Source organism: Hemitrygon akajei, chromosome 19 (genome assembly GCF_048418815.1).
Source record: "Hemitrygon akajei chromosome 19, sHemAka1.3, whole genome shotgun sequence".
Classification (NCBI taxonomy): domain Eukaryota; kingdom Metazoa; phylum Chordata; class Chondrichthyes; order Myliobatiformes; family Dasyatidae; genus Hemitrygon; species Hemitrygon akajei.
In genome coordinates, this window is record NC_133142.1 from 50,986,375 (window position 1) to 51,058,463 (window position 72,089).

At 43.9% G+C, this 72,089-nt stretch overlaps 1 protein-coding gene across 1 annotated transcript; it reads right to left on the minus strand.

Moving 5' to 3' along the window:
* Positions 1-3,804: 3,804 nt before the first annotated feature.
* cav3 (caveolin 3) lies at positions 3,805-42,684 on the minus strand. The gene is made up of 2 exons (XM_073072934.1): positions 42,321-42,684; positions 3,805-4,328 (listed from the first exon to the last, which is right to left on the minus strand). The coding sequence occupies exons 1-2, from the start codon at positions 42,429-42,431 to the stop codon at positions 3,987-3,989; spliced, it is 453 nt and encodes a 150-aa protein (XP_072929035.1). The 5' UTR covers positions 42,432-42,684; the 3' UTR covers positions 3,805-3,986.
* Positions 42,685-72,089: the final 29,405 nt, after the last annotated feature.

The following is a 72,089-nucleotide window of genomic DNA, read 5'->3' on the forward strand; positions in this document are numbered from 1 at the left end:
GGCTCAGTGAGTGAACAAGCAAATTAATCTACTCACCAATCCCACCTCTGCTCGACTCCACTGACGGTGGGAGGGGAGAGTAAATTGTTAAATTGGAAGGTGTGAGTGTAGAGTAGGGGCGAACAGGTACATGGAAATATCCTGTACCCACCCTGCAGAAGATAGCTGGGGCCCTGCAAACGATGACCATTCCAGGACACTGGGCTCCCAAACACTATTTACCTGGTTAAGTACATGGAATCAGGAGGAACCTGCATCCAATGGCTCTGAGCACCAGGAGAATGGAGGATAGAGGACTGATTGGGATCCAGGAGGAGGATGAGGTTTGAGGGTTTGAAAGAGGATAAGGGGGAGGGGAGGATGAAGGTTGAGGGTCTAGAGGAGGAGGAGGAAGTTTGAGAATCCGGAGGAGGAGGTGGAGGTTGAAGTTTGGGGATCTGGATGAAGAGCAGAGTGTATTTTAAGGGTTTGGAGGAGGAAGAGAAGGATGGTTTAAGTGTCTGGGGGAAGAGAAGGATGGTTTGAGGGTCTGGAGGAGGAGGAGGAGGATGAAGTTTGAGGATCTGGAGGAAGAGGATGGTTTGAGGGTCTGGGGAGGAGGATGGTTTGGAGGTCTGGAGAAGGAAGAGAAGAATGGTTTGAGGGTCTGGAAGAGAAGTGTCTTTAGTGGTTTGGAGGAGGATGAGGGTGAAGTTTGAAGGCCTGGAGAAGAAAGATGAAGTTTGTGTGTCTGGAGGAGGAGCAGGATATTTGATGGTCTGGAGGAGGAGCAGCATTAAGTTTGAGGAACTGGGGATCAGGTGGAGGATGAAGTTTGAGGATCTGGGGAGGCGGAGGATGTTTTGAGAGTGTGGAGGAGGAGGTGGAGGATGAACTTTGAGAGTCTGGAGGAGAAAGAGGATGACACTTGAGGATCTGGAGGAGGAGAATGATGAATTTTGAGGGTTGGGAGGAGGAAGGGGAGAGAATGGTTTGAATGCCTGGAGGAAGAGGATAGTTTGAGGGCCTTGAGGAGGAGGAGAATGATAAAATTTGAGGATCTGGAGGAAGGGGATGAAGTTTGAGGGTCTGGGGAAGGAATAGGATGAAATTTGAGGGTCTGGAGGAGGAGAATGATGAAGTTTGAGGGTCAGGAGGAGGAAGCGGAGGGTGAAGTTTGAGGGTCTGGAGGAGAAGGATGTAATTGAAGGTCTGGAAGATGAGGAGGAGGATAAAGTTTGAGGTTCTGGAGGAGGAGGAGGGTGAAATTTGAGGGTCGGGAGGAAGAGGCGGAGGGTGAAGTTTGAGGGTCTGGAGGAGGAAAAGGAGGATGAAGTTTGAGGTTCTGGAGGAGGAGGGTGGTGTTTGAAGGTCTGGAAGATGAGAAGGAGGATGAAATTTGAGGTTCTAGAGGAGAAGGTTGAAGTTTCAGGGTCTGGAGGAGCATGAAGTTTAAAGGTTTTAGAGGAGGAGGAGGAAGTTTGAGGGTCTGGATGAGGTGGAGGATGAAGTTTGAGGGACTGGGGGAGAAGGATTAAGTTTAGAGGCAGGAGGACAATGAGAAAGGAAGTACCTGCAGGGAAATGGAGAAATAGTATTTGTGGCATCTGTGGGCACAATTGCATACATATTAGTGTTTGGGAGACTAGTGGGCTGGAATCGTCAGCTGTTGCAGAGCTAGTGTCACCTTCAGCAGGGTGGGAGCAGAGCATTTCCACGTGTTTTCCCTCCCCAGTTCTACCCTCACACCTTCCAATTTGGAATTTACCCCCCACCCCCTATCCACAGCAGTCGGGCTCTGAGTGGAGCCAATAGAGCACTGACAGACTTGCCCACTCACTAAGCCACTCCTCCCACTCTTGCTCATGCCAAAGCCATCCCTGAGATCCTCTATGCCTGTGGTACAGGTGAGTGGAGTCCTTTGCTGCATGAGGAGTGAGAGTGGTGGGAGGCATTTGGTTCCAGCAAATTTCCAAACATTTGGGCAAATAGGAGGCAGTATCCAGTGAGCTGGGAGCAGAAGGGTGGGAAGAGGAGAATAAAGTAACAACATCTAAACACATCCTCCAAGAAGACCACAAGCTTGTCATAGTTTGGAGGCTTGCATGCCTCAGTGGCCCAGAGAGCTATGTTGGCTGGAATTAGGGCTTTATACTTTGGTTTTTGGTCAGGTCACCCATGCCCAACAGGTCAAAGGGTAGAGACCAGACTAAGAGCGGTCCACTGGTCTTCCAGGTTCAGAGGTTTAGCTCAGGGCTGACAACAGAAACAACAATGAAGAATCCTCCTACGTGAGTATTCCTGAGTCTTCACCCGGGACTTGCATGGCCAAAAGGAATCTACTGACACAATGAAGGAAGCTCTGAACACTGCCAGACATGGAGGACCTTCATTGCTCCCATAAGTGCCAGTGGTGTGGGTAAGTAAGTGTAGTATTTGACCACACGGGTAGGAAGAGAGGAAGGAGAATGTCAGTCTTTGTTATGTGGAGCTTTTCGTAGATTCTGTTGTATTTCTTTATTTTTCTGGAAACATCTGCAAGAGGATGAATTTCAAGGTGGTATATGATATATCTTGATAATGAATTTGACTTTTGAGGGAGATTCCAGGCATCAGGATGGAAAGAGTGGAAGGAGCAGGAGCCAGAGGAGACTGGTGCAGATGACATCAGATGAGCTGGAGTAGTAGCAGGTAGACAGCATTAGAGGCACAGGAAGAGGCAGAAAGGGCTGGAGGCAAGGTTGAGTAAGCTAGAGATGGAAGAGGGTGCAGCCAATGTTCTAAGGAACTACAGGATAAAGAGAGAGGAAAGATGCCAGTCCCAGCAGCTGGAATTAAAGGGTGCATACAGTGTCCCAGGAAGCAGAGGATGACTGGCAGAGGACATAAGCAACACTGAGGAACAGGAAGATGATGCACATTCTGTAGCATAAAGAGGTTAAGATGGTGTGTCTGAGCAGAAGGAAAAGGAGGAGGATGCAGGCAGAGTCCTGGGAGCAGGGGTTATCTGAGGTCTACTATGTCCTTGCCAAGTAACCTAGCTTGTCTATTTCCCTTGATCAAAGCACTCAAATGTTGGAGGAACTCAGCAGGTCAGGCAGCATCTAGAGAGAGGAATAAACAGTCAATGATTTAGGCCAAGGCCCCTCATCAGGACCTGATGCAGAGTAGTGGCCTCAAACATCAACTGTCTATTCGTCTCCATAGCTGCTGCCTAACCTGTTGAGTTCCTCCAGCATTTTGTGTGTGTTGCTCTGAATTTCCATCATCTGCAGAATCACTTGTGCTTACTATTTCCACAGATGCCTGCCAGCATCCTCCTCAGAGCCCACTCTACCACTCAGCTTAGCATTAGCAATAGCATTTAGATATATTACACTAGGTATGCTGATCAGTTCCATCAAATAGACTGTGGAGAGCTGGAGCCCCAGTACGAATGCCTGTAACACCCCAATGATTACAGCCTTCCCATCTAAAAATGAAAATAGCAGTGAACAGAGCATGTGAACCAGAGTCTGAAATAACTGATTCCAACGGTGGTAGGTATATGCATGAGGGTTTTGGGGGCAAATGGGCGGAGAAGGATATTGACAACGCTACAGACCTAGTAGTATGGTGGCAGTGTGAAGCAAACGTCATGGTCATGAGTTCACTACTGGTTTATATAGGATGTCCAGACTTTGAGTAATCTGATTACACCCAAAACAATAAGCTTGAGAAAGGATGAAAGTACTGTTGGGAAGCATTAGAAATTAGCTTAGGGTATTGATACAGTGAAGATCTTAATTGTAAGCAGACATGCATGAAAAATGACTCAGACAACTCTTTGTCAATTCATTTTCAGCTATCTTTTTGAACTGCTCAATGATCAAAAGTGGAAAACATTGGTGAGGTCAAGTTACAACCATATCAACAGTCGAAGTACAGTTACATTTGCAAAAGTTCTGAATAAAATCTAGCACTTTAGCAGACAGGACACATTTGTTGATTAGAACCATAAGGAGAAACTAAATTTCCTTGTGTAAATTGACATGGATGTTGTTGAATACTTTCCCCAGGGCTTCGTAGAAGGGGTCACAGAAGGTGTGAATGCACAGAGAGAAGACCCTGCTGATGCATTGGGTCTCGATCAGGTAGCTCTTGATGCAAGGCACAATGGCCCAGATGTGGCAGAAGGAGAGGCAAGCAAAGTAGAAACCCCAGATCAGTGACAGGGGGACTCCAAAGACAGCAGAGGTTATCCGGTAGCACCAGTACTTGGACACAGTGAAGACTGTGTTGCTGGTTTTCCACACACCGTCCAAGCTATATGTCCCCTCAGGCTCTGCGATCACATCTTCAAAGTCCACCTGTGGGGAAGAACCAAAATCATACTTCAAACCTTGATACCTGTCAAACCCAGAGCCTTCTTTCACCCTGCTTTAGTCCACAAGTTTATGATGAGAATACACAGAATTGGGTTGGTTTTGAAAGCATTTCCATGATGTTTGGTGAAAATTAAGCTATCAGATTTTATTTTGGGGAACTCATTTTTAGGAGTGGAAATTTGGAGAATACCAGGTTCTAAATCTTTCCCCATCTAGTGGTGTTTCTTGTAGTTCAACATTTCAGAGGATGCAGTAAGAGCCTAATAATTACATAAGAAAACTAAACAGGAACAGGTCATTCAGCCCCTTGTTCTGTTCTATCACTCGATATGATCATAGCTCACACAAAATGCTGGTGGAACACAGCAGGCCAGGCAGCATCGATAGGGAGAAGCGCTGTCGACGTTTCGGGCCGAGACCCTTCGTCAGGACTAACCGAAAGGAAAGATAGTAAGAGATTTTTCATGCATGTCTGCTTACAATTAAGATCTTCACTGTATCAATACCCTAAGCTAATTTCTAATGCTTCCCAACAGTACTTTCATCCTTTCTCAAGCTTACTGTTTTGGGTGTAATCAGATTACTCAAAGACTGGACATCCTATATAAACCAGTAGTGAACTCATGACCATGATGTTTGCTTCACACTGCCACCATACTACTAGGTCTGTAGTGTTGTCAATCTCTTACTATCTTTCCTTTCGGTTAGTCCTGATGAAGGGTCTTGGCCCGAAACATTGACAGCGCTTCTTCCTATAGATGCTGCCTGGCCTGCTGCGTTCCACCAGCATTTTGTGTGTGTTGTTTGAATTTCCAGCATCTGCAGATTTCCTCGTGTATGATCATAGCTGATTGTTTACGTCACTGCACTAATCTTCATTTTCCTAATATCTAAAGATCTTCCAATCTCATTCTAGAATATGTTCAATGACTCAATTGAGATTCACCAGCCTCAGGGTGAGTAACTATCTTCTCACCTCTCCCCCTAAATGGCTGAGCTCTTCTTTTGAGTGTGTGGTGTATGCGTACAGAAAAATAGTTTCCTTGAGTTGAGGGGTCTGTAACATAGTATTAAACTTAAGTCATTAAAGAGTGAAATTGGGAAGGATTTAACAGGGAGTGAAGAGTACAATTCCCTCTTTCTCAGAAGTTGTAGGTATTGGGAACTGCTTGGAACTAAGGTTGATCAATCTTTAATTAGAGGATTAAGGAAACAAAATAGATGAATGATCTAATTGAATAATGTATTGGCCTCTATCTGTTTGCACAATCCTAAACTGCTGGACCACACAACATTTCTAGATCGCTAATCACAGAAAATACATTATTTTGCTTTTGCTTAAAAGGTAACTGGGGCCAATATCAAATTTCCAAATTAGGGAGAATTGAAAGTTCCCAAAATATTGAGAGCACTTTGATATACACTGCAGCAAACATAAATGTACTGTATCAGTCACGTTCATGGTCTGATTAGCAGGGTCAATTAAATTGCATTGTGTAATTTTACCGTTAGTTTGACTAACGGTAGCATTGAACTGTGAAATTGTATCAAGGTGATTTCACCCTGATTATCAGTCCAGTCAGATTCAACCCCAGTTTCTAAGTGCGAGAGCTCACTGTGATAACTACCAGGGTGCTTAGGAAGTTTAAAGACTCATTGCCATTCATTCCCAGTACAAAGATGTATTAGTAAAACTCCAATAATCCAGTATCCAATTGTTTGGAAAACCTGACAGTCGGGCATCTGGATTGTGAGCCAGGGTCAGAATGCTTTTGTATTTCCCACTCCCTCCTAACTAGGTTCAATACAAGTTTTACTATACCACTGCGGGGACAAAGTTGTCCCAGGAGTGAAATGCAATAGTCCAGAAAATCTGTTAGTCCTACCCTACCAAAGTCCTGAAGGTGCAGAATTATTGGAGTTTAACTGTATACGGAAAGGCTGACAGTAAAATCTCTAAAACTGAGTGAAATTGTGGATCTGTGCAGAAGGTAACTGTCAATGAACTGTGGTGATGAAGGACTGGAGTCGCATATAGGGCAGACTAAACAAATGTGCCCAATTTATTTTCCCTTAAGGATATCTGAGTTTTCAAACCTTAACTCTATAGTCACTCATACTCAAACTAATTGGTTATTTCTTGAAATTTTGGAACAGAACTCAGTTTCTCAAGGTATTCAGGTGGGCTTCAAACTGACAACACTAACCTGCATTTACGTAGCGCCTTTATCACGGCAAAATCCAACGAGCTCCATCTGCAACAAACAGGGTTTCCTGGTGGCCAACCAATGTAATTCCAATCCCCATCCTGAGCTGTTGGTCCATGGCTTTCTCAGCTGCCATGATGAGGCCACTCTCAGGTTGGAGGAGTAACACCTCATACTCGGTTTGGGCAGCCTCCAAACTGATGGCATGAACGCCAATTTCTCTACCTACCAGTAATTTCTCCCCCTCCCCGATCTCTCTTTTACCAATCTGCATTCTGACTCCCTTCTTACCCTTTTTTAACTCCTCACCTGCCTATCACCTCCCTCTCGTGCCATCCTCCTTCCCTTTCTCCCGTGGTCCGCTCTCCACCCCTGTCAGATTCCCTTTTCCTCGGCCCTTTACCTTTCCCATCTATTACCTCCCAGCTTCTCAATTCATCCCCCCTCTCCCATCCACCTACCTGCCCCCTCACCTGGCATCACCTTCCACCTTCCGGTTTATACTCCTTCCCCTCCTCCCACCTTCTTCCCTCTTCCAGTCCTGATGAAGGATCAAGGTCCGGAACATTGACTTTCCACGGATATTGCATGGCTTGCTGAGTTCCTCCAGTATCTGATGTGCGTTAGTCAACAAGCTGCCTCATTGAACCATTTTCATAGAGGGCTTCTCACCAGGAGAAATATCACAGTAAGTGCCAAAAGGCTTAGCAAGGGAAGGAAAGCAGCAAAAATGGTGAGGGAGATGTGGAGTCAGGAAGGGAATTAATTTTAGATCTTCAAGTTCTGCTTATGAACAGAAAAGCATGGCGAAAATCCCAGGGTGACCAAGAGGCCGGAATTGGAGGACGGCAGACAACTTGGAGGCTGAAGGGCTGGAGGTGACAGACAGGAGACTGAGGCACTGGATAGATTTGAAACAAGGATGAGAATTTTTAAACTAAGGTGTTACTAAACAAGGAGCCAATGTGGCAAGTACCGAGTGTTAAGTGAAAGGTGTGGTGCCAGTTAGGCAAGGGCACTGAGTCTGATGAACACAATGGAGGACAGTGACACTGGAATAGTCAAGCCTAGAGTAAGAATTGTGTGGTTGAGGTTCAGTGGCAGAGAAGCTGAGGCTGGGTGCAGATGAGGTGGAAAGAGCCAGATCTAACCTTGAGTAATGCATACAAAATGCTGGAGGAACAGGTCAGACAACATCCACGGAGAGGAATAAACAGCCCACGTATCAGGCCAAGGCCCTGATTGACTGATGGACTGGTTATTTCTTCAACGGTTTGATCGGGGCACGACTGCGCAAGCGCTTGGACGTCAGCCAGTGAGGACAGCAAAAGAGTTTAAAAAGAAGCACCTTATAGAGCAGGCGTCAGCGGAGCGGGTGACAAAGTAGAGGGAGACGAAGTAAAAAGGCTTTGGTTCAACGGGGCTTTGGCAATAACGGGTCGAGGCAAAGCAGGTTACCTGTGTAGAATACAGACAGGAAGAATGTGTGTGAGGCCGGTGTTCTGTACTCGGTGTCAGTTGTGGGAAGTCCTGGAGACTCCCAGCCTCCTGAATGGCCACATCTGCACCAGGAGCGTCGAGCTGCAGCTCCTTAGGGACCCTGTTAGGGAAAGTGAGGAGGTGATAGAGAGGAGCTACAGGCAGGTAGTCACACCGGGCCCTGGAGAGACAGATAAGTGGGTAATGGTCAGGAGAGAGAAGGACAGCAGTCAGAGGCTAGAGAGTACCCCTGTGGCTCAGAAGGGTAGGGAAAGGAACAGGATGGCAGCAGCGATAGGGGACTCCATAGTTATATAACCATATAAAAATTACAGCACAGAAACAGGCCTTCTCGGTCCTTCTAGTCCATGCTGAATGCTTAATCTCACCTAGTCCCATCCACCTGCACTCAGCCTATAACCCTCCATTCCTTTCCTGTCCATATACCTATCCAATTTTATTTTAAATGACATTTAAAATGAGCTTCTACTGGAAGCTCATTCCACACAACTACCACTTTCTGAGTAAAGGAATTCCCCCTCGTGTTACCCCTAAACTTTTGCCCCCTAACTCTCAACTCATGCTCTCTTGTTTGAATCTTCCCCTACTCTCAATGGGAAAAGCCTATCCACGTCAACTCTATCAATCCCCCTCAATTTTAAATACCTCTATCAAGTCCCCCCTCAACCTTCTACGTTCCAAAGAATAAAGGCCTAACTTGTTCAACATTTCCCTGTAACTTAGCTGCTGAAACCCAGGTAACATTCTAGTAAATCTCCTCTGTACTCTCTCTATTTTGTTGACATCTTTCCTATAATTCGGTGACCAGAACTGTACACAATACTCCAAATTCGGCCTTACCAATGCCTTGTACAATTTTAACATTACATCCCAACTCCTAAACTCAATGCTCTGATTTATAAAGGCCAGCATACCAAAAGCTTTCTTCACCACCCTATCCACATGAGATTCCACCTTCAGGGAACTATGCACCATTATCCCTAGATCACTCTGTTCTACTGCATTCTTCAATGCCCTACCATTTAGTTAGGGGGTCAGACAGGCGATTGGGTGGACGCAGGAAAGAAGCATGGATGGTAGTTTGCCTCCCAAGTGTCAGGGTCCGGGATGTTTCTGATTGCGTCCACGATATCCTGAAGTGGGCAGGAGAACAGCCAGAGGTCATGGTACATATTGGTACCAATGACACAGGCAGGGAAAAGGAAGAGGTCCGGAAAGCAGACTACAGGGAGTTAGGAAGGAAGTTGAGAAACAAGACCACAAAGGTAGTAATCTCGGGATTACTGCCTGTGCCACATGACAGTGAGTATAGGAATAGAATGAGGGATTGGAGCCGGGGCAGGGATTCAGATTTCCGGATCACTGGGAACTCTTTTGGGGCAGGAGTGACCTGTACAAAAAGGACGGGTTGCACTTGAATCCTTTTTTTTGTGTGCCATACTCTGCCAGAGGCTCAGCGACCACTTTTTTTTCAAGTGGTTGTCTTGGAGGAAAGATTTTGTGAGTGGTTCCCTACGTCCTTCTCACAGCGCAGTATTTTTTTTATGAGGCCGAGTTGCGAGCTCGACACTCAACCCGGCACAGATGGAAAGCGTGTCCAGGAGTGGCCTGACTGGATTCAAACTCGGGAACCTTTGTTCCGGAGTCCGGCGCTGATGTTACTGTGCCACAAGCTGGACACTTGAATCCTAGGAGGACCAATATCCTGGCAGGGAGGTTTGCTGAGGCATTCAATTGGGGTAAGGGGAAATATGAGGCTATCAGGCAGGAACTTGGAAGGATAAATTGGGAACAGATGTTCTCAGGGAAATTTACAGTAGAAATGTGGAAATGTTCTGGGGATATTTGCGTGGAGTTCTGCATAGGTACATTCCAATGAAACAGGAAGGATGGTGTACAAAGGCTGTTGTAAATCTAGTCAAGAAGAAAAGAAGCGCTTATGAAAGGTTCAAAAAAAACAAGGTAATGATAGAGATCTAGAAGATTATAAGGCTAGCAGGAAGGAGCTTAAGAAAGAAATTAGGGGCCATGAGAAGGCCTTGGCGGACAGATTTAAGGAAAACCCAAGGCATTCTACAAGTGTGTGAAGAACAAGAGGATAAGATGTGAGAGAATAGGACCAATCAAGTGTGACAGTGCAAAAGTGTGCATGGAACCAGAGGAGATAGCAGAGGTACATAATGAGTACTTTGCTTCCATATTCATTACGGTAAAGGATCTTGGCGATTGTAGGAATGACATTCAATGGACTGAAAAGCTTGAGCATGTAGATTTTAAGAAAGAGGATGTGCTGGAGCTTTTGGAAAGCATCAAGTTGGATAAGTCACTGGCACTGGACGAGACGTACCCCAGGCTACTGTGAGAGGTGAGGGAGGAGATTGCTGAGCCACTGGCAGTGATCTTTGCATCATCAATGGAGACAGGAGAGGTTCCGGAGGATTGGAGGGTTGCAGATGTTTTTCTATTCTTCAAGAAAGGGAGTAGAGATAGCCCAGTAAATTATAGAGCAGTGAGTCTTAATTCAGTGGTTGGTAAGTTAATGGAGAAGATCCTGAGAGGCAGGATTTATGAACATTTGGAGAGGCATAATATGATTAGGAATAGTCAGCATGGCTTTGTGAAAGGCAGGTCGTGCCTTATGAGCCTGATTGAATCTTTGAGGATGTGACTAAACACATTGATGAAGGTAGAGCAGTCGATGCGGTGTATATGGATTTCAGCAAGGCATTTGATAAGGTACTCCATCCAAGGCTTATTGAGAAAGTAAGGAGGCATGGGATCCAAGAGAACATTACTTTGTGGATCCAGAACTGGCTTGCCCACAGAAGGCAAAGAGTGGTTGTGGACGGGTCATATTCTGCATGGAGGTCGGTCACCAGTGGGGTGCCTCAAGGATCTGTTCTAGGATCCCTACTCTTCATGATTTTTATAAATGACCTGGATGAGGAAGTGGAGGGATGGATTAGTAAGTTTGCTGATGACACAAAGGTTGGAGGTTTTGTGGATTGTGTGGAGGGCTGTCAGATTTTACAGCAGGACATTGATAAGATGCAAAACTGGGCTGAGAAGTGGCAGATGGAGTTCAACCCAGACAAGTGTGAGGTGGTTCATTTTGGTAGGTCAAATATGATGAAAGAATATAGCATTAATGGTAAGACTCTTGGCAGTATGGAGGATCTGAGGAATCTTGGGGTCCGAGTTCAGAGGACACTCAAAGCTGCTGCCTAGGTTGACTCTGTGGTTAAGAAAACATATGATGCATTGGCCTTCATCAATCGTGGGATTGAGTTTAGGAGCTGAGAGGTAATGTTGCAGCTACATAGGACCCTGGTCAGACCCCACTTGGAGTACTGTGCTCAGTTCTGGTCGCCTCACTACAGAAAGAATGTCGAAACTATAGAAAGGGTGCAGAGGAGACTTACCAAGTGCTGCCTGGATTGGGGAGCATGCCTTATGAGAATAGGTTGAGTGAACTCTACCTTTTCTCTTTGGAGCAACAGAGAATGAGACGTGACCTGATAGAGGTGTATAAAATGATAAGAGGCATTGATCATGTTGATAGTCAGAGACTTTTTCCCAGGGCTGAAATGGCTAGTACGAGAGGGCACAGTTTTAAGGAGCTTGAAAATAGGTACAGAGGAGATGTCAAGGTAATTATTTTTCCCCACAGAGAGTGGTTGGTGTGTGGCATGGTCTGTTGGCGACAGTGGTGGAGGTGGATACAATAGGGTCTTTTAAGAGACTCCTGGACAGGTACATGGAGCTTAGAAAAATAGAGGGCTATGGGTAACCTTAAGTAATTTCTAAGGACATGTTTGGCACAGCATTGTGGGCCGAAGGGCCTGTATTGTGCTGTAGGTTTTCTATGTTTCTATGGTTACTTCTCTCCATTGATGCTACCTGACTTGCTGAGTTCCTCTAGCATTTTTGTGTGTTACTTTAGAGTTCACGCATCTGCAGAATCTCTGGTGTTTAAGACTTAACTTTGACATGGATAATTGATTCAAAACTCATCTCAGAGCCCAATGCGGGATTGTTTGCAAAGTCTCTCAGACAAAGGCAAGGGAGAAGCGGATGGCTAGAAAACTGGATTTGTCATTGGGAATACAGAAAGTATTTTCACTGTTCTTAATAACTCCTCTTCACACCACATGCTATGCCGAAAAATCAGTTTGCAGACGATGGGAGTAACAGTGGCTTAGAACTGAAGACTGCCAATGTAATTGCAGAAATGTCTGCTGTGTTTTTGGATTACGTTGTGATACCAAACACCAGCTGTTAATGAGAATTACCAGTCACAAATTATAATCTTTTGAATTCATTACACTGAGCCGTGCACAATAAAAGAGGAGGTCAGGCAAAGAACTATCTAGATGATGGAGAATAATTGTTCACTCACCTGAACAATATTGGAGAAATCACAGTATTGCACTGGAGAACATTTAGCCTATCAAGTCTGTACCATCCTTTTTAGGCATCCATTACTCTTGTGAGACCATGGATTTGTGCCTTGGAAGGTTTCCAGGGCGCAGGGTTGTATGGGAGACCGGCAGTTGCCCAAGCCTTCCCCTCTCCATGCCACCGATGTTGTCCAAGGGAAGGGCAATAGGACCTAAGCAGCTTGACACCAGTGTCATCGCAGAGCAATGTGTTGTTAAGTGCCTTGCTCAAGGACACAACGCACTGCCTCAGCTGAGGCTCGAACCAGTGACCTTCCGATCACTAGACCAATGCCTTATCCACTAGGCCACGCGCCAACATAAGAGCCACGTACCATCTTAAGCAAGAGCTAATTCCACTTCCTCCTCCTCTACCCAAGCCCTGCTAATAGATTTTCTTTCAAGTACTTACAGAGATTGAATCTCCTGCACTAACCCAGCAGAGTAGATTCTAGAGCTATCTACTCATTTTATTAAAAGGTTGCCCCAATTATTTCACTATACTGTATCTTCACTACCGCCACAAAGGAACCTGTCCCATGCATCAAGCACCCTCACAAATTCCCCTCTGTAAGGTAAACAGCTTTCAGTGGCTATTAGGTATGAGGCTAAGCTGTAAATAAGTCTGGAAGGTGAGTTGGGAGGTCACAAGCACACATTACATTATTGGCAATATTGGATAGACCCATTTCAACTCTATGGAAGGGCCAGCAGTATGAATGGAGATTTACAAGCAAGTTAAGATGGGTGTGTGTTGGGAAGTGAGGAAGCTGGGGATGGGGCAATAGTTGCAAAGACGGGGGGGTTTGAAGGTTGTGGTTGTTTTGAGGAGAATGGTGATGAAGGTAAGGTCCCAGTACCTGATGGAGCCAGATTGGGGAGCTGGCCAGTCAGTTTACAGGGAACAGGAACAAGGGAGCAGCAGGTCTGCATCACTGATAAGATGGGCTCAGGAAGGGCACAAATAGCAATGGGAATAAAATTAGGTAAAGATGTGTTCAGAACTGGGCATGGGAGCAGTCAAGTCCGTAGTGCACAAATTGGAAGTTATGTTTGCATTCCCAGTGGCCCAGGAATATTGAGCAGATTTGGCAGATAGAGCCAAATGGTGCTTTATGTGTGAAACGTCTAAAGGAGTGTTCCAAAAAAGCTAAGAGTTGAATCAAGGTAGAAGTGGGCAATAGAGGGAGGAAGGGGTGATTGAGGGGAGGGGGGGTCACTGCGATTTAATTATCTGGATTACTCCCTTCAGATCTCTGGAGTATCAGTTTATCAACCAGAACAACACACCATCAAACTCCAACTTCAGGTTTGTTGTCATAGGGTATTAACACCATGAAAATTAGCCCTTTGCAGCAGCATCACAGTACATTACAAGACGAGTACAAACATGCTAACATAAACTTAATTTAACCGATATTGTACATAACTTACACATGCACAAAATAAACATAAATAAATTGTTGTGGTTGTATTCTCCAAATCGGAATGGGGAATAGCATTCTTTCCACTTAATGGAGATTGTTACATATGCACACACAAACACCTCCAGTCTGGCCCCACTAGACAGCCCACCCACTATCGCATACTATACTGAGAGTGAGCTGCACTGTGAAAGATATTGACTTTTAGTCAAGACTTTAAAATAAGACTCAGCCTATACTCTGAACCAGATTAATACTTCACTTGGTACTATTTGCAAAGGAGCTCAGATGTTCTCCCGGGATTTTGGGAAACATTTATTCCTCAATCAACATTGCCAAAATTTACTGCTGTCTATGCGAGTTTGCTGCCTACACATAGGCTGCTGGATTTCCTACATATTCTGACTAAAGCTCATACATTTTCCATTAGCTATAAGGTACCTTGGCATGTTTGAGTCCTTACTTACAAGTTTATTCTTTCTTTCATTGGTTTGTACAATGAAAAATTGAACAACAGGTATCAAATTATCTTCCAATTTTGAATATACAGCGTAGAATTCTGGGATGTTATTGCATTACATAGCAGGTAATTACATCTACTGCAACTATTTTTATTCATTTGAGATTAGCTGCAATTATATGACTTATTTTCCACATTATGTACAAGCATCAAAAAGATGTCTGACCTCAGTGCTGTGGAGTATTGTAGACTTTAAATATGGGTGTTTCACAGTGAGAAATATTCTGTACTCAGAACTTTATGTTCAAGCACAAAATTCAGTTTCCTACATCACCTCAACACTGAAACAAATCTCTTGCATGGACTGATTTAGAAAAGACTGGACCTACTCAATGGACAATTTATTGAACTTACATGTAAATGTTGATTAACTGGTTACTTGTATTTGCAATTTGTAACAAATGTAACCTTAAGGTTTTTGTTACAATCAGTTTTCAAACAAAGTCATGTTCTGAGTTGCATCCGATTCGCTCTCTGCCCCATGATGGCTCAACTGATATGGTTCCAGCTAAAACTCTGACACTTCGTTTCAAATTCCTCCACAAACCCAGCCCTCACCCCTTCTTCAGTTCTGCAACAACACAAGATCTTGGTATTTCTGATTTCCAGCCTTTTGCTCACCCCTGATTTTTACTCTACTGGTTGTGTTGAGTTGTTCGCCGATCCTGGCAATTTACAACCACCTAAGCTCTTCCGAATGATTTCACTCTTCTATTAGTGATGGATTGCCTTCGTGGGATTTCTTTCTTCAACTTTTCAATCCATTCCTTTTCCTTGGCAGTTCTTAAAATCTACTTCTTTGACCAAGAGGTCACCTCCCCTAGTATCTTTTTGCTTGTTGACCTTCTTGTGGAGAACTCTGGGACACTTTTCTTAAAAGTGTTAAAGTTGATGCAAAGTGCCAGTTGTTGTCTGTCTGATGAATCAGCAATAACAAGCAATCATTTCAGCCTGAGCTCTTCAGTAACTCATCGCTTCAATTGCTGCCCTCACCACACCGCCGCCGTATGGGCTATTATATATAAATGATAAATATGAATTGTGAGGTCAGATTAATTACTCAGTAGCTGAATTAATTAGGAAAATTTCCATTAACTTGCATGCATATCTAGTAACTAATCGGGCTCTTTTCTCCTCACTCAGAATGGGATGCAAATTCAAATATAAACCCTCCAATCTCTCCCATGCATGGACCTATCCAAATGCCTCTTAGGTGTTGCAATTATGCCCAACTTGACTACTTCCTTTGGCAGTTAATTCCAGGCACACACTACCCTCAGTGTAAAATCATTTTGAGAGGGGCAATGGACCCACTATGCCTCATTTCTTTTGCCCCTCTTTATCCCAAACCCCCACATTTTCGAATCCCCAAACAGGGCGTTAGTTGATTCTTGACCTCGCAATTATGGCTTTGCCAGGCAGCTTAGTGGTCGCTGGAACACTTGAGGGTGCCAGCGATTAGGGTTTGATTCCCACCACTGTCTGTGTGGAGTTTGCATGTTCTCCCTAAGGCTGCGTGGCTTTCCTCCAGAAGCTCTGGTTTCCTCCCACATTCCGAGGATGTAGGGGTTGGTGGGTTGTGGGCATGCTACATTGACACCAGAGGCTTGTGGGCTGCCCTCAGCATATCCTTGGACTTGGTTGCTTGTTGACACAAACAACACAGTTCACTCTATGTTTCAATATGAATGTGAGAAATAGGGCGAATCATTAATCTTTATCACCTTGTTTACATGCTCTGATCTTTCTCTGTAGCTGTTACACTTTCTTCTGCATTCTGCTATTGTTTTACCTTTTCTACCTTGATGTACTGTGTAATGATTCAAACACAAAGTACACTGCAGATGCTGTGGTCAAATCAAGACATACAAAAAAGCTGGATGAAGTCTGCCTACTCTGCCTACTCCCATCAAACCGTACCTGGACTATATTCCCAGTAAATTGACTGACCCACTTCCATTGGCAGTTCATTACACACTCACAGCACCCCCTGAGTGAAGCAATTTCCCCTCAAGTTCATATTGTCACATGAACCAAGAACAAAAAACCAAGAACAAAAAACAAAAAACTTTCAACAAAAAACTTGACTATTCCCACAGATTGAATCATTACACGACGTACAAAAAAGCTGGATGAACTCAGCAGGTCGGGCAGCGTCCGTTGAAAGGAGCAGTCAACGTTTCCGGTCGAGCACCTACGCTCCGTCCACCACAACAGACAGGGTCTCCCGGCTGCCACTCACTTCAACTCTGCCTCTCATTCCCATTCGGATATGTCCATACATGGCCTCCTCTACTGCCATGATGAGGCCAAACTCAGGTTGGAGGAACAACACCTCATCTACCGTCTGGGTAGTCTCCAGTCCCTTGGTATGATCATCGAATTCTCCAACTTCCAGTAATTCCCTCCCTCTCCCTTCCCCCATCCCACCTTCACTCTGTCTCCTCTTCTAGCTGCCTATCACCTCTCATGACTCTGCCTTCTTCTACTACCCATAGTGCTTTCCCCTTAGATTCCTTCTTCACATCTCCTGCCTATCCCCTCCCTGCTTCCCCTCCCCCACCCCTTGATCTTTCCTCTGATTGGTTTTCCACCCTCCCTCCACCTTCTTTATAGGGCCCCTGCCCCCTCCTTCTTTAGTCCTGACAAAGGGTCTCGACCAGAAACATTGACTGCTCCTTTCAACGGACGCTGCCCGACCTGCTGAGTTCATCCAGCTTTTTTGTACGTCGTGTAATGATTCAATCTGTGGGAGTAGTCAAGTTTTTTGTTGATCCTTGGTTCATGTGACAATATGAACTTGAGGGGAATTGCTTCACTCGGGGTGCTGTGAGTGTGTAATGAACTGCCAATGGAAGTGGGTCAGTCAGTTTACTGGGAATATAGTCCAGATACGGTTTGATGGGAGTAGGCAGAATAATGGTTTGGCATGGACTAGATGGGCAGAAGGGCCTATTTATGAGTTGTGATGCTCTATGATTCTATAGTTCCAACAATAAATAGGTGAAGTCGCTGCCTTCTCCACACTGATGTATGGGCTATTACGTGTTGGTGGTAAATATGAATTGTGAGGTCAAATTAATTACTCAGTAGCTGAATTAATTAGAATATTTTGTCATTAATTTGCATGTAGATCTAGTAACTAATTGGGTTATTTTTTCCTCACTCAGAATGAGATACAAATTAGAAAATAAACCCTCCGAGCCTCTCCCATGATTGGAAAGGTAGCAAATTGGCTGATGTCCTTTTGTTAATGCACACTGCTTGCATTGCATTTGTCTATCTGTTGTTCCATCTTTTATTTAGTTTCTGTGTGCTGACCAGCTTACTGGCAAAACAACAAAACATTTCAAAGCATCACAAGGAAGTGACTATTTAAGCACACTTAAGTGATATTGTTTGTCTTCCTGAACCACTGTGAGAGGACAGGCAGGACTTTGCTTTAACTTCTCATCCCTACAGTACAAATTTCAATCAATACTGAATAGGAATGTGAACCTAGATTATAGCATGAAGTTCTTGGAGTGAAGTTTGATCTCACAACTCCTGTCCAGGAAATAAATGCCTATCCCGGGCCAAGTTGATGAACTTAATCTGTGAGATGATACTGAGTTTATACACTCAGTGGCCACTTTATTAGGTACACCTACCCTTTAATGCAGATATCTAATCAGTCAACCATGTGGCAAAAACTCAATGCATAAAAGCACGCTGACATGTTCAAAATGTTCAGTTTTTGTTCAAACCAAACATCAAAATAGAGAAGAAATGTGATCTAAGTGACTTTGACTGTGGAACAATTGTTGGTGGCAAACAAGATGGTTTGAAAATCTCAGAAATTGCAGATCTACTGGGATTTTCATGCACGACAGTCTCTGGCGTTTAAAAAGATTGGCGTGAAAATATAAAAGCATCCAGTGAGCGGCGGTTCTAAGGGTGAAAACGCCATTTTGATGAGATTGGCCAGACTGATTTAAGCTGACAGGAAGGTGACAGTAACTCAAACAACTACACATTACAACAGTGGTGTGCAGAAGAGCATCTCTGAATGCACGACACATTGAACCCTGAAGTGGAAGGGCGACTGCAGCAAAACACCTCGAACAGGAGCGCTGCACACGCAGGGCCCTTAGTATTATTAAGGATCCCACCCACCCACCCATCATCATCTTCGACTTTCTACCATCAAGCAGGAGACTCCGATGCATAAAGACAAGAACGGTCAGGATGGGAAACAGTTTCTTCCCCCAGGCCATTAGGCGTCTGAACTCCCGTACACATGGTATTCAAAGTGTCACTGGTTAATCTATTCTGTACCTTCCATTATTTAACATGAATGTACTTCAGTTTGTTATTTATGTCTGATTCATCTGTAGATTTTATCCTTGATAAGTTATCAAGTGTTGTGTGTGTTTTGTGCTTTACACCCTGGGGTTTGAAGAAAAGTTGTCTCGTTTCCATATACATTATATGTATATATACATAGTATACGTGTATATAGTTAAATGACAATAAATTTGACTTGTCTTGACTTAAGCTTAGTGGCGACTTTATTAGGTAAAGGAAAACCATAAGACATAGGAGCCCAATTAGGCCATTCACCACATTGAGTCTACTCAGCTATTCCTTTATGGCTAATTTATTATCTCTCTCAACCTCATTATCCTGCCTTCTCCACCTAACCCTTGACACCCAGACTGATGAAGAACCATCAACCTCTGCTGTTAGGACCTAATTAAGTGACCGTTTAGTGTATTTCCAGCAGGCTACAGATGCTTCTCTATTAACCCCATTATCACCCTCTGGAATTACTGAATAATTTTATCTTCAATATCATATCAGTTCGAGGCCTAGTGTCCGGTGATCGGCTGGTTCTGGGGTCGATGCTGAGGGTCTGAAGTCAAGGCCCGTAAACCGTAGCCGTGAGTCTGTGAACTCTGCAGTAAGTCCACTGGGGAAGTCGAGGCTCAATGTCTCAGAGCCCAGGTCCACTGGAGGCTGGAGGCCTGTCTTAGGGGTTAGATAAGTGCGTAAGGGAGGACCAGGGCTTGTTTTGCTGAACTTGCTTTTTCGTTGCTTGTTACATTCTGTGTTGTTCTGCCGAGCATTGAAGGCGTGCTATGTTGGTACCGGACTATGTGGTGACACTTGTGGGCTGCCCCCCCCCCCAGAACACCCTCAGGCATGTTGGGTTGTTAATGCAAACAATGCATTTCACTGTACTTGTGCAGACATGATGAATAATTTTGAATCTTGGTATAATCCTTGCCTGGTCTGCCAATAAACTGGTTTAGATTCTGACTCTAACCTTGCTCACTTCACTTGAGACCCTTATGACCATCTCATTTTGCAGACAGGGTCTGAAACTAGACTCAATGTTTCATTCTTTGTCCTTGTTCCCCCCCCCCCCACACCCCCAGGTCTAATGCAAGGACATTCTTTGTTCTCTCCCTCCAGGGTTTGATACATGGGCATCCTTTCCCACCACAGAATTGGCTAATTAGGTACAATGTTGGCTCAGTATCCCAGACCCCTGATTGAGTGGTGACATGCAGTTCACATCTGTGAATTCCTTCTACCACCAACAGCCGCCACCCCTTCCCCCTTCTCAGCCAGGCCTACGAAGGGAAGTAGTCAGTGTGGACAGGGGGAGAGAGGCAGAGAGGGAATCAGACAACTGCACCCGCAAAGCTTCAAGCTGAATTGCTACTCACCACATTAGGCAACTTAACTTTGGATGCAGAAAAATCCTAATTTCTGGGGGGGGGGGGGGGGTTTACACATTGCTCTGGCTTCCTCCCACATCCTAAAACCATACAGGTTTGTAGGTTAATTGTCCAAGTGTGTAGGTGAGTAGTACAATCTGGGGAATTGATAAGCGTACCAAGTATCCCATACGTGGAGAGGATTGGTGTTGCTTTATTATTGTTACATGTACAGCCAAAAGCTTGTCTTGCACGCTGTTCATTGAGATCAGATCCTTACACAGTGCATTGTGCTGTGTAATAACAATGCAGAATAAAGAGTAAAAGCTACCGAAAACGTGCAGTGCAGGCAAACAATAAAGAGCAAAGTCATAACGAGGTAGATTATGAGATCAAGAACCCATCTTATCATACAGGAGGTCCACTCAAGAGTCCGATAAGAATGTGATAGAATCTTCCATTAGTAGGGCAGTCTCATCTCCGAGGGCACAACCTCGGAATACAAGGACATCCCTTTAAAAACAAAGCTGAAGAGAAATTTCTCCAGCCAGAGGGTAATGAATCTGTGGAATCATTGCCACAGAGGACTATGGAGGCCAAGTCATCGACAGGTCTCAGCCCGAAATGTTGACTGTACTTTTGGCTGTGTTGCTCTGCTGAGCCAAGTGGACATGCTACGTTGGCAAGAGAATGTACGGTGACACTTGTGGGCTGCCCCCAAACACATCCTTGGGTGTGCTGGTTGTTAACACTAACACACTTCAATTTCACTGTATGTTCTCATGTACATATGATGAATAAATCTGAATCATAAGACATAAGGATAGAATTAGGCCTTTTGGCCCATCGAGTCTGCTCTGCCATTCCATCATGGCTAATTTGACACCCTAAGAACCTATCAACTTCCACTTTAAGTGTACCCAATGATTGGGCCTCCACAGCACCCTGTGGCAATGAATTGCACAGATTCACCACCCTCTGGCTAAAGAAATTCCTCCTAACTTCTGTTCTAAATGGACATCTCTCTATTGTGAGGTTGTGCTCTCTGGTTCTAGGCTCCCCCACTACAGGAACCATCCTCTCCACGACCACTCAATCTATGCCTTTGAATATGCAAATAAGATCCCCCCCTCACAGTCTTCTAAATCCCATCGCATATAGGCCCAGTGCCACCAAGCACTCTTATGGAATGTGGGGAGGATAGGGTACGTTGAAGATTAGTGTGGATTATTATGAGAGAGTGCACTGACTCAATGAGGCAAATTGGTCACTTTCTAAGTCTAAAGGATATACAGATATGTAGAAGGTGGCAGTGAGGTAGTTCTTTGACCTGTTGATATATGGTGAAAATATTCCTCTGTTGGTTGGGGCATGCTTGAACTTTGACCTAGTGGTATTGAAAAAAAGTTATATGGCATCCAGTTGGGATGGAGCATGATTTGGTGGGTGCAATCTGGACTTACTCCCCTGCACTTTCTGTCTTTAACCAGCTGGCAGATACCGTCCAAGAGGCTTAGTCACGAAGAAGGGTCTTGGCCCAGAGCGTCGCCTGTTTATTCATTTCATAGACGCTGCCTGAGCTGCTGAGTTCCTCCAGCATTTTATGTGTGTTGTTTTGGTTTCCTGCATCTACAGACTTTCTGATGTTTAGGTAGGTTGTAATATTTTTCGGTGGTTCTGCACCAGACAGTACTCCAGACCTCTGCTATGGAGTTAGACCTCAGAAGGGAGCTCCTCTGGGAAGTGTTGACACGGTTACCTAAGGTTTAACTACATTTGGGCCTTTAAACCCGCAAGCAATGCCGGGTAGACTGAATTCCTCACTTGCATTTCAATAAATGTGCATTGGATCTGATTTTATTTGTTTTTTATTTATAGATTCAGCACAGTAACAGGCCCTTTGGCTCAAAGAGCCCGTGCCACCCTATTACACACGTGACCAATTAACCTACTCAGCCACATGTCTTTGGAATATAGGAGGAAAACAGAGCACCCAGAGTAAACACACACATTTACAGGGAGAACGTGCAAACTCCCTTCAGACGGCGGTGGGAATTGAACCCAGGCTGCCGGTGTTGTAATCGCATTACACTAATCTCTACGCTACCATGCTGTCCCATTACAGCAGTGGCCACACTCTCTGTTGCAAATCCCTCTGATGGGAATTAATTCCAGCAGGTTTTCTTCCCTGAGAACCCGAGTGAATCAGTTAATAAAACAGCAGCCTCATGGTAACACAAGAGACTGCAAACACTGTAATCTGAGGCAAAACTATAAAGTTTATACTAGAATATAAAAGCAAGGATGTAATGCTGAGGCTTTATAAAGCATTGGTCAGACTACACCTGGAACACTGTGAGCAGTTTTGGGCCGCTTATCTAAGAAAGGATGTGCTGGTGTTGGAGAGGGTCCAGAGGAGGTTCACGAGAATGATCCCAGGAATGAAAGGGTTAATATATGAGGAGCATTTGATGGCTCTGGGCCTGTACTCACTGGAGTTTAGAAGAAAGAAGGGGAATCTCATTGAAACCCATTGTATATTGAAAAGCATTGATAGAGTGGATGTGGAGAGGATTTTCCCTTTAGTGGGGAAGTTTGGGATGAGAGGGCATAGCCTCAGAATACAAGGATGTCCTTTTAGAACAGAGATGAGCAGAAATTTCTTTAGCCGGAGGGTTGTGAATCTGTGGAATTAGTTGCCACAGGTGGCAGTGGAGGCCAGGTCATTGGGTATATTTAAAGCGGAGTCAGGGTGTCAAAGGTTACAGGAAGAAGGCAGGAGAATTATGTTGGGAGGGATAATAAATCAGCCATGATAGAATGGTGGAGCATTCGATGGTCCACGTGGCCTAATTCTGTTCCTATGCCTTACGGCCTTATGGACTTAAGCAACAAGCCGTTGGAGGATTCTAACAGGCCGGACACCTTCTGTGGAGGCAAAGGGATAGTAAACTGCTCAAGTTGAGTTTGGGAGTGCAGTGGAGAGGTGAAAGGGAGATGTGAGGCACACTCTGGCAGATGATACGGGTAACCATGTGAGGTGGAGATTAGTGACACCAGGGCTCTACTTCCAATTCCGTCCCTTCACTGAACTGAAAGTGAGGTCCGCTGCACAGTAAGCATAAAGCTAGCTACTCTGAGTGCTGCTTGTTGCTAGGCTGCCAAACACCAGCAAAAGCGCTGAGCCTTCGCTCCAGAAACAGAACGTTTATCAGGGTCAGGTTACAGCTCAGCCAATCAGGCAACCCCGCCCTCCTGGGCACCGTAGATCCCTCATGTCTCGGCTGCAGTGCTGGCAGTGCATAGCGTGTGAGTGAAGCATTCCATCGGAGTGGTATTCTGTCTGAGCAGGTGTCACCAGCTGCCAGCTACCCCTTCTGTGCCATTGGTTTGCCTCAGCAAATACCACCCTGTCCCACCTCCAATCTAGCAGAGGTACAAAGGCCTGAGAGATCGCCTGTGAAATAAGACTGCGGGTCTAAGAGTATTTTTTTTTAAATCCTTCTTGACTTTATGCAATGCTAGTACATGATCAGGACTGGTACCTCAGGAAATCTGCAAAGGAATTTGTTGCACTGTGATCATGTGATGATTTGAGTTCAGTTTCTCGAAAAGTCTTTGGAAATAAAAATGCACTGGTCACTGAAAGGGCAGGATGCCTGGCAGCTGCAGCTGGACTCAATAGACAATAGACAATAGGTGCAGGAGTAGGCCATTCGGCCCTTCTAGCCGGCACCGCCATTCACTGTGATCATGGCTGATCATACACAATCAGTACCCCGTTCCTGCCCTCTCCCCATATCCCTTGACCCCGCTATCTATAAGAGCTCTATCTAACTCTCTCTTGAAAGCATCCAGAGACTTGGCCTCCACTGCCTTCTGGGGCAGAGCATTCCACATATCCACCACTCTCTGGGTGAAAAAGTTTTTCCGCATCTCTGTTCTACCCCTTATTCTTAAACTGTGGCCTCTAGTTCTGGACTCACCCATCAGCGGGAACATGCTTCCTGCCTCCAGCGTGTCCAATCCCTTAATAATCTTATATGTTTCAATCAGATCCCCTCTCATTCTTCTAAATTCCAGTCCCTCTCCAAAGTGGCCGGATAATTGACCATCAAAGTGGACTCGTCAGAGGGCCACACAGGGATACAGCACAGAAACAAGCCCTTCGGCCCATTAAGGCCCCACCAACCATCAACCAGCAGTTACACCAATCCAGCAAATTCCATTTTTTAAATTCTCTTCACATTATCAACTCCCCACCCCCAGGGATAACTTGCACAAAATTCTGGAGGAACTCATCATGTCAGGTAACATCCAGGGAGGGAAACAAACAGTTAATGTTTTGGGCTGAGACCTTTCACCAGGACTGGAAAGGAAGGGGGAAGCAGCCAGAATAAGAAGATGGTGGGAGGGGAAGGAGTACATGCTGGCAGGTGAACAGGATGTGAAAATGATGGTTCCCATGGTGGGGGAGTCAGGACAACAGGGCACAGCTTCAGGATGGATGGGCATCCATTTAAAACTGAGATGTGGAGAAGTTTCTTTAGCCAGAGAGTGGTGAATTTGTGGAATTTGTTACCACAGGCAGCTGTGGAGGCCGGGTCGCTGGGTGTACTTAAGGCAAAGTTTGATCGGTTCTTGATTGGACACAATATCAAAAGTTACCAGGAGAAGGCTGGGGAGTGGGGCTGAGGAGGGGAAAAATGATCAGCTGTGATTGACTGGCGGAGCAGACTCGATGGGCCAAATGGCCTAATTCTGCTCCTATGTCTTATGGTCTATAGGTGACACCAGGTGTAGAGGAAGGTGGGTGGGAGGTAGGTATGAAGGAAGAAGCCGGGAGGTGATAGGTAGAAGAGGCAAAAGGCTGAAGAAGAAGAAACTCAATAGGAGAGGGCAGTGGACCGAGGAAGAAGGGAAGGAGGAGGGGCACCAAAGGAAGCTGATGGACAGGTGAGGAGAAGGGGTGAGAGGCAAACCAGAATTGGGAATGGAAAAAGAGAAAAGGGAGTGGAGGTGCACAATTACCAGAAGTTAGTGAAACTGAAGTTCATGCCATCAGGTTGGAGGCTAACCAGACAGAAGATGAGGTGCTGCTCATTCACACTGAGTGTGGCCTCATCACGGTAGTAGAGGACGCCATGGACTGACATGTCAGAATGGGAATGGGAAATTGAAATTGAATTGGAGGAGCACTGGTAGCCATGCCTTTCATGGCAAATGGAGCGAAAGTGCTTGGTGAAGTGGCCCAACAATCTATACGTGGTCTCACCTTTGTGAAGGAAATCTCACCAGGAGTATTGGATATAGTAGATGACCCCAACCGACTCCCTTATCCACTCAGCCTTCCCATCTGATATCCTTCCTCAAAGTTCTGAGTTGAAAGTCCAAATGTATTATCAAAGTATGGGCAGTATACAACCTTGTGATTTATCTCTTGCGGGCACGCATAAAACAAAGAAACAGAAAATAATCCACGAGAAACCACACACGAGCGAGCAAGCAACCACCTGCAAGCAGAACAAGTGCTACACCCGCCCATTCACCTCCTCCCTCACACTCCTTCCAGATGAGGTGACTTTTCACCTGCAGGTCTGTCGAGGCCATCTTCTGGCACACTGAAACAGTGGCTCGGCTGTCTGCACCATTGCAAGACATTCAGCTGTATACACTCACAGACATCAGCACCAACAGCAACACGCTCTGAGAATGAAGCTATCTCTGATATAAAAAAAACACAGGCTTTGGAAGCTCTCATACCTCTCTCAGGCAACCACAGAATCAAAGAGCTCTCAGCACATAACTCACGCATCAACTTTTTGAATATGTTACAATTGATCACAGTCTCCATCCTCTCAATTCAATAAGCAATTGCTCCTCAAAGTACACATCCAATACCCAAAGTGAATCAATATTCACAACTCCTCAGGCAATTTACTGTCGTTCATACCTCATTTTTCAGGCTAAACTGTAGAAGTAAGGGCACCAGACTGTACAATTAACGTAAATTCAAAGTCAAGTTAGATCCCATTCTCATCTGCTTTCAATAATAATTGTTGGCTAAGACTGGTGAAAAGCTAAGGCTGCATTTGTTTTTCTGTTCCCTGGGTCAGGGACAACAAAGGCAGGGAAAAGTTGGGAGGTATGAATGAGTGGAGGGTGAGTGAGTGACTGAGTGAGTGAGCGAGTGAGTGAGAGTGTGTGTGTGTGTGTGTGTGTGTGTGTGTGTGTGTGTGTGTGTGTGTGTGTGTGTGTGTGTGTGTGTGTGTGTGTGTGTGTGTGTGTGTGTGTGTGTGTTTATTTATTTATTTATTTATGGGGGGGATATGTTGTTGAAGAGTATGTGCAGAAAGGTGAGGGTAGGTACAGCCAAGCACAAAATGGACTCGGAGTTCCAAGTTGGAGATCTGAAGCATTTGCACTTGACTTCCAAGCCTCATCTGTACAACGGCAGCCCGACGAGTATTTAAAACAGATGGAGGGTGGCAGCTGTCCAGCAGCTGTGAGGAAGGTACAACTGGCCAAACATCTGTTCCCTGGCAGGTATTCTTGGGAATAATGCACAAAGTGCAAAATCAGTTCATCCCCCGGAGAAGGAAGGATTCAAAGGGGGGGAAAGGGGCCACAGTGGTTGACAAAGGAAGTCAGAGATTGCATAGCATTTTAAAAAAGTATGACAGAGCTAAGGTGAGTGGGAAGACAGATGATTGGGAAATTTTTAAGGAACAACAGAACTTAACTAAAAAGGCAATACGGAGAGAAAAAATGAGTTACGAACGCAAGCTAGCCAGGAATATAAAGGAGGATAGCAAAAGCTTTTTTAGGTATGTGAAGAGAAAGAAGATAGTTAAGAACAATGTTGGGCCCTTGAAGAATGAATTGGGTGAAATTGTTATGGGAAACAGAGAAATGGCAGAAGAATTTAATAAGTACTTTAGCTCTGTCTTCACTAGGGAAGACACAAGCAATCTCCCAGATGTATGGATGGGCCAAGGACATAGGGTAACAGAGGAAATGAAACAGATTGACATTAGGAAGGAAACGGTGATGAGTAGACTGATGGGACTGAAGGCTGACAAATCTCCAGGTCCAGATGGTCTGCATCCTAGGGTACTAAAGGAGGTGGCCCTGGAAATTGCGGATGCATTGGTAATCATTTTCCAATGTTCCTTAGATTCAGGATCAGTTCCTGCGGATTGGAGAATGGCTAATGTTATCCCACTTTTTAAGAAAGGAGGGAGGGAGAAAACAGAGAACTATCATCCTGTCAGCCTAACATCAGTAGTGGGGGAGATGCTAGAGTCCATTATTAAAGATGAAATAGTGGCATATCTAGATAGCAGTGATAGGATTGGGCCAAGCTAGCATGGATTTACCAAGGGCAAATCATGCTTGACTAATCTATTGGAGTTTTTCGAGGATGTAACCAGGAAGTTAGACAAGGGAGTTCCAGTGAATGTAGTGTACCTCAATTTTCAGAAGGCATTTGATAAGGTCCCACATAGGAGATTGGTGGGTAAAATCAGAGCTCATGGCATTGGGGGGAAGATATTGACATGGATAGAAAACTGGTTGGCAGATAGAAAGCAAAGGGTAACGGTGAATGGGTGTTTCTCAGAATGGCAGGTGGTGACTAGTGGGGTGCCACAGGGCTCGGTATTGGGACCACAGCTGTTTACAATTTACATCAACGATTTAGATGAAGGCATTGAGAATAACATCAGCAAGTTTGCTGATGATACTAAGCTGGGTGGCAGTGTGACATGTGATGAGGATGTTAGGAGAATTCAGGGTGACTTGGATAGGCTGAGTGAGTGGGCAGATACTTGGCAGATGATGTTTAATGTGAATAAGTGTGAGGTTATCCACTTTGGGAGTAGGAACAGGAAGGCAGATTATTATCTGAACGGTGTAGAGTTGGGTAAGGGAGAAATACAAAGAGATCTCGGAGTCCTTGTTCATCAGTCACTGAAGGTGAATGAGCAAGTGCAGCAGGCAGTGAAGAAGGCTAATGGAATGTTGGCCTTTATTACAAAGGGAATTGAGTACAAGAGCAAGGAAATCCTCTTGCATTTGTACAGAGCCCTGGTGAGACCACACCTGGAGTATTGTGTACAGTTCTGGTCTCCAGGGTTAAGGAAGGACATCCTGGCTGTAGAGGAAGTGCAGCGTAGATTCACGAGGTTAATTCCTGGGAAGTCCGGACTGACTTACGCAGAGAGGTTAGAGAGACTGGGCTTGTACATGCTGGAATTAAGGAGATTGAGAGGGGATCTGATTGCAACATATAAGATTATTAAGGGATTGGACAAGACAGAGGCAGGAAATATGTTCCAGATGCTGTGAGAGTCCAGTACCAGAGGGCATGGTTTGAGAATAAGGGGTTGGTCATTTAGGACAGAGTTAAGGAAAAACTTCTTCTTCCAGAGAGTTGTGGGGGTCTGGAATGCACTGCCTCGGAAGGCAGTGGAGGCCAATTCTCTGGATGCTTTCAAGAAGGAGCTAGATAGGTATCTTATGGATAGGGGAATCAAGGGATATGGGGACAAGGCAGGAACCGGGTATTGATAGTAGATGATCAGCCATGATCTCAGAATGGCTTGAAGGGCTGAATGGTCTACTTCTGCACCTATTGTCTATCTGCAGCAATGGTCCTGATGAGCGGATCAAGTGTAACATCTCCAAGTTTTCTGATGTTCAAACTGGGTACCAACTTGGTCTGTGAGAGGGAAACAGAAAATGTGTTTGGAGGATATAGACAATTCACATGAAAGGGCATAGACCATGGCAGATGGAAGATAATGTGGAAAAATATGAAAGGTAGAGTACTTTTAAACTAGTGAAAAAATAGAAAGGTGGAGTACTGTTAAATTGCAGATAGATTGAAAAGTGTTGGTCCTGTTCTGGACTACATTCTTAAAACGGATCTGTGTGCCTCTATACACAAGTCACTGAAAGTTACCATGCAGATGCAGCAAGTAGGATGATGAAAGGTGCATTGGACTTTATTTCAAGAGGATGTGAGCACCACAACAAGGTTATCTTGCTCCACAGAAAAGCTTGCAGAGTGGAAGCATTATCTACCAATGAAGGAATTGCAAAAATCTCAGTCAGATGAAGAAGTGAGGGAAGGGGAAGGCGGGACAGGCAAGGGGTGACTGTGCAGCAGAGAAACCCATGGTATTTCTCTTGGGATGTGGATTCTAGCCTCTGAGAATCCAATGCTGCGCATTCCTCATCCTTATTCCACAGGGTCCATGCTGTCCACCATCTTGCTGAAGGTCTTCTCCAGACTCAAAGCAGGAGGAAGTCACTTATCCTTTCAGGTTTGCTCTGCTCTGTTTCTAGCTGAGAAGAATGCTAATTCCAATGACATGCCTTGGTTACGCTCACCTTTGTAGTGGAAGCCCCACTCCCTCGACCACCAACAGAAAACAGCAGATTAAATGGGCAACATGGAGAAAGATTGGAGTTTTGAGTAAATTAAACAAATCTGTGACTTGTTAAACCCATCCACTAGGGAGGATGTGACAAATTAGGGATTTATTCAATCCACTCAAAAACTTAAAAACAACTCCATGGTTCTCTGTGTGTTTACAAGCAAATAAACAGAATACTTAGTATTAGATCAATGGAAGTCACACAAATGTTATTGTTAAAAATAGGATAAATTAACTTTCTCTATGAAAACACAAAATAAATGCCGCTGGACACATTTAGGTCAAACATTAACTGCTGAGATGCAATTAATGCAGTTGACCCATTGAATATTGAGATTCTTCCTTTGGACTTTGTTTCTCTGCTTATCCCAGTAAGAAAGGCTGCAATTTATCGTTGCAACAATCTGTACTTTTGCTCAACTATTCATTGGATGGCATGCTTGGATCAACCGTCTCAATGATCCATATAAGCGCCAACACGAGGTACGACATTATCCATATTTCTTAGAAGCTTGTGCAGATTTAGCGTGTCATCTAAAACTTTGACAAACATTCTCTAGATGCACAGTGGAGGGTATCCCGACTGGTTGCATCATGGCCTGGTAGGGCAACACCAATGCTCAAGATCAGAAAAGCCTATAAAAAGTATATAGTACATATATACAGTATATATACAGTACATTCTATCACAGGAAAAACTCTCCCCACTATTGAGTACATCTGCAAAGAGCGTTACCTCAAGAAAGCAGCATCCATCATCAAAGAACCCACACTGAACTGATTCCGCAACCTATGGACTCACTTTGAAGGACTCTACAACTCATGTTCTCAATATTATCTATTTAATTAATGTAATTTGTTTATTTTTTATATTTGCATAGTTTGTCTTCTTTTGCACATTGGTTGTTTGTTTGTTTGTCTCTGTTTGTGTGTAGTTTTTCCATTGATTCTATTTCATTTCTTTGTATGTACTGTGAGTGCCTGCAAGAAAATGAATCTCAGGGTAGTATATGGTAACGTCTTATGTATTCAGATGATAATTTACTTTGCATCCATCTTATACAGTGCAGACCAAAGGATCCAGTCTCTTAGCATTCCCTTGTGTATCTAGCTATTCAATCTGCTTGCTAGTCTTCATTCCACTCAGTGATTCCCAATTTATTTATTTAGAAATCATCATCATCAGGTGCCATGCCCAGATTGAGCTTTGACTGCCATGGCCCACACACTCCTGTTTCAGGTCGTGGATCAATTCATTGGTATTCATTTCCAGTTCTCTGGCTGCTGTCTCCATCATCATTTGTCTTTGCCTTCCTCTTGCTTTCTTCCCTTCAATCTTTCCTGTAATTGCCGTGCATTCTAATTCCTCTCTCCTAATCACATGTCCAATGAAGTTATGTTGTCTTTTCATGATCTTATACATCTCTCTTTTTATTCAGAGATACAGTGCAGAACAGGTCTTTCCGGTCCAACAAGCTGCATTGCTCAGCAACCTAATCACAGGACAATTTACAATGCCCAATTAACCTACTAACAGTATGTCTTTGACTGTGAAAGGAAACCAGAGCACCCTGAGGAAACTCATGCAGTCATGGTGATAATATACAAACTCCTTAGAGACAGTGCCAAAACTGAACTCTGAACTCCAGAACGCATCGAGCTGCAAAAGCATGGCGCTAACCACTACACTACCGGAGCATCCAATTCTTCCTTGATTCTTTGAATGAGAATCAAGTTGAGACATTAGCAACATCTGCTTCTCCAACATGTTACCTTTACGTGAGCTATTTGAAAGCTCAAGTGCTGTTCTTATGGGCTTGGACACAATATGCTCTGCACAGACAGTATATCACAGTTTGGCAGAGACCTTGTGGGCTGAAGAGCTCATTCCTGTGCTGTGCTCTATGTTCTGTATATGATTAAAGGTACCAGTGCCAAGCTGATTGTTCTCACTTACTTCTGACGAAGAATCCCGTGGGTTCAAACCCAACTTTATTGATATGAACACAATGAGTATGGAATGGCATTCCAATGTTCCATAAATCTATAGATTTGCCAATGACACAGCTACTGTCGGTGGAATCGCAGATGGTGATGGGGAGGTGTACAGGAGTGAGATAGATTGGGGGGTTGAGTGGTGTCGCAACAACAACCTTGCACTCAACCAAGACCAAAGAATTGATTGTGGACTTCAAGAAGAAGAAATTGAGGAAACACACACCAGTCCTTTTTGTGGAGTCAGTAATGGAAAGAGTGAGCAGTTTCAAGTTCCTTGGCATTAACATCACCGAAGATCTTTCCTGGGCCCAACTTCATGTTGCAGTTATGAAGACTGCCTATAGCCAGTGGCTATATTTCATTAGGATTTCATTGGTAGGTACCATCAGAAAGGAGGTGCCTGAAGACACATAGTCAACATTTTAGAAACAGCTTCTTCCCCTCCACCATCAGATTTCTGAATGCATGAACACTACCTCTTTTTGCAAGACCTACTTTTATTATAATTTATAGTATATCTTATGTAGAGCTGCAAAACAACAAATAATGTAACATACGTCAGATAATAAACCTGATTCAGATTCTGTTTTAGAGAGCAAGCTTCACTCTTAGAAATGTGGTTATTTATATGAGATGTTAAACACATCTTGTCTTATACATCCAGGCAAAAGATCCCATGGATTGATATGATAATAGACAATAGACAATAGACAGTAGGTGCAGGGGTAGGCCAGTCGGCCCTTCTAGACAGCACCGCCATTCACTGTGATCATGGTTGATCATACACAATCAGTACCCCGTTCCTGCCCTCTCCCCATATCCCTTGACCCCGCTATCTATAAGAGCTCTATCTAACTCTCTCTTGAATGCATCCAGAGACTTGGCCTCCACTGCCTTCTGGGGCAGAGCATTCCACATATCCACCACTCTCTGGGTGAAAAAGTTTTTCCGCATCTCTGTTCTACCCCTTATTCTTAAACTGTGGCCTCTAGTTCTGGACTCACCCATCAGCGGGAACATGCTTCCTGCCTCCAGTGTGTCCAATCCCTTAATAATCTTATATGTTTCAATCAGATCCCCTCTCATCCTTCTAAATTCCAGTGTATACAAGCCCAGTCGCTCCAATCTTTCAACATATGACAGTCCCGCCATTCCGTGAATTAACCTTGTGAACCTACGCTGCACTCCCTCAATAGCAAGAATGTCCTTCCTCAAATTTGGAGACCAAAACTGCACACAATACTCCAGGTGGGGTCTCACCAGGGCCCTGTACAGCTGCAGAAGGACCTCTTTACTCCTGTACTCAATTCCTCTTGTTATAAAAGCCAGCATGCCATTAGCTTTCTTCACTGCCTGCTGTACCTGCATGCTTGCTTTCATTGACTGACGTACAAGAACACCTAGATCTCGTTGTACTTCCCCTTTTCCTAACTTGACTCCATTTAGATAGTAATCTGCCTTCCTGTTCTTGCCACCAAAGTGGATAACCTCACACTTATCCACATTAAACTGCATCTGCCATACATTTGCCCACTCACCCAACCTGTCCAAGTCACCCTGCATTTTCATAACATCCTCCTGACATTTCACACTGCCACCCAGCTTTGTGTCATCAGCAAATTTGCTAATGTTACTTTTAATCCCTTCATCTAAATCATTAATGTATATTGTAAACAGCTGCAGTCCCAGCACCAAACCTTGCGGTACCCCATTGGTCACAGCCTGCCATTCCAAAAGGGACCCATTAATCACTACTCTTTGTTTCCTGTCAGCCAGCCAATTTTCAATCCATGTCTGTACTCTGCCCCCAATACCATATGCCCTAATTTTGCCCACTAATCTCCTGTGTGGGACTTTATCAAAAGCTTTCTGGAAGTCCAGGTACACTACATCCACTGGCTCTCCCTTGTCCATTTTCATAGTTACATACTCAAAAAACTCCAGAAGATTAGTCAAGCATGAATTTCCCTTCATAAATCCATGCTGACTCGGACTGATCCTTCTACTGCTATCCAAATGTGTCGTAATTTCCTCTTTTATAATTGACTCCAGCATCTTTCCCACCACTGATGTCAGGCTAACCGGTCTATAATTCCCTGTTTCCTCTCTCCCTCCTTTCTTGAAAAGTGGGACAACAATTAGCCACCCTCCAATCAGCAGGAACTGTTCCTGAATCTATAGAACATTGGAAAATGATTACCAATGTATCCACGATTTCTAGATCCACCTCTTTAAGTACCCTGGGATGCAGACCATCAGGTCCCGGGGACTTATCAGCCTTCAGACTCAACAGTCTATCCAACACCGTTTCTTGCCTAATATAAATTTCCTTCAGTTCATCCTTTACCCCAGTTCCTTTGGCCACTATTACATCTGGGAGATTGTTTGTGTCTTCCCTAGCGAAGGTGATGAAGGACAGCGAGGTCCATGATGTCTTGGACAGTTTTCATTTCTCCGCAATGCCAGAAAACAGAGTACAAGTATCAAACAGCTGCAGGAACTCAGTGAGTTAGGCAGCATCGGCAGAGAAAAAAACTCCCAGTTGACTATTCAGGTTTCATCCCTTCTTCTGAACTAAAGACATGGTGGTTAATAGCAAACTTGATTAAATTAACAAGTTCTATAAGTGCAGGAGGCAGCACCAATACAGCTGTCAATGTAGAGCATATAGCACATGGAACAGACCAGCACAGGAAATTATCCCTTTAGTCCACAGTTTCTGCACTAACCATGTTACTAAGTCAAATATATCTCTTCTGCCGGTGCATAATCCATATCCCTCCACTCTCTGCATATTGATGTGTCTATCTAAAGACCTCTTAGACATTACTATCATAATCCCCCCCACTGGGAAGGTCAGAACACAACCTGGTGCATCTCAAACCCTGCTACGTGCCTCTGGTGAAGAGTAAACCTGCAACCTCGAGGACAGTGAGGAAATGGTCGGGGGAGGCTTATGAGGCACTCCAGGGTTGTTTTGAGGCGACAGACTGGCAGGCCCTCTGTGAGCCACATGGAGAGGACGTTGATGGGCTCACAGAGTGCATCACTGGTTATATCAACTTCTGTGTGGACTGCAATGTTCCAGCAAGAACTGTCCTTTGTTATTCAAATAACAAGCCATGGGTAACAAAGGACGTTAAGGACATCCTGAACGCTAAAAAGAGGGTGTTTAGAGATGGAAATAGGGAGGAGCTGAGGACAATACAGAGGGACCTGAAAGCCAAGATCAGGGAGGCTAAAGACAGGTATAGGAGGAAGCTTGAGTGGAAACTCCAGCAGAACAACATGAGAGAGGTCTGGAGTGGGATGAGAACCATCACTGGGTTCCGGCAAACTAGCAACAGAGGAGCTGAAGGCAGTGTGGACAGGGCCAACGAACTTAACCTGTTCTTCAACAGATTTGACACTGTGGCCCCAGCCCATCCCCCACATGATTCATCTGTTGTCAGCCCCCAACCAACACATACTCCACTCTCCCCTCCTACCCCTCCTCACAGCCCTCTACCCTGCTCTCGTGACTACAGCCCTCCCCCACCTGAAAACTCCACAGTGGGCTTCACAGCTGAACAGGTGAGAAGACAGCTGAAACGTCTCCACCCAAGCAAGGCTGCAGGGCCGGATGGTGTCAGCCCCAGGGTGCTCAAAGCCTGTGCGCCCCAGCTATGTGGAGTACTTCACCATGTCTTCAACCTGAGCCTGAGTCTCCAGAGGGTTCCTGTGCTGTGGAAGACGTCCTGCCTCGTCCCTGTACGGAAGACGCCGCGCCCCAGTGGCTCCAATGACTACAGACCGGTGGCATTGACCTCCCACATCATGAAGACCCTGGAGAGACTTGTGCCAGAGCAGCTCTGGCCTATGGTTAGGCCACACTTAGACCCCCTCCAGTTCACCTACCAGCCCCGACTAGGAGTTGAGGATGCTATTGTCTACCTGCTGAACTGTATCTACGCCCACCTGGACAAGCTGGCAAGCACTGTGAGGGTCATGTTTTTTGACTTCTCCAGTGCGTTCAACACCATCTTCCCTGCTCTGCTGGGTGAGAAGCTGACAGTGATGCAGGTGGATGCTTCCCTGGTGTCATGGATTATTGATTACCTGACTGGCAGACCACAGTACGTGCGCTTGCAACACTGTGTGTCACACAGAGTGGTCAGCAGCACTGAAGCTCCACAGGGGACTGTCCTGTCTCCCTTTCTCTTCACCGTCTACACCTTGGACTTCAACTACAACATAGAGTCTTGCCATCTTCTGAAGTTTTCTGATGACTCTGCCATAGTTGGATGCAACAGCAGGGGAGATGAGGCAGAGTACAGGCCTACGGTGGGAAACTTTGTCACATGGTGCGAGCAGAATCATCTGCAGCTTAATGTGAAAAAGTCTAAGGAGCTGGTGATGGACCTGAGGAGGGCTAAGGCACCGGTGACCCCTGTTTCCATCCAAGGGGTCAGTGTGGACATGGTGGAGGATTACAAATACCTGGGGATATGAATGGACAATAAACTGGACTGGTCAAAGAACACTGAGGCTGTCTACAAGAAGGGGCAGAGCCATCTGTGATCCTGTGGAAAGCGGCCAGTGAGTGAGTGGGCCAGTGAAGAAGTGGAGATTTGAGACTTTGACTCGAGAGGCTTCGACGAGAAGAGGCTGAGGACGAGCTTCACTCCAAGTGAGGTAAGGCTGGGTAAGTTCCTTTCAAAGGAGAAAGTTTCAAAAGTTGAGGCAAGTATTGGGTAGGTCATGGCAGCTGAGATCGGCCCCGTGGTTTGTTCATCCTGCAGCATGTGGGAAATCAGGGATACTTCCAGTGTCCCTGACGACTATGTGTGCAGGAAGTGTGTCCAGCTGCAATTTCTGGCAGACCGCATTGAGCGTCTGGAGCTGCGATTGGATTCATACTGCAGCATCCGCGATGCTGAGAAAGTTGTGAATAGCACGTTCAGTGAGTTGGCCACACCGCAGGTAAAGGCTATACAGGCAGAAAGGGAAGGGGTGGCCACTAGACAGCGTAGCAGTAGGCAGGTAGTGCAGGAGTCCCCTGGGGTCATCTCTCTCCTAAACAGATATACTGTTTTGGATACTGTTAGGGAAGATGTCTCATCAGGGGAAGGCAGCAGCAGCCGAGTTCATTGCACCATGGGTGGCTCTGCGGCACAGGAGGGAAGGAAAAGGAGTGGGAGAGCTATAGTGATAGGGGATTCGATTGTAAGGGGAATGGATAGGAGTTTCTGCGGCCACAAACGAGACTCCAGGATGGTATGTTGCCTCCCTGGTGCAAGGGTCAAGGATGTCTCTGAGCAGCTGCAGGACATTCTGGAGTGGGAGGGTGAACAGCCAGTGGTCGTGGTGCACATAGGTACCAATGATATAGGTAAAAAATGGGATGAGGTCCTACAAGGTGAATTTAGGGAGTTAGGAAATAAACTAAAAAGTAGGACCACAAAGATAATAATCTCTGGATTACTACCAGTGCCACGTGCTAGTCAGAGTAGAAATAGGAGGATATTTCAGATGAATACGTGGCTTGAAAAATGGTGCAAGGGGGAGGGATTCAAATTTCTGGGGCATTGGAACCAGTTCTGGGGGAGGTGGGACCGGTATAAACAGAACGGTCTGCACCTGGGCTGGACTGGAACCAATGTCCTAGGGGGAGCGTTTGCTACTGCTCTTCAGGAGGCTTTAAACTAATGTGGCAGGGGGATGGGAACAAGTGCAGAGAGACAGAGGGATGTAAAATGAGGGTAGAAGCAAAAAGTAGTAAGGTGAAAAGTAAAAGTGGCAGGCAGGCAAATCCAGGGCAAAAAGCAAAAAGAGCCACTTTTCAACATAATTGTATAAGGGCTAAGAGTGTTGTAAAAACAAGCCTGAAGGCTTTGTGTGTCAATGCGAGGAGCATTCGTAACAAGGTGGATGAATTGAATGTGCAGATAGTTACTAATGAATATGATATAGTTGGGATCACAGAGACATGGCTCCAGGGTGACCAAGGATGGGAGCTCAACATCCAGGGATATTCAATATTCAGGAGGGATAGACAGGAAAGAAAAGGAGGTGGGGTAGCATTGCTGGTTAGAGAGGAGATTAATGCAATAGAAAGGAAAGCCATTAGCCTGGAGGATGTGGAATCGATATGGGTAGAGCCGCATAACACTAAGGGGCAGAAAACGCTGGTGGGAGTTGTGTACAGGCCACCTAACAGTAGTAGTGAGGTTGGGGATGGCATTAAACAGGAAATTAGATATGCGTGCAATAAAGGAACAGTAGCTATAATGGGTGACTTCAATCTACATATAGATTGGGTGAACCAAATTGGTAAGGGTGCTGAGGAAGAGGATTTCTTGGCATGTATGCGGGATGGTTTTCTGAACCAACATGTCGAGGAACCAACTAGAGAGCAGGCCATTCTAGATTGGGTATTGAGCAATGAGGAAGGGTTAGTTAGCAATCTTGTCGTGCAAGGCCCCTTGGGTAAGAGTGACCATAATATGGTGGAATTCTTCATTAAGATGGAGAGTGACATAGTTAATACAGAAACAAAGGTTCTGAACTTAAAGAAGGGTAACTTTGAAGGTATGAGACGTGAATTAGCTAAGATAGACGGCAAATGATACTTCAAGGGTTGACGGTGGATATGCAATGGCAAGCATTTAAAGATCGCATGGATGAACTACAACAATTGTTCATCCCAGTTTGGCAAAAGAATCAACCAGGGAAGGTAGTGCACCCGTGGCTGACAAGGGAAATTAGGGATAGTATCAAGTCCAAAGAAGAAACATATAAAGTAGCAAAAAAAAGCGGCACATCTGAGGACTGGGAGAAATTCAGAGACCAGCAGAGGAGGACAAAGGGTTTAATTAGAAAAGGGAAAAAAGATTATGAGAGAAAGCTGGCAGGGAACATAAAAACTGACTGTAAAAGCTTTTATAGATATGTGAAAAGAAAAAGATTGGTCAAGACAAATGTAGGTCCCTTACAGTCAGAAACAGGTGAATTGATCATGGGGAACAAGGACATGGCAGACCAATTGAATGACTACTTTGGTTCTGTCTTCACTAAGGAGGACATAAATAATCTTCTGGAAATAGTAAGGGACCGAGGGTCTAGTGAGATGGAGGAACTGAGGGAAATACATATTAGTAGGGAAGTGGTGTTCGGTAAATTGAAGGGATTAAAGGCTGATAAATCCCCAGGGCCAGATGGTCTGCATCCCAGAGTGCTTAAGGAAGTAGCCCAAGAAATAGTGGATGCATTAGTGATAATTTTTCAAAACTCCTTAGATTCTGGATTAGTTCCTGAGCATTGGAGAGTGTCTAATGTAACCCCACTTTTTAAAAAAGGAGGGAGAGAAAAACTGGGGAATTATAGACCGGTTAGTCTGACATCGGTGGTGGGGAAAATGCTAGAGTCAGTTATCAAAGATGTGATAACAGCACATTTGGAAAGCGGTGAAATCATCAGACAAAGTCAGCATGGATTTGTGAAAGGAAAATCATGTCTGACGAATCTTATAGAATTTTTTGAAGATGTAACTAGTAGAGTGGATGGGGGAGAGCCAGTGGATGTGGTATATTTAGATTTTCAAAAGGCTTTTGACAAGGTCCACACAGGAGATTAGTGTGCAAACTTAAAGCACATGGTATTGGGGGTATGGTATTGATGTGGATAGAGAATTGGTTGGCAGACAGGAAGCAAAGAGTGGGAGTAAACGGGACCTTTTCAGAATGGCAGGCAGTGACTAGTGGGGTACCGCAAGGCTCAGTGCTGGGACCCCAGTTGTTTACAATATATATTAATGATTTAGATGAGGGAATTAAATGCAGCATCTCCAAGTTTGTGGATGACACGAAGCTGGGCAGCGGTGTTAGCTCTGAGGAGGATGCTAAGAGGATGCAGGGTGACTTGGATAGGTTAGGGGAGTGGGCAAATTCATGGCAGATGCAATTTAATGTGGATAAATGTGAGGTTATCCACTTTGGTTGCAAGAACAGGAAAACAGATTATTATCTGAACAGTGGCCGATTAGGAAAAGGGGAGATGCAACCAGACCTGGGTGTCATTGTACACCAGTCATTGAAGGTGGGCATGCAGGTACAGCATGCAGTGAAAAAGGCAAATGGTATGTTGGCATTCATAGCAAAAGGATTTGAGTACAGGAGCAGGGAGGTTCTACTGCAGTTGTACAAGGCCTTGGTGAGACCGCACCTAGAGTATTGTGTGCAGTTTTGGTCCCCTAATCTGAGGAAAGACATTCTTGCCATAGAGGGAGTACAGAGAAGGTTCACCAGATTGATTCCTGGGATGGCAGGATTTTCATATGAAGAAAGACTGGATCGACTAGGCTTATACTCACTGGAATTTAGAAGATTGAGGGGGTATCTTATTGAAACATATAAAATTCTAAAGGGATTGGACAGGCTAGATGCAGGAAGATTGTTTCCGATGTTGGGGAAGTCCAGAACAAGGGGTCACAGTTTAAGGATAAAGGGGAAGCCTTTTAGGACCGAGATGAGGAAAAACTTCTTCACACAGAGAGTGGTGGATCGGTGGAATTCTCTGCCAAGGAAACAGTTGAGGCTGGTTCAATGGCTATATTTAAGAGGAAGTTAGATATGGCCCTTGTGGCTAAAGGGATCAGGGGGTATGGAGAGAAAGCAGGTACAGGGTTCTGAGTTCGATGATCAGCCATGATCATACTCAATGGCGGTGCAGGCTTGAAGGGCCGAATAGCCTACTCCTGCATCTATTTTCTATGTTTCTATCTCTATTTCCTGAGGAGACTGAGGTCCTTTAACATCTGCCGGACGATGCTGAGGATGTTCTACGAGTCTGTGGTGGCCAGTGCTATCATGTTTGCTGTTGTGTGCTGGGGCAGCAGGCTGAGGGTAGCAGACACCAACAGAATCAACAAACTCATTCGTAAGGCCAGTGATGTTGTGGGGGTGGAACTGGACTCTCTGACGGTGGTGTCTGAAAAGAGGATGCTGTCCAAGTTGCATACCATCTTGGACAATGACTCCCATCCACTCCATAATGTACTGGTTAGGCACAGGAGTACATTCAGCCAGAGACTCATTCCACCGAGATGTAACACTGAGCATCATAGGAAGTCATTCCTATCTGTGGCCATCAAACTTTACAACTCCTCCCTTGGAGTGTCAGACACCCTGAGCCAATAGGCTGGTCCTGGACTTATTTCCACTTGGCATGATTAACTTATTATTATTATTTAATTAGTTATGGTTTTATATTGCTATATTTCTTCACTATTCTTGGTTGGTGCAGCTGTAACGAAACCCAATTTCCTTTGGGATCAATAAGGTATGTCTGTCTGTCTGTCTGTATCTGCTTCCACTACTGCCCCTGACAGCATATTTCAGGTACTCATCAATCTCAGTGAAAATAAACTTACCCCGCACATCTCCTTTAAACATTCCTCCTCTCACTTTAAATGCACGTAGTGGAGAAGGAGTTGGGGAGCGGTGCCAGAGTGAGTTTGGAAAGTGGACGACTCCGTCTAGCCAACAAAAGGGCAGGCATAGCTGGAGCCCGTGCCTGTGCCCATGGTTACACACTTGATTGTGGGATGAATCAAAAGAGAAGTTGCTCAGGGTACGAACAAGTTCGCTCAAGTAGAGGAGAGAGTTACTCGATGAAAAGGCATCTCTTTAGAATGGAGATGAGGAGGAATTTACTTTAGCCAGAGGATAGTGAATCTGCAGAATTCATTACCGCAGACAGCTGTAGGGGCCAAGTTACTGGGTATGTTTAAAGCTGAAGTTGATAGGCTCTTGATTAGTAAGGGTGTCAAAGGTCATGGGGGAAAAGCAGGAGAATGGGGTTGAGAGAGGTAGTAATCAGCCATGGTGGAACAGCAAAACAGACTCGATAGGCCAAGTAGTCTATTTCTCCTCCTGTGTGTTAGCGCCCTGTGGAATTGGTTGGATTTATGTTCTAGAAAGCTACAGAGACCCAAGGCCTTCCATATCGGGGATGGACGTCCACCATGAAGATGAGGCAGTGGAAGTAACTGCATGGTGGAAAGCAAGCATGTTTCCCAGATGTAGGTAGGAAGGGATTGGACAAGTTGGGGGTGGGCGAGAGGTACAAGGAGCTGGAGCAGGAGTCTCCAGAAAACCTACTGTGGGATGAATGTTTGGAGGATCTTGCAATGCATACTTCCCAGGGTATCAACAACATTCTGTTGATTGTCAAAGATTTTACCTCATAAAAGCTTTTTTTTGAACTCTTGTTTTGTTTTAAAGCTCCCGTTTAAAGTAATCCTCTTTTCGGTAAATGATATCCGGCCGCCGCCACATGTGAGATAATCAATGAAAATTTAACTTTACAACTGTGGTTAATATCGAATCGCATTCCGTACTACAGTAAGTGCAATTCAATCCAGAGTCTGTACATTCATAACAGAGCACGGCGGGTTAATTATAGAGCGGCTGTCAACACCTCGGGGCTCGGTATATTTAGGGTAGGCACGCATTTAAAACGGTAACACTTCCCCCTTCCCAAAAAAAATGACTGGAGAGGTGGGCGAAACGGTCAATAATGAAGTGCAATTAGCCTTTAGAAATTGGAGTAAACTTGAAGGCGCGCGTTTGTTTTGAATAGTGTAACATTATTAAAAGGCAGGTGTGTGTGCAAAATGAAGGGCACGGGTTAATGAATGGATGAACGGGTTTGGGATTCCCCAGCGCATGCAGGTTACAATAGAGGAAGCGGTTTCTACCTTGACCACATCCTCGTTGATGCGGTTGGGGTCGCGGTTCACCAGGTCGATTTCTTTCGTGATGCCACCGATGAACTTCTGCTCGGCGCTGTTCGGTTTAGTCTCGGCCATGGCTCGCAGCAAATTTGCTACCGACTGGTCGAGCCGCTCGAATGGACGGGAAGTACAGCGTGCCTGAGTGGCGAAAGGAGAAGGTCGGTCGTAGGAAGCGGTGGCGAGGACTTCTCCGCAACCACCCCCCACCACGAAGTGCCTGCCACACCCGGGATATCAGCCTGCCCCGCAAGTCAAAACTGCCCGGAGTCCCTGCACCCCCGCCGTTCCACCACCCTGGGGCACTCCTCACAGCCAGTGCCGAGGGCGACCTCTGGCACCGTTATAGGGCAATCCCGCGCCTTGTTTTAATAATAACACCGGCAGGAATTCCTCCCTGTTGCCTGGACGCTGCGGGAAGGGGAGTGAGAGCATAATTCTCAGTTAGACCCAGAGTAGGCGATCGTAGGGGCCGAGCTTCTGACTTGGGATATTGGGAGGTGAGATGAGCTTTATGGTTTAGAAAAATCTTTAATGTTTGAACTGTTTTTAACCAAAACAAAAGAACCCAACGGAAAAAAATGTACTTTTTCACTCATAACTAATCATTTATGAACACATTAACACAGGGGTGTCAAACTCATTTTAGGTCACGGGCCGGATCAGTCGGACGTGTGCGAATGCAGCTTTCGTTGCCTCCGTTTTTTCAGCCTGCTCTCATGTGTCTCAGTCTCTGCTATAACTACAAAGTGCTTCACTTCACAAATTCCGTTTCTTATGAAGAAGACTGCCGAATAAACACTAAAAACCCTGAAAACCTGGTACCTGAATAAACTCAGCATTAGCCATATCATACGCCATAGGCGCTTCGATTACTGGGGCCAGCTTTAATAGTAATTAGATATTATTTCGCGGGCCTTGAGTTTGACATATATGCACAAATCATGAATACATTTCATGCATTGTACTGTACAGTTGCGCAAAACAGTGTATTTATTGCACGACATATGTCAGTGGTAAAAAACCTGATTCTGATTCAAGAGGGATGCCTCAAAAAGACAGCATTTATCATTAAGAAGGTACAGGAGACTAAAGACACACACTCAACATTTTAGGAATAACTTCTTCCCCTCTGCCATCAGAGGGCCCATGAACACTACCTCAGTAATTTTGCTTGGTTTTTGCACTACTTGTTTATATTTTTATATTTGTCATTGTAATATATAGTGTATTTATGTATTTCAGTTAATATATACATATACATATACACACACACACACACACACACACACATAACTAAGGCTTTTGCATAGTACTGTGTGTGGTGATATTTGTTGTGCAGAGCACTTCTGTAAATCTGGCGGGAGAAGAAGATGTTGGGAATTGTGAGAGTGGTGTACCGCGGGAGGGGAGTGGAACAGGTATTAAACTGGATTCTGATTCTGGGACTCTCACTACTCTGGAAAAAGACACACGGTCTAGGTATCCAAACAGGCCTTCTGCCGATTCACTGCACATATATCTTCCAATCTACTTTCCTGCGTTCAGTGCTACAGTGTGTTTCCTCTACCAGTGTTGACTGGGCGACCATTTCCTCGGGACATATCTATTCAAAGTTAAAAGCAAATTTATTATCAAAGTACGTCTGGAAGGCCTCTGTTGATCAGGGTCGACATGAATGTTGCATCCTAGCTGTCTGGGTAGGCTAGCCGGGGTAGTACTACATGGAGAGCAAACTGTTGCCCATGTAGCAAGCTCCCCCTCTTGACGAACCTGGTTGACCCAAAGGAACGGCAGAGACCAATACCGCTTGTTGCCAGCAGTGTTGCAGGAGTTGCCAGTCAGCATTGAACTCAACATAGGACTGCCTTAGGGACTCCAGCTCCAGCTATTTTCCTCAAGGCTTACTCCCAAAGCCTTCCCCAATGAGTGGGTACAGCCACAAGGCAGTGGAGGTTTGAGATCAGAGTTTTCTTTCTCCTAGATGAGCTGCAAATCACTACTGATGAGCCCCATCTGCCCAAAGTGACTGGTGTTAAGGAACCAGTCACCCAACTTGGCACTACCTCCTGTCAGTAGGAACAGTTCCGCTGGGCTTAGTAGCTAAGCCACACGTGAAGGCCAAGAGTTGGACTTGGTTGTCAGAGGCTATTTGAGTTGTATGTCAATGGGAGCATTTAATAGGTAATGGGAGCTTGTCCCCATTATCAGCCCTGGCTTAAGGAGTCATATATATCTATCCTGAGGTTCATTTTCTTGGAGGCATTTGCAGTAGAACAAAGAAACATACTTTACAGAAAGATTGACAAAACTCCCTTGAAACTAATAAATAGTCTTCAAGGTCTTGGCCTCAATACTTCCCTGCGTAATTGGATTCTGAATTTCCTGACATGTAGACCCCAGTCACTTTGGATTGGCAACAACACCTCTTCCACGATCCTCATCAACACAAGACTGTGTGCTTATCCCACTGTTCTACTCGCTTTACACTGATGACTGCGTGACTAAGCACCAATACCATGTTCAAGTTTGCTGATGACACTACTTGTCGTAGGTCGAATCAGAGGTGGTGATGAATCAGCATATAGGAGGGAGATTGAAAATCTGGCTGAGTGATGTCTTAACAACAACCTTTCACTCAATGTCAGCAAGACCAAGGAGCTAATTATAGACTTCAGGAGAAGGAAACCAGACGTGCATGAGCCAGTGGAGCATCAGAGGTGGAGAGGGTTAGCAACTTTAAATTCTTTGGTGCTAATATTTTTGAAGACCTGTCCTAGACCAAAACTTAAGTGCAATTACAAAGAAATCACGGCAGTGCCTCTACTTCCTTAGAAGTTTGTGGAGATTCGGCTTGACATCTAAAACTTAGACAAATTTCTATAGATATGTAGTGGAGGGTATATTGACAGGCTGCATCACAGCCTGATATGGAACACCAAAGCTTTTGAATGGAAAATCCTACAAAAAGTACTGGATATGGCCCAATCCATCACGGATGAAGACCTCCCAACTACTGAGCACATTTACATGAAATACTGAAAAGCAGCTTCCATAATCAGGGATCCCCACCACCCAGGTCATGTTCTCTCCTGGATTCTGCCCTCAGGGAGGAGGTGCAGGAGGCTCGGGACTTGTACTACCAAGTTCAGGAACAATTACTACCCCTCAACCTTCAGGCTCCTGAACTAAACTTCACTTGCCCTATCATTGAAATGTTCCCACAACCAATGGACTCACTTTCAAGGTCTCTTCATCTTATTTTCTCAATATTTGTTGTTTATTTATTTATTTATTTGTTTGTTTTTGCATTTGCACAGTTTGTTGTCTTCTGTACTGTGATTGAACGCCATGGTTGGGTGGTCTTCCACTGATTCTGTGATAGTTACCATTTTATAGATTTGTTGAATATACCCACAAGAGATTGAATCTCAGGATTGTATATGGTCACATATATGTACTTTGATAATAAAATGAACTTTAAACTTTGAACAAACAACCGACTGTGCAAATACAAAAAAAAACAAATATTAATAATAATAAGAGATTAACGCAGATTAACAGACATTAGGACAGGAGGAGGAAAAGAAATAACAGACATAAAAATTTACACAACAGTCGAATGAAACTTCTGAGGAAATATCCTCATCAATGAAAACAGGATTCAGCTCTCCATGCGAGCATGTGCGATTTTGGTAAGAAGTATACACCACTAAACTTAAATGAAAGCATAACCCAGAAAAATGAAGAAATTATCACTGCAGAAAAAAAGTTAACCAATGGAAGGGCATGACCCTCCATGGAGGACATCCCCACGACCTGAGCAGAGTAGATGTTGACAAGGAAGCATCGAACACCTGTCTCAGAGTTGAGAGATTTCTTCGCAGAAACAAAGTGGTTCCTTTTGGCAATACAGGACCAGTTGGTTAACACAAAAGTATCAAAAATACATAATAAAAGACCAACAAATTCAAGCTGATAAATGCAGAAAATGACAAGTGAAACTAGAAACAATGCAACACATTACAGGATCCTACAGTGGCTTAACGCAATCTGATTCCTTACACAGGCACAATCAAGATGCAAACATCACTCACCAAAATCTTGTTTTAAAATACAAACTCATAAAAGCTGCCATACCTTATTATAAATACAATATTGATCCTGTTTTAGAGTCAGCGGCCCCCAAATTATATTAGGACTGATCCATTATTACAGATAGGACAATCCATTATAAATGTCTGGATATAATGTTACAGGATAAACCAGCAAGGTCAATTTACTTAGTAGATATAGCCATTCCAGACTCACACAACATACGGCAATTAATAACCGAAAAACACCAGAAATATCCTGAATTGAAAGAGGAAATTGAAAGACTGAAACATGAACAGGCTATTCGTTGTCACAATAATAATATCTACAACTGGTATCATCCTAAAGTCACAACACAATAGCGTTAAACAATTAGGCCTACACAGTAATATTTATGTAATTCTCCAGAAAGCCACAATACTAAACACCACTAGAATAGTCTGAAAGTTCCTAGCAATTGATAAATGAGCATGCTTGGCTATTTCCGTACCTCAGGTTTTACCAGCTTGAGCTGATAAAAAATAAAAATATAATAATCATAATAATAATAAAAATTATAACATCATGCATCTCTCAATTAATTACCACTCACTTAAATAACCACAACAGAAGGAATGCCGTTAGAGTATAAAGGATGTAAAGAACAACTGATAATAGAGACTGGGTGACAGTCAGGAAGGGGAAAGGGGTTACGTAGTCAGTGCAGAGTACCCCTGTGGCCATCCCTCTCAGCAACAGGTATACCACCTTGGGTACTGTTGGGGGCGATGACCTAGTAGAGGAAAGTCACAGTGGTCAGATCTCTGACACTGTCTGACTCTGTGACTTGGAAGGGAAGGGGGGAGAAAAGGTAAGCTGTGGTAATTGGTGATTCATTAGTTAGTGGAACGGACAGGAGGTTCTGTGTATGAGAATGAGATTCCCCGGTGCCAGGGTCTGGGACATTTCAGACTGAGTGCTCAGCATTCTTAAGTGGGAGGGTGAGTAGCCAGAAGTCATGGTCCTTATAGGGTCCAATGATATAGGTAAGAGAGTGATGAGGTTCTGCAAAGTGAGTTCAGGGGGTCAGGTGCTAGGTTAAAGGGCAGGACCTCCAGGACTGTGGTCTCAGGATTGCTACCCATGCTATGTGCTAGTGAAGGCAGAAATAGGAACATCAGTGCTGGTGATGCAAAAAAGACTAAACAAACTCAACAAAAAGGCTGGATCCATCCTCAGCTACTACCAGCTATTCTGAGTTGATGGTGGAGAGGAGGTCACTAAACAAACTGTTATCCATTATGGACAATCGGGCACATCCTCTCCTTAACCTATTGAATAAGCAGTGGAGCTCCCTTTCAAACAGACTCATTCAGCTCCGCTGTCACAGGATTGTTACAGAAAATCTTCCTACCAAACGCAATAACCATATGCAACAGTTCATCTCTGTGTGACAGGTGAGCATACATTATAGTACAATAGTCTCTGCTTTATTATTTTGTACATTATTATTGCACATTGTTAAATTATTGTTGTGTATATTATTATTCTGTACTTTATCATTAGTTAATATTATCATTATATTTATTATTGCTAAGTGTGGTTTTAAATGTTGCTGCTGTAACGAAATAATTTCCCACTCGGGATCAATAAAGTTCTTCTTCTTATTATTATTATTATTATTATTATTATAATACAGTTTAACATGTGGCTAAGGAGTTGGTGTAGGAGGGAGGGTGTCAGATTTTTGCATCATTGGGCTCTCTATGAGACCTGTACAGAAGAGATGGTTTGCACCTGAACTGGAGGGGGACTAATATCCTTGAGGAAAGGCTTGCAGGTTTGCTAGTGCTGCATGGTGGGGGTGGGGGGTTAAACTGGAGATGCAGTGGGATGTGAACCAGTGTGCCAGAACAGATAGCGGAGAAGTTGTGGAGACAGATGTTGTTAAGAACTCAGATGGAATCATAAGGTTCTGAGATGTGTATATTTCAATGAAAGGGGTATTGTAGGAAAGGCAGATGAGTTCAGGGCATGGAGCAACTCCTGGATTGATGTTATTGTAGCCATTAGTGAAATATGGTTGCAGGAGGGGCAGGACTGGTATTCTGGTGGGGGGGGGGGAGAGAGAGAGAGAGAGAGAGAGAATGTCACAGCAGTGCTCAGTCAGGACAGACTAGAGAACTTCTTTAGTGAGGCTTCATGGGTATAATTGAGGAATATGAAAGGTATGGCCACGTTAATGGGGTTATATTACAGACCACCCAACAGTCCATGGGAATTAGAGGAACAAATTCGTAGGGATCACAGACTGTTGTAAGAAACATAAGATCTTTAAAATAGGTGATTTTAAATGTCCAGATATTGACTGGGACTCACATACTGTAAAAGGACTAGATGGGGGTTTGTCAAATGTGTTCAGGAAAGTTTCCTTAATTAGTACGTAGAACTCCCAATAAGAGAGCATGTGATACTTGATGTGCTATTAGGGAATGAGACAGGGCTGTTGACAGAAGTTTTTGCAGGAAAACACTTTGCATCTAGTGATCACAATGCCATTAGCTTCAAAGTGAATATGGAGAAAGATAGGCTGGGTCCATGGGTTGAGATTCTAAAGCCAATTTAGATGGTATCAGAAAGGATCTGATAAGTGTATATTGGGACAGGCTGTTTTCTCGCAACGGTGCACTTGATAAGTGGGAGGCCTTCAAAAGCGAAATTTTGAGAGTATAAAGCTTGTATGCCTATAAAAGGCAAGGATAATAAGTTTAGGGAACCTTGGTTTTCAAAGAGATATTGAGGCCCTAGTTAAGAAAAAATAGAGGTGCATGGCGAGTATTGGCAGATAGAAACAAATTAAGTGCTTATGGAGTATAAGAAATGCAAGACAATACTTAAGAAAGAAAGGAATGAGGTTGCCCTAGCAGACAAGGTGAAGGAAAATCCTAAGGGATTCAACAGATATGTTAAGAGCAAAAGGACGGCAAGGGAGAAAATCCTCTGGAAGATCAGAATGGTAATCTATGCATGGAGTCAAAAGAGGTGGGAGAGATCTTAAATGGATTTTTTGCATCTGTATTTACTCAGGAGATGGATACAGAATCTATAGAAGTGAGGCAAAGTATCGAGGGCACAGACCCCATCCAGATTACAGAGGAGGAGGTGTTTGCAAACTTGAGGCAAATTAGGGCCTGACGATTAGGGCAAATTAGGACTCAGCAGGAAAGCAATCAGCATAACCAGAGACACCACACACCCCGGCCACTCCCTGTTTGACCTGCTGCCGTCCAGCAAAAGGTTCAGGACACCAAAAGCCAGAACAAATAGACTGAGGAACAGCTTCTACCCCAGAGCTGTGGCCTCCATCACACCACTCCCACAGAACAATGACTGAAACTCTGAGCACACACAACGACTCAAATACTTGCACTAACGGCACTTTGTGCGTTACTGTGATATTCTGGTGCTGCTGCAACTTATTTTCTGCTACTTATCTATTTAATACTGTTTTTCTATTACTGTCTTGTTTTTATCTACAGCTTTGTTTGATTGCCTGAGAGGAAGCCAAACAGAGTTTCATTGTACCTATGTATAATGACAATAAAGATCATTCAAATTCAATGTGTTCTCTCAGACCCTGTGGGAGGCAAGTGCAGAAACTGCAGGGGCCGGAGCAGAGATATTTAAATCATCTTCCATGACAGGTGAGGTATTGGAGAATCGGAGGGTAGCTAATGTTGTTCCAATTTTTAAGAAAGGCTCTGAAAATAAACTGGGAAATTATAGGTTGGTGAGCCAGACATCAATATTGGAAAGCTATTGGAAGGCATTCTAAGGGACCAGATATTTGAATAATTGGATAGACATGGACTGATTAATGATAGTCTGCATGGCTTTGCATGTGGTGGGTTGTGTCTACCCAATCTTATAGAGATCTTGAGGAGGTTATCAGGAAAGTTGATGAAAGCAAGTCAGTGGACGTGGTCTACATGGACTTCAGCAAGGCATTTGACAAGGTTTCATGTGGGGGGTTGGTCAAGAAGGTTCAGTCACTCAGCATTCTAGATGAGGCAGTAAATTGGATTAGACATTGGTTTTGTGGGACAATCCAGAGATTGGCAATAGATGGTTGCCTTTCTGACAGGAGGCCCATGGCTAATGGAGTGCTGCAGGGATCGGTGCTGGATCCATTGTTGCTTGTCATCCGGTTTGTGATCTGGATGATACTATGGTTAACTGCTCAGCAAATTTGCAGGTGACACCAGGAATGGGGTTGTGGTGGATAGAAAGGAAGACCATCAGAGTTTGCAGGGGGATCTGGACCAGTTGGAGAATGGGCTGAAAAACTATCAGATAGAACTTAATGCAGACAAGTGGAGCTGTTGCACCTTGGTGGGATCACCCAGTGTAGGCCTTACACATTGAACGGCAGGGCACTGAGGAGTGTGGTAGGGCAAAAGGATCCGGGAATACAAGTCCTTTATCATTGAAAGTGACTTCACAGGTAGATAGGGTCATAAAGAAAGCTTTTGACATATTGGTCTTCATAATCAAAGTATTGAGTACAGGAGATGGGATGTTGGTGAGGCCTAATTTGGGGTATGGTGTATCACCTACCTACATGAAAGATGTAAATAAGGTTGAAAGAATACAGAGAAAATTTACAGGGGTGCTGCCGGAATTGGTGGACCTCAGCTATGAGGAAAGATTGAATAGATTAGGACTTTATTCCTAGGAACATAGAAGACAGACAAAGGCTTCCAGACAAGACGACAGCTGTGTGCAATGCTCCTTTGGTCAACATCTCCTGGATAGATCATGAAACCATGAGTTTCACTTCTTTTATGTCTTTTACATTTGTTTTTTGTTCTTGGATGTGATTCTGGAACTGTTGGAGTCTGATTTGCTGTTTGGAGATCGTTTGTGTTGTTCTAGTGCTCTGCAGTCTCCGAGAGGATTCTAGGAGGCAGAAGCAGCATGTGGGTTGCTCATGGTGGTCAGGCTACAAGCTGATGTTTGACTCCATTTCACCGAATAAAGCTTCTTTTGTTCGCCGATTAAAGTAACGAGGGAGATTAAAACATCGAGACAAATGATTGGAGATGGTTTGGGTGCTTCTGAGAGAGACTGAGACAGAGGCAGCGTGCAGGAACCTCATGGCAAAAAGCCTGCGGGTCAGGGTGCAAGCTGATGTTTGACTCCATTTCACCAATTAAAGCGACAAGCGAGATTGAAGCATCAAGGCGAGTGTGGAGGGTAGGTACCGGCTGCCTGTCTTTTGATCGCACTGCTACTCTACTGGAGTAGGGACAGCCTGCCACTGTGCCTGGAGTGTGTTCCCCAGGTTTGCTGTGTTCTGCGTGTGGACTTGGACTATAGATTTTTTTTATTCTTATAGTTTTTTTTTGGTTCTGTGTTTTTTGCCCAATCGTTCCTGTACGTTAGCATGGGAGGAAGGATTTAGGGGTCAATGTCGCTGCTCTGATGTTTTGTGCCGGTGGAGGGATTTGGGATTTAGTGTGCCTGTTCTATTTTTGTTTGTTTTTTGTGTGAGGAGGGGGGATTTTGGGAGTTGATGATCACCTGCCTTTCATTTCTTTCTTGGTTTCATGACAACCTGGAGAAGAATTTCAAGTTGTAAACTTTGATAATAAATGAATCTTTGAACTTTTTGAAACCTTTGAAGATTGAAGGGAGATTTGATAGAAGTGTACAAAATTATGAGGGATATCAATAGGATAAGTGCAAGCAGGCTTTTTCCAGGCTTTGGGTGAGACTACAGCTAGAGGCTATGGGTTAAAGGTGAAAGCTGAAATGTTTAAGGGGAACATGAGGGGAAATTTCTTCATTCAGAGGGAAATGAGAGTGTGGAAAGTGCTGCGAGCACAAGTGGTGAATGCGATTTCAATTTCGCTGAGAAGTTTGGATGGGTACATGGATGGCTGGGGTATGGAGGTCTATGGTCCCAGTTTAGGCTGATAGGAATAGGCAGTTTAAATGGTTTGGCATGGACTAGATGGGCCAAAGGGCCTGTTTCTGTGCTGTACTTTTCTTTGACTCTAAAATCTGCCAAATAAAGCTCAATTGTAAAAATGCAACAAAGGCGATGAACACTTTTGCTACACCATTATTAGCACATTCTTTCAACATAATATTTAGTCCAAAACTGATACAGAAAATTTACAAAGAAAAATAAGAACTCAGATAACAAATTTTAGAAAACACTATGTACACTGGAACAAACATAGATTAACACTACATAGGACAGAAGAAGGAAGAACAGTAACATACATTAAAATGTATACAATAATAAGAAAACATTTCTAAGGATATATTTTCATCAATGAAAACAGGCTTCAGCACTACCTGCAAACATGTGCAATTCTGTTAAGAAGTAAACACCACTAAACTTAAAAGAATGCACGACCCAAAAAAGTATAGAAATTATCACTACAGAAGAAAAAGTTACCCATGACCCTCCATGGAAGGTACCTCCATGATCTGAGCAGATTAGTTGTTGACAAGGAAGCATTGAATGCCAGGTTCAGAGTTGGAGACCTCGTCCCAGAAACAAAGGGGTTCCTTGTGCCAATACAGGACCAGGTGGGTAACACATAAATTTATCAGAAATACATAATAAAAGATCAACAATTTCAAGATGATAAATGCAGAAAATGCCAAAAGAAACCTGAAACAACCTATGCACAGCTCGGAAAAAGCGACACAACAAACTTTTAACATCGTAAATCAGTGAGTTGTGAAATGGGGACATCTTTTTTTCCCTAATTAGGGAGAGAGAGAGAAAGCCGGTGGTATGTCGAATTATCGGGTGAACAAGGAGTCTTTGGGGTACTGCAAGTCTGTGCCTTTAACGATGCTTTACTACGCGCTTGAGTGCTCAGTGGAGGGTGCTGGTGGGGTGGGGGGGGGTCGTTGCCTTGCTGCTGCTTGTGTGTGGGAGGGGGGAGTTGGGGGGGGGGGCTTTGGGGTTCTAACATTTAACTGTCATTCATTCTTTGGGGGCCCTCCTCCATTTTTGTGGGCATCTGCAAAGAAAAGGAATTTCAGAATGTATGTATTGTACACATTTCTCTGACATTAAATGCACCTATAGACAGGATCCTGCAGCTGTTTGATTTGATTACTTACACTGGCACAATCAACATTAACCAAAATCACTCTTTAAAACACAAGCTCATAAAACACACCATTCCTTGCTGTAAATACAAGCCTGGTCCAGTTTTGAAGTCAGAGTCCTACAAATTATATTACGACTGATCCATTATTACAGATAGGACAAACCACAATGAGCATCTGGATATAATATTACAGTACAAACAAGCAAGAACAACTTACTGAATAGATACAGCCATTGCAAACACACGTAACATACAGCAAACAAGAAGTGAAAACCACCAGAAATATGCTGAATTAAGAGAGGAATTTGAAAGACTATGGGACATGAATATTCTACAACTGATACAATCCCAAAGTCACTACACATTTAAACAGTTAGGTCTACACAGTAATATTTATGTAAATCTCCAGTAAGCCACAATACTAAACATCAGTGGAATAGTCTGGAAGTTCCTAGCAATTGAGAAATTACTATGCTTGGGTATGTGCATACCTCAGGTTTTACCAGCTTGAGCTGAGCAAAAATAAAAATGCAACAATAATAATAAATTAGTTAATTACATAAATAGTACTGAGAACATGAGTTACAGAGTCCTTGAAAGCGAGTCCATAGGTTGTATTCAGTGTTGAGGTGAGTGATGTTATCCATGCAGTTTCAGGAGCCCGATGGTTGAAGGGTAATAACTTTTCTTGAACCTGGCTGTGTGGAACCTAAGGTACCTCTCTCCTGAGGCTACTTTAATTCTTCAACCCATTTCTCTCTCTGACCTCTTTGCCTTTGGGTTCTTGCACCATTTCTGCCATAGAAAGGTAGCGCCTGTCATCAAAGACCCTCACCACCCAGGCCATGCTCTTTTCTCGCTGCTGCCATCAGGTAGAAGGTACAGGAGCCCCAGGACTCGCACCACCAGGTTCAAAAACAGATACAAGCCCTCAACCATCAGGCTCTTGAACAAAGGGGAATAGCTACACTCGTTTAAGGACTCATTTATCTTGTTATTTCATGCTCTTTATTTATTAGCTACATTTGCATAGATTGTTTACAGTTTACAGATCCTGTTTACAGTTACTGTTCTATAGATTTGCTAAGTACGCTCGCAGAAAAAGAATCTCAGGGTTGTATGTGGTGGCACGTAAGTACTCTGATAATAAATTTTACTTTGAACTTTGAACATTGAAATCTCTATGTCAGCTGGAGGAACCACATCTCCTCTTCTAACTAGCTCTCAGGCCTCAATGCTGATTTCAACCATTTCCGATAACCAGCCTTTTCCCAGCTATGTCAGTACTAGCTAGTTCAGACATTTGGTCATCAACCTATCATGTGAACTGAATGGATTCCTATCCACAGATGCTGCCTGACCTGCTGAGTACAGGTCCACAATCCCTTATCCGAAATCCTTGGGGGCCAGTTGCATTTCGGCACTCAGAATTTTTCGGATTTCAGAATCCCTCCTTACTGGTTCCGGGACCCCCCGCGATACCAAAAAACACTATGCTCAAGTTCCTTATTTAACCTGTCTCAGTGCGGGTGGACTTCAGGACCCAGCGGAGCTCCAGACATACACACATCCTCCCGTGTACTTTAAATCATCTCTAGATTACTTATGATACCTAATACAATGTAAGTATTATGTAAATAGTTGTTATACTGTATTGTTCAGAGAATAATGACAAGAAAAACATTTTATTTCCAGCAAAAACATTCAATAAAACATTAAAATATACAGCTTCGAACGAACCGAATCAAACACATGGTAAATGACTTATTGGAATAAATGTAGAACATCACTGTCACTATAAAACTTCAGTAACTTGTCTTTCTGTTTCTTTAAATCATATACAGTGGTAGTTCCGACACCATATTCTTCAGTAAGACACCACACATAACTGTACCAGCAGTTATGATCAAAATGACAATAAAAGTTGACTTGACTTGACTTGACACAGACACACTACGATCAAGCTCTGCAATAACTCCACTTACTACGTTATTGATAATGATAGATGCTTCCTTTTTTTCTCATTATTACTCATAGGGGTATCTGCAACTCTTTTTGACATTTTCACAGTGAAATTAAACACAAAGTCAATAGTGAACACAAAATATCAGCAAACAGCAAATGCACGTGTAACCAGTACGAGCGCTGAGCCACAACTGACGTCTGGTGGCCTCTGCTAGCGCTGCCACATCACACCTGAGTGACGTCAGCTGTTGGCGAAAAAAATTCAGTTTTCGGAGCTTTTTGGATTTCAGAATTTTAGATAAGGGGTTGTGGACCTATATTATCGCTATTTTTTTCTGATTTCCAGCAAATGCAATGGTTTGCACCTCATAGTTCCAAACTTTTTACTCTATCTCTCTTCTGTTGATGTCTCCTCCAGGCAAGTATGCTATGATGAACAGACCTTCGCAGCTCTCTCTCTGCCAGCTCCATCAACTCCTGTGTCAGTCAGTCTCTTTTGATCTGCTCTCTATCACTGATGTTTCTGTCATCCTCTCTACCCCCACCCCCCACACTTCTTTGTAAGTTAAAACCTGTTCAATTTCTAGCTTGTCCCAGTTCTGACAGAAGATCATAGGCCCTAGGAGCATAATATAGCCATCCAGCTCATTCGGTTTGCTCCACTATTCCATCATAACTAACTTATTATTCCTCTTAACCCCATTATCCTGCTTTTTCCCCGTAACCTTACTAATTATAAACCTATCAACATCCGCTTTAAATATACCCAATGACTTGTCCTTCACACAATCTGTAGCAATGAATTCCACAGATTCATGACTCTCCAGTGAAAGAAATTCCTGCTCATCTCTGATCTAAAGTGACACCTTGTACTCTGAGGCAGTACACTCTAGTCCTAGACTCTCCACGTCCACTCTATCTTGTCATTTCATATTCAGTAGCTTCCAATGAGATCCCCCCTCATTCTGGTACACTTTAGCTTGTACAAGCCCGGAGCCATCAAATCTCCTCATATATTAAACCTGAAACCCTAACTGTTTCTTTCTCCAGTATTTCTGCTTGATCATCAGAGTATTTCCAGCTTCGTCTGTTTGAACTTTAGCAAAAAAGTGCTGGAGAAACTCAGAGGGTTGAGCAGTTTTGGAGCAAAGGGACGGTAGGCATGTTGGGTTGAGACCCTGCATGAGAACCAGTCCATTGCCTCGATCAATGTCTGGTGCCTGACCTGCTGAGTTTCTCTAGCAGTTTGTTTAGTGCTCTGTATTTTAGCATTGAATTGACTTTATTACTTACATCCTTCACCTACATGAGGAGTAAAAATGTGCAATGTGCAATCATAGAAATTTATAATCATTTATAATAAATAGAACAGTCAATGTAACATAGAAATACACTTAAAAGAGCGGGAGTTAATCAGTCTGATGGCCTGGCGGAAGAAGCTGTCCCAGAGCCTGTTGGTCCTGGCTTTTATGCTACAGTACCATCTCCCGGACTGTAGCAGCTGGAATAGATTGTGATTGGTGTGACTTGGGTCCCCAATGATCCTACAGGCCCTTTTTATACACCTGTCCTTCTAAATATCCTGAATCATGGGAAGTTCACAACTACAGATGCGCTGGACTGTCCGCACCACTCTCTTCAGAGTCCTATGATTAAGGGAGGTACAGTTCCCATACCAGGCAGTGATGCAGCCAGTCAGGATGCTCTCAGTTGTGCCCCTGTAGAAAGTTCTTAGGATCTGGGAGCATGTACCAAACTTCTTCAACCGTCTGAGGAAAAAGAGGTGCTGTTGTGCCTTTTTCACCACACAGCTGGTGTGTCCAGACCAGTGATGTCCTCAGTGATGTGAATGCCGAGGAACTTAAAGCTGTTTACCGTCTCAACCCCAGATCCGCAGTATCAAAATTTCTGTTTTAAATTTTTATATGTACATGTTCTAATGACTGATTTCAATATAGACATAACACTATTTACCTTTCTTTGTTCCAAATTCCTTAATAATTTTGGTTAATGAAAATCTCAGAATTAAAGGCAACACAACCATTGCCTTTGCCACTTGTGCTAAGGGTTCTAAAATTCTACGATCCTTCCAAAGTTCAAAATAAATTTATTAGCAAAGTATGTACATGTCATCATATACTGTAGATTCAAGACGGTTTAATGCAGGCATGGGCAAACTACGGCCCAGGGGCCATATGCGGCCCATTAAGCTTTTTAATCCGGCCCGCAGAACTTAATGAAATTATATTAATAAACCTTGTTAACATTCTTTCCCCGCAATTCTGGCGTTTTCCCAATAGATGACGCACTCTATATACATTGACCTTTGTTGAGGTGCAGCGTATTATTCCACATTTGCGCTTTACTCTTTGACCTCTCACCCCTTCTGTAAAGATGACTGGAGCTAAGAAAAGAAAAGTGGATAGAGAATGTCGGGTGTTTAATAAGGAGTGGATAACTAAATATCTTTTTACCGAACACCGATCAACTGCTGTATGCCTGATATGCCAAGAGACTGTGGCGGTTTTTAAAGAATATAATATCAGCCATCACTTTGCCACAAAACATGCCAACTATGCTAGCAACCAGTCAACGAAAGAACGGGAAGCTAATGCTCAGAGGTTGGCAGCTAATTTACAGGCTCAACAAAATTTTTTTCACCGTCAAACTGCCATTCATGAGTCAAGTACCAAGGCGAGTTTTATGCTGTCATTCAAATTAGCAAAGGCCAGCAAGCCTCTGTCTGAAGGCGAGTTTTTAAAAGAATGTATGGTGGAGACAGCAGGTGTATTGTGTCCGGAGAGCAAAGACAAATTTGAAAAAATCAGTTTATCACGCAGGACAGTGACTCGCCGTGTGGAACTGATAGATGAAGATATAACCAGCGACTTAAATAAAAAGGCAGAGTCGTTCACGTTATATTCATTAGCACTGGATGAAAGCAACGATGTAAAAGACACTGCTCAGCTCCTCATTTTTATCCGAGGAATTAACAATACTTTTGAAATAACGGAGGAGTTTTTGACAATGGAGTCTCTGAAAGTAAAAACACGGGGAGAGGACTTGTATGATCGGGTGTCTGCTGTCATCGAAAATATGAAGCTCCCTTGGAGTAAACTTATCAACATCACCACAGATGGATCTCCTAATTTGACAGGGAAAAATGTCGGCCTGCTGAGGAGAATACAGAATAAAGTGAAAGATGAAAATCCTGACCAGGATGTTATTTTCCTTCACTGCATCATCCACCAGGAATCTCTATGTAAATCGGTATTACAGCTGAATCATGTTGTGAATCCTGTCGTAAAACTTGTCAACTTTATATGTGCAAGGGGACTTCAGCACCGTCAGTTCATCACGTTCCTGGAGGAAACTGATGCGGATCACCAGGACCTACTTTATCACTTCCGTGTCCGCTGGTTAAGTTTGGGCAAAGTGTTTCAACGAGTATGGGAGCTCAAAGAGGAGATCGGTGCATTTTTGGAGTTACTGAGGAAGGCCGGCGAATTTCCTGAGCTGAGCAACAAGAGCTGGCTTTGTGACTTTGCGTTTGCTGTGGATATATTTTCACATATGAATGAACTGAACGTGAAGCTACAGAGGAAGGATCAGTTTGTGCATGACATGTACACAAACGTGAAAGCCTTTAAATCCAAGCTGGCTTTTTTCTCCAGGCAAATTTTGAATAAGTTATTCACTCATTTTCCCACACTAGCCACGCTGGAAGAGGCCGGCACAAATGTGAAAAAATACAGTGAGTCACTGGATGCGCTGCACAGAGAATTCTGCCGTCACTTTTCTGATTTTGAAAAAATTGACAAGTCACTTCAGTTGGTGGCCTGTCCCCTGTCACAAGATCCTGAAACAGCACCAGAGGAGCTACAGCTGGAACTGATCGACCTTCAGTCTGACCCCGTCTTAAAAGAGAAGTTCAACTCTCTTAAACTGAATGACTTTTATGCTTCACTTGGTAAAGAGGTGTTTCCAAACCTCCGGAGGACAGCACAGAAGATGCTGGCGTTGTTCGGCTCGACCTATTTGTGTGAACAGGCGTTCAGTGTCATGAACATCAACAAAGCCAGCCACAGATCCAAGTTAACTGACCAACACCTCAGATCCATCCTGAGAATCGCCACAACAAAACTAAATCCAGACTTTGATGCGCTGGCTAAAAAGGGAGACCAACAACACTGTTCCCACTGAAATTAAAAATAAGTTTCTTCGTTGTGTTATGTAAAAAATGCATTTGAAAATATTTTTTTCAATAAGCCTTACATGTTACATGTCATTTCTGTTAAGTGATGGACATGAGTAGTGCGCAGGTGCACGTACGTTCTCAAAATAAAAAATGCGCTCCAGATCAAATAACGCGCTCCGCATACTGGCGCGCTGTCACTGTTCTGTCCTTGCGCTGGTCGTTGTTGAGTTTTGGCACGGGACAATTGAATAAGAAGGAGCAGGACAAGTAGACCTGCATCTCCTACCGTTTTTGAAATAAAGACAGTCAGGAGGAGAGTGATGATGATAATATCTTGAAGGATAACAGAATTTTCAGTGCTTTAAAATAATAACTGTTACTATTAAAAAAAGCTGTATTTTATTCATTTAATTTTCAGTGTTTTAAAAGTCATTTCAATAAATAGCTAAATACCATGGGACTTCAAAGACAGATATTTTGTTGTAATGTATTTGTTCATTTTCAATTGAAATTAAAGCACATGTTTTCTACATATCCCATGATATTTTATTTTCTCTTATGAGGTGTATTACCAAAACACTCCGTCCATCTGCTCCTGGTCCGGCCCCCCTGTCAAATTTTAGAACCCTTTGTGGCCCACAAGTCAAAAAGTTTGCCCACCCCTGGTTTAATGTCAGTTCCAGTACACAAGTGTAGAGGATGAAATAATTGTTACTCCAGATCCAATACAATACAAAATACACAATAAGATAAAGAACACACTAATAATTAATAAAACAATAAATACATAAGATAGCCTATACACATAGATTGATGGTACTGTATGTCCATGAAGTAATGCCAGGCAGACAGGAGTGTTTGTATGAAAGGCGACTACCCTGAGTATCATTTTCTGCAGGCATTCACAGTAGATACAAAGAAAAACATGAAATAATTGAAAAAAATCTATGCACAAACAAGACATCAAACCATAAGACTATCAGATATAGGAGCAGAATTAGGCTATTTGACCCATCGAGTCTGCTCTGCCATTTCATCATGGCTGATTCATTTTTCCTCTCAGCCAAAACCTCCTGGCTTCCCCCACCTCCTCCCCATATCCTTCATGCCCTGACCAATCAAGAATCTATCAACCTCTGCCTTAAGCATACACAAAGACTTGGCCTCCTGAGAATTTGCCCAGATTCACACCTTCTGGCTAAAGAAATTCCTCCTCATCACTGTTCTGAATGGACACTCCTCTATTCTGAGGCTGTGACCTCTGGTCTTTGTCTCTCCCACATAGGAAACATCCTTTCCACATCCACTCTGTCAAGGACTTTCACCATTTGATAGGTTTCAATTAGGTCACCCCTCATTCTTCTGACTTCTAGTGAATTCAGTCCCAGAGCCATCAAACTCTCTTTATATGACAAGCCATTCAATCCTGGAATCGTTTTCGTGAACCTCCTTTGAACCCTCTCCAGTTTCAGCACATCCTTTCAAAGATAAGGGGCCTAAAACTGCTCACAGTACTCCAGGTGAGGTCTCATCAGCGTTTTATAAAGTTTCAACATTACATCCTTGCAGTTATATTCTAATCCTCTTGAAATGAATGCTAACATTGCATTTGCCTTCCTCACCAGACTCAACCTGCAAACTAACCTTCAGGGAATCCTGTACAAAGACTCCCAAGTCCCTTTCTGCCTCAGATTTTTGTATTTTCTCTCCATTTAGAAAATAGTCAAACCTTTCACTTCTTCTACCAAAGTGCATGACCATACACTTCCTGACACTGTATTCCACCTGCCACTACTTTGCCCATTCTCCTAATCTGCCTAAGTCCTTCTGTAGCCTCTCTGCTTCCTCAAAGCTACCTGCCCCTCCACCTATCTTCATATTGTCTGCAAACTTTGCAAAAAAAACATGGATTCCATCATCCAAATCATTGACGTAAGAAGAATCGGTTCCAACACAGACCCCTGTGGAACACCACTAATCACCGGTAGCCAGTCAAAAAAGGCTAACTTTATTCCCACTCTTTGACTTCTGCCATGGACAGGTATATTAGGGACATCTAAAAAAAGACTGTTAGATAGTCAGATGGATGATAGAAAAACAGAGGGCTATATACTACATAAGGGAAGGGTTAGATTGATCTGAGATTGTTAGATATTTGCTACAACATTGTAGGCCAAAGGAACTGTACTATGTCCCATGTTCTATATTAACCTCCCTTTGTGTTTAAGAAATGTATAAGTATATGGTTCTCTGAAAGTGGCGGACAGAGTGGTAAAGAAGGCTTTTGGCATGCTGGTCTTCTTCCGTGTAGTTTTACAGGACACTGGTGAGGACATTTGGAATATTGTGTTTTGGCCCCCCTGCTATAGGAAGATGCTATTAAGCTGGAAAAAGTGCAGAGGGATTTAGGGAACATTGCCAAGACTTGAGAACCAAATTATGGAATTAGGTCGAGACGTATTTTAGGACCTTTTTCATTGGAATGTAGGAGAGTGAGGGATGACCTTATTATAGAGATGTATAAAATTATGAGAGGCATGGATAGGGTGAATGCACACAGTCACCAGGGTTGAGGAATCAAGAATTGGAGAGCATTAGACTAAGGTGAGTGGGAAGAGATTTACCGGTACTGTAATAGGAACCTGAGGGGCATCATTTTCACCCAGAGAATGATCAGTATATGGAATGAGTTTCCAGAGGAAGGTACATTAGCAACTTTAAAAGGTAATTGGACAGGTACATGATAGGAAAGATTTAGAGGATGTGGGCCAAACACTGGCCTAGAGACAAACAAGCAGAGATAGGAATTGGTTGGCATGAACCAACTGGGCTGAAGGCCTTCTTCCATGCTATATGACTCTACATGTTTCCCCTCTCACCTTAAGTCTATGCCCTCCAGTAATTGATTGCCCAATTTGAGGGAAAAGACTGAATGCATTCACTGTATCTATGCCCCTCTTGATTTTATGCACCTCATTAAGATGCCTGCCAGTCTCCTATGCTCTAAGGAAAGGAGTCACAGCCTGTCCAATATCTCCTGATAACTCAGTCCCTTAAGTCCTGGCAGCAAGTCTGGTTCCAGATGGTGCCAAGCTGTGGTCCGACTAGGTCATGGCTCAGGTTTAGTTGTTAATTGAGGTTCATAGGGGTGGTTTTGGGGACAGTGTGGAGTTAGGGGTCATGTTAGTGTTTCGGGACAAGGATGAGGGGCAGTAAGAGGTCTGAGGCAGGAACTGGTGTTTGAGACCACGTCAGATGGCTGCAGGTGTTGGATCGGCAGACACTAAGGACAAAGATCAGTAATTCCCCTGGTTAGGAACCAAGGTCGGCAGGCCCTGAGAACCTGGGCTCATCATTCCATCATGCCAGCAAGACCCAGGGTAAGAGTTCCATATGGGCAGGAAGCACAAGGGCCTGTTGAACACCAGGTTGGTGAGTTCTGGGGTTGAAAGTCTGCGCAAGTCCATATCAGTGTCTAGGTTTCAAAGTCCCATGGTTGACAAGTACTGGAGTTGATACAGGAGGTTGAGGACAGAAGGCAGCAAGTTCAGATGTTGAGGTCCAAAAGTCAAAGCCCCTGGGTTGGTGTGTCCAGAGGCAGGAGCCTCGATGTCTGTGGCTGTGTGTCTGGGCCAGAGTCTGGAAGTTGGAGTCCCAGGCATTGTTCCCTCAAAGCTGCATTGATACGCCACTGTGCAGTAACCAAAATGCTCATAGTTACCGTGCACATAGCTTTTGTTGGTGCACAGATGGAATATTCTTTTATATAATGTTTTATCTAACTGAAATGTTAGATGTTATGCAGTTTTCAGGCCATATAAAAATTTCCTGCTCAGAGAAATGGTTGGTACTACATAACTAAAAAAAAATGAGAGGGAACATTGGATTCCAGGGTTTGGAGATCTGTCTGGTTTTGTGGTTGTTGTAGGCATGCTATGTTGCTGCTGGAATGTATGGCAACACATGCAAGGTGTACCCAGCACATCCTTAGGTAGCGTTGATGTGAAGGCAAACGGTGCATTTCACTGAATGTTTCACGTGTGATAAATAATTCCGAATCCAAATCTGAACATCTTCGTATAGCTTTACTGCACTCTTTCCAGTTCAATTACATCTTTCCTACAGCAGGGTGACCAAAACTGAATACAGTACTCCATATACGACCTCACCAAGATCTTATATAACTGCACCATGACCTCTCAAATCCTAATTTCAATGCCCTGAATAATGAAATCCAGCATTCCAAAACTCTTCTTCACTACCTGTCAACCTATGACTCCACTTGTGCTCCAAGACCCACAACACTCTTCTGGGCCCTACCATCAACCGTGACAGTCCTACTTTGATTTAACTTTTCAAAATCCAACATTTCACACTTATCTGAATTAAATCCAATTGCCATTCCTCATCCCACTACCACTTTGATCAAGATCCCCCCCATCATTTTGATAACCTTCTTCACTGTTAACGATATCACTTATTTCAGTGTCATCAGCAAACTTACTAACAGTGTCTTGTACATTTCATCCAAATGATCGATATAAATGACAAATAACTATAGGCCTGGCATTGACCCCAGAGTCACACCATTTGTCACTAACCCCTGAGGTACACCAGTAGTCACCGACCCGAGCAGAGGCACACCACTTGTCACTGATCCCAGAGGTACACCATTTGTCACTGTCTCCTGCAGAGACACACCATCAATCACAGAGCCATGAGGCACACCACTAGTTATTGACCCCAGAGACATACCACTAGTCATGTGCCTCCAGTTCGAGACACAACCTTCCACCTTACCAAAGGACTCACTCACCATATAAACCATGTCTACCACCCTGCCTTTGTCGACCTTCTCATAAAAAAAAAGAATTATGTTTGACTCTTTCACAAATTGGGAAATACGTTAACAAGACATCACCAATCCCTCAAAGAACCTCATAGGTTCACACCTGAATTTTCTTCTTAAGGAATATAAAACTGAAAATGCGTCCATTTAGTATAAAATGGTGCAATATGTTTTAAAAAGTGAACTATAATTGTGCTGTTCTACTTGTTCTGTTGAATAACATCCAATAATCTGCAAGAAGTCTGTCATTCCTGAGCGTGCTGGATTTTTGTAGTTTAATGGTGGCAGCTCTTGGGATTATGCTATTGCAATGTGCAAACCACAACATACAGTATTTCATTATTCCTGCACTTACCACTCTGGGATTCCTGTACGGACATACTTGATCACCCCATCTAATAGTATCTCCACTTACTGTATACGGCCAGGAATCCGGGTAAACAATGGCAATGCCACAGCAACATCCCAGTCTGATTTGCTGCCTGTTAACAAACAAAACCTGTGTTAAGCCTAATTCTGACTATCACTCTCCTCAATTTGAGAAGTACTATGTACGCATGGTGATACTGTGAGCTAATGTCTACATAGAAACATAGAAAACCTACTGCACAATACAGGCCCTTCGGCCCACAAAGTTATGCTGAACATGTCCCTACCTTAGAACTGCCTAGGCATACCCTCTATTTTTCTAAGCTCCATGTACCTGTCCAGGAGCCTCTTAAAAGACCCTATTGTTTCTGCCTCCACCACCGTCGCCGGCAGCCCATTCCACGCACTCACCACTCTCTGTGTAAAAAACTTACCCCTGACATCTCCTCTGTACCTACTTCCAAGCACCTTAAAACTATGCCCTCTCGTGCTAGCCATTTCAGCCCTGGGAAAAAACCCTCTGACTATTCACATGATCAATGTCTCTCATTATCTTGTTCACCTCTATCAGATCACCTCTCATCCTCCATCACTCCAAGGAGAAAAGGCCAATTTCACTCAACCTATTCTCATAAGGCATACTCACAAATCCAGGCAACATCTTTGTAAATCTCCCCTGCACCCTTTCTATGGTTTCCACATCCTTCCTGTAGTGAAGTGACCAGAATTGAGCACAGTACTCCAAGTGGGGTTTGGCAAGGGTCCTATACAGCTGCAACATTACCTCTCGGCTCTTAAACTCAATCCCATGGTTGATGAAGGCTAATGCACCGTATGCCTTCTTAACCACAGAGTCAACCTGTGTAGCAGCTTTGAGTATCCCTCTGATCCTCCACACTGCTAAGAGTCTTACCATTAATACTATATTCTGCTATCATATTTGACCTACCAAAATGAACCACCTCACACTTAACTGGGTTGAACTCCATCTGCCACTTCTCAGCCCAGTTTTGCATCCTATCAATGTCCCGCTGTAACCTCTGACAGCCCTCCACTCTATCCACAACACCCCCAACATTTGTGTCATCAGCAAATTTACTAACCCATCCCTCCACTTCCTCATCCAGGTCATTTATAAAAATCACAAAGAGTAGGGGTCCCAGAACAGATCCATGAGGCACACCTCTGTTCACCAACCTCCATGCAGAATGTGACCCGTCTACAACCTTCTGTGGTTTGCCTTCTTTGCCTTCTGTGGGCAAGCCAGTTCTGAATCCACAAAGCAATGTCCCTTTGGATCCCACGCCTCCTTACTTTCTCAATAAGCCTTGCATGGGGTACCTTATCAAGTGCCTTGCTGAAATCCATATACACAATATCTATGGCTCTACCTTCATCAATGTGTTTAGTCACATGCTCAAAAATTCAATCAGGCTTATAAGGCACAACCTGCCTTTGACAAAGCCACGCTGACTATTCCTGATCATATTATGATTCTCCAAATGTTCATGAATCCTGCCTCTCAGGATCTTCTCCATCAACTTACCAACCACTGAAGTAAGACTCACAGGTCTATAATTTCCTGGGTTATCTCTACTCCCTTTCTTGAATAAAGGAACAACATCCACAACCTTCCAATCCTCTCCCGTCCTCGTTGATTATGCAAAGATCATCGCCAGAGGCTCAGTAATCTCCTCCCCCACCTCCCACAGTAGCCTGGGGTACATCTTATTCGGTCTTGGCGACTTATCCAACTTGATGCTTTCAAAAGCTCCAGCACAACCTCTTCCTTAATATCTACATTCTCAAGCTTTTCAGTCTACTGCAAGTCATCCTACAATTACCAAGATCCTTTTCCATAGTGAATACTGAAGCAAAGTATGCATTAAGTCTAGGGAAACATTATCTCCATTTGTGTGTCACATTCAAAGAAATCCACCCCGTGAATGAGTTGTTAGATTCAAGATCCAGATTGATTCATTACATCGAAACCTAAGGGTGTGCTGGGGGCATCTCCTAAGTGTTGCCATGCATTCTGGCGCCCCCAGACCGTACCCACAATGCTCGGCAGAACAGCATAGAGCACAACAGTAGAGCAAGTCCATTCCTCCCTCCCACCAGCCACCCACATGCATACATAGTCTTCTAACCCCAAGAACAGTCTATCTTCTTTGCACTCCAGTCCCCATCAAACTCAGATTTGGGCATGGACACACAGACAATCGGACCTTTGACTACCCCAGTGGACTCGAAGAGATTAAAACCAGAAGATAAGTTAGGAAGCATCCATCTTCTTTCTTACTATTTATACATCCGCTATTTAAGATCTTACTACTTCCTACTGTTATCTTCTGATTTTAATCTCTGCAAGTGAAATAGGGTAGTAGTGGGTCCATTGTCTGTGTGTCTGAGAACACAAGTTGTAGAGTCCTTGAAAGTGGGTCTGTAGGTTGTGGAATCAGTTCAGAGTCATGGTGAGTGAAGTTATCCATGCCGGTTCAGGAGCCTGATGGTTGTAGGGTTGTAGGGAACCTGGTGGTGTGGGATGTGAAGCTCCTGTACCTCCTGCGTGATGGTAGTAGCAAAAACAAAGCATGGTCTGAAACAGGAAGTGATGTTGCAGCTATGAAAATCTTTGGTTAGGCTGCACCAATTATTGTGTGTATTTCTTGTTGCCCCATTCCAGGAAGCATGTGGAAGATTTGGAAAGGGTGCAAAAGTTTGCCAGGATACTGACTAGATTAGAGGACTTGAGCAATGAGAGGTTATTGAAACTAGATTGTTTTTTCTGGGATGTCTGGGGTTAACAGCGATACCTTCGAGCTCATCTGCAGAAGCAGCTTGATTTCTACCTCTAATGTCTCTCCTTTACCTTTTCAAGGTGTATGGGCTCTGTCAGAGACCCTGTCAGAATCTGGTTCTTTGTGGTGGTGGGACCCGTTCCCAGGGGCTCACGACCAGCCACGTTTTGATATCCAAGGCTGTGGCCTGGAAGCTGAGTGCACCTTCAGGGTTCCGCGTCTTCATGGCGCTGTGAATGAGCTAACTCTATGCTGGAACCACCAACTGAAGCGTCAGTTGGAGAAAATGGAACATCAGGAATAGCAGATCAGCTGTCGGAGGCTCTGTACCGGCAGATTTCGCTCCTTCTCTCTCTCATTGCTGGGAGAGGGTTTGTTGCCGTTTCTCAAGTCTGAGAACTCGAAAAAAAGCAACATAGCAGACTTTATCAGCAAGTTGTTTTGTCTATAACTCCCCTCTCACTGTGAAAGGGTGACACCTCTCTGTCCCTTTATTGAGGGGAGGGAGGGAGAGAGAGAGAGAGAGAGAGAGAGAGAGGGAGAGAGAGAGAGAGAGAGCCTGTGGTGTGTCGAACTGTCAGGGTGAACAGTTCGTTTTTGTTGTACTGCAGATCATTGTCTTTATTGGGATCTTTGGTATTGCTTCCTTGGTGGGTGGAGGGTGCTGATGCTTTTATTTGCTGAAGTAAATGGGGAGGGGGTAGGTCTTTGCTTGTGCATGGGAGGGGAGAGTAGGGGGCTTTGGAGATCTATCATTTTTACTGTCACTCATTTTTTGAGGCTCACTTCTGTTTTCATGGATGTCTGTGAAGAACAAGAATTTCAGGTTGTATATTATATACATTTTAATATAACATTCAACTATTGAGGGGAGATCTAATAGAAATTATATGAGAGGCATAGATAGGGTAGACAGAATCTTTTTCCCAGGATCCATTTATCATGTATAATACGTAACTTATTCAATGAATGCAGGCTAATTGCACGTTGAGGACAGGATAAAAATGCACACACTCCCTTCCATCAGATTCCAAACCATGACAGCTAAAAAGATGGCTGCACCACATCCTGTTGACCCCCTGGCTATTGGGTCATAGCAAAGTTATTGAGATCCAGTTTGGTAGCACGGATAACAAAAGAATCTTTGGCAAGGATCATGATCTGCCAGCTCAACTTACTTCCATCATGGATGAGTGTCTCACATACTACCAATGTTGCTAATAAGGAAGTCAACATATGAATGTACTTGTGCGCATCACAAAGAAAATCTGAAGCACACCAGCCAGAACAGAGCCAGAAATCAAGCCCTAAATATTCTGTGTGCATTGAGGATTATGAAATATCTTATCCATGTTGTTTCCTCAACAATTCAGAAAGCACAATACTTGCTTCAATTTAAAAATATTTTTCATTTAACTTCATTTACAAAGTTGATAAAATCTTGCTCATTGAGCAAAGTTTGCCTAAAACTTTTATTGTTGGAAATTAGTTACCATTTGGAATAAAGAGTAAATGAAATTTATTTTGGAAGGGCAACATAATGGTATGTGTAAGTACAGGAAATGACATATGCTCAGATTAGAGCCCACTACAGAATACGTTCAGTATGGTTTGTCCTTTCAACCAAAATAGATCAGGGTGTGGAAGTTTACCATGCTCAAAGTATTTATTTTATCTAGCTGCGAAATGCACTCATCCCTCATTCCATATTAGTTTCTAAATAAAGACATTGCATGATAATGGGATATGTTTTGTTCATAGAAAAGAAAACAAATAAAATGGTAATATGTCAAGCCCTGAGGGAGAGAGGCATGAAGTTAAAATAACACTCTGATTCACCTTCAGAGGGAGGAAAGCAGCTTGTTTTGCTGTTCTTTTTTTGTCGTGTTCTGTGCTGTTCTGCCGAGCATTGTGGACATGCTATGTTGACGCGGAATGTGTGACAATGCTTGCGGGCTGCGCCCAGCGCACCCTTGGGTGGGTTGGTAGATAACGCAAATGATTCATTTCACTGTTGATTTCAAAACGCACGTGATAAATAAACTTGAATCTTAGCAGATGTAGGTTCAATAAAACATTTAAGAGAAGATTAAATAGGCGCGTGGATAAAAGAGGTGTGGAGGGCTATGTTCCAGCTCAGGTAGATGGGATTAGGCAGAAGACTAGGCTATCATGGGCTATCACGCACCTCCTTCTGACTGAAGAAGTTTCTCCACATATTCCCCTAAAGAGACATCCCTCTATTCTGAGGCTTTTCACCTTTCACCCTTAAACCATGACCTCTAGTTGTAGTCTCATCCAAGCCCAGTGGCAAAAGCATGCTTTCATTTACCCTATCTATTCCCTTTATTATTTTGTATACAGTACCTCTATCAAATCTCACCTCAACCTTCTATGTTCTAGGGAATAAAGTTCTAACCTAGTCAATCTTTTCGTATAACTCAGGTCCTCCAGTCCCAGCAACAGCCTTGCAATTTTTTTCTGTGCTCTTTCAATCTTATTTACATCTTCCTGCAGGTAGGTGACCAAAACTGCACACAATATTCCAAATTAGTCCTCACCAATGTCTTATACAACTTCAACATAACATCCCATCTCCTATACTCAATATTTTGATTTATGAAGGCCAATGTACCAAAAGCTTTCTGTATGACCTTATCTACCTTTTTCACCACTTTCAATGAATAATGGACATGTAATCTCAGATCTCTTTGTTTTGCTGCACTCCTCCTCAGTGCCCTACCACTGACTGTTGATCCTCCCAAAGTGCAACACCTCACACTTCTCTACATTAAATTCCATCTGTCATTTTTCAGCCCATTTTTCCCACTGGTCCAGATCCCGCTGCAAGATCTGATAGTCTTCCTCCTTCCTCACTGTCCACTACACCCCCAATCTTAGTGTCATCTGTAAATTTGCTGATCCAGTTAACCACATTATCATCCAGTCCATTGATCTAGATGACAAACAATATCAGACGGAGTACGGATCCTTGCGGCAGCCCACTAGTCACAGGCCCCCAATCAGAGAGGCAACCATCTACTACCACCCTCTGGATTCTCCTGCAAATCCAATGTCTAATCCAGTTTACTACCTCATCCTGAACGCCAAGTAACTGAACCTTTTTGACCAACCTCCCACGCAGGACTTTGTCACATACCTTGCTGAAGTTCATGTAGATAACATCTACTGCCTTGCCTTCATCAACTTTCCTGGTAACTTCCTCAGAAATCTGATTGAAACATATAAGATTATTAAGGGATTGGACAAGACAGAGGCAGGAAATATGTTCCAGATGCTGGGAGAGTCCAGTACCAGAGGGCATGGTTTGAGAATAAGGGGTAGGTCATTTAGGACAGAGTTAAGGAAAAACTTCTTCTCCCAGAGAGTTGTGGGGGTCTGGAATGCACTGCCTCGGAAGGTAGTGGAGGCCAATTCTCTGGATGCTTTCAAGAAGGAGCTAGCTAGGTATCTTATGGATAGGGGAATCAAGGGATATGGGGACAAGGCAGGAACCGGGTATTGATAGTAATTGATCAGCCATGATCTCAAAATGGCGGTGCAGGCTCGAAGGGCTGAATGGTCTACTTCTGCACCTATTGTCTATTGTCTATTGTCTATAAAACTCTATAAGATTGGTTAGACACAACTTACCATGCACAAAGCCATGCTGACTATCCCTAACTTGTCCCTGTCTATCCAAATACTCGTATATTACTGCCTACAAAGCAAAACCTAATGTCATGAACGGCAGTGATACTCACTCCCAGGTGTGCACAATGCCTTTAATGCACACTTTGAAAAAGAGAATAGAACTACAGCTATATGGATACCTGCAGCATCCGATCACCTTGTGATTTTTGTCTCAGAGGCCGACGTCAGATTGTCTTTCAAGTAGGTAAGCCCTCACAAGGCGATAGGCCCCGATGGTATACATGCTAGGGCTCTGAAAAACCTGTGTCAATCTCTCACATTTTCAATCTCTCACCACTACAGTTGGAGGTTCCCACCTGCTTCAAAAGGGCAACAATCATACCAGTGCCTAAGAAGAGCAGGGTGAGGTGCCATAACGCCTATCATCCAGTAGCACTCACATCTACGGTGATGAAGTGCTTTGACAGGTTGGTTATGGCTAGAATCAACTCCTGCCTCAGCAAGGACCTGGGGCCACTGCAATTCATCTATCGCCACAATAGCTCTACAGTCGATGCGATCTTAATGGATTTTCTCACAGTCTTGGTTCACCTGGACAATACTAATATTTCTATCCGGCTGATGTTTATTGACTACAGCTCAGCGTTCAGGAGAGTTCTGGACTTCAGGAGAAGGAAATAGAGGTCC

Bases quoted from the DNA above. Each gene is read 5' to 3' on its own strand.
- cav3 (XM_073072934.1), bottom strand. From the start codon at position 42,431: ATGGCCGAGACTAAACCGAACAGCGCCGAGCAGAAGTTCATCGGTGGC. The intron at 4,329-42,320 runs GTAGAAACCGCT...TCTTCCCCACAG, and splicing joins TCAACGAGGATGTGGTCAAG to GTGGACTTTGAAGATGTGAT.